This window comes from Aegilops tauschii, chromosome 6 (genome assembly GCF_002575655.3).
Source record: "Aegilops tauschii subsp. strangulata cultivar AL8/78 chromosome 6, Aet v6.0, whole genome shotgun sequence".
NCBI classification, from domain to species: domain Eukaryota; kingdom Viridiplantae; phylum Streptophyta; class Magnoliopsida; order Poales; family Poaceae; genus Aegilops; species Aegilops tauschii.
The window spans coordinates 438,997,506-439,069,594 of NC_053040.3; the positions used below are offsets into that span (position 1 = coordinate 438,997,506).

At 46.5% G+C, this 72,089-nt stretch overlaps 2 protein-coding genes and 1 pseudogene across 6 annotated transcripts; 1 reads left to right on the forward strand and 2 right to left on the reverse strand.

The window, feature by feature from the left end:
- The first annotated feature begins 17,788 nt into the window (after positions 1 to 17,788).
- LOC109772483 (uncharacterized) lies at positions 17,789 to 18,926 on the forward strand. The gene has a single exon (XM_020331165.4). It carries the CDS (start codon positions 18,018 to 18,020, stop codon positions 18,819 to 18,821), a length of 804 nt encoding a protein of 267 aa, XP_020186754.1. The 5' UTR covers positions 17,789 to 18,017; the 3' UTR covers positions 18,822 to 18,926.
- A 143-nt stretch (positions 18,927 to 19,069) lies between these two features.
- On the reverse strand, positions 19,070 to 21,777 carry LOC109772484 (uncharacterized). 5 transcript variants are annotated; one of them, XM_020331168.4, is made up of 8 exons: positions 21,506 to 21,776; positions 20,997 to 21,099; positions 20,662 to 20,741; positions 20,230 to 20,559; positions 19,963 to 20,036; positions 19,782 to 19,824; positions 19,642 to 19,710; positions 19,070 to 19,321 (listed from the first exon to the last, which is right to left on the reverse strand). In XM_020331168.4, exons 1-8 carry the CDS (start codon positions 21,575 to 21,577, stop codon positions 19,310 to 19,312), a joined length of 783 nt encoding a protein of 260 aa, XP_020186757.1. In that variant the 5' UTR covers positions 21,578 to 21,776; the 3' UTR covers positions 19,070 to 19,309. The 5 variants fall into 5 exon arrangements, 4 of the variants coding, with proteins under 4 accessions (XP_020186757.1, XP_020186756.1, XP_073358496.1 ...); XR_012188101.1 differs by having other exon boundaries at positions 19,101 to 19,321; positions 19,955 to 20,036; positions 21,506 to 21,777; XM_020331167.4 differs by having other exon boundaries at positions 19,642 to 19,824.
- Positions 21,778 to 31,068: 9,291 nt separating this feature from the next.
- LOC109772499 (uncharacterized) lies at positions 31,069 to 33,740 on the reverse strand (annotated as a pseudogene).
- Between the last annotated feature and the right edge of the window lie 38,349 nt (positions 33,741 to 72,089).

A 72,089-nucleotide genomic window follows, 5' to 3' on the forward strand; every position in this document is an offset into this window, starting at 1 on the left:
ACAGAAGATCGTCATGAACATATGCATACAGAGAGAAGTGATATCGACCACCTCTCCTTCTCCGAGAGATTGGTCGAACAACAAGTTCTCGTATATCTATCCGACACTACCAGCTACATATATACAATAATTATCTCTTACAATACAATCTCCTAATTAAATTGTAAGAACACAGGGTCCACATAGTATTCTCCGTTTTCAGCGATCACGTGGTCAATGAAGAATGCCGCCAATTCCTCTTGAATTCCTCGCATACGATCTGGTGCTAGGAGTTCATCCCGCTTCCGAAACATCTAATTTGAAGAAGGGGGTCAATACATATATATATGAATAAATGAAACTCAACACAAATGATGGTAATAAAATAAAATTGTGAATATTATTGCTTACGCACTTCATATTGTTCTTCAGAGTAGCCCCGCTCACAGGTCATGTAGCGGATGGACTCGCAAACGTAGTATCCACAGTAATTATTCCCGGGTTCTTGCCACAACCACTTTACAAGAAATAGAGGTCAATCAAACTGATAAGCAAGCATGCTAAATGGTATTGATGAAACTAGCGCTTGAATCACTAGGAGATGCGCGGAACATGCTACTATAGTACTTACTTTCGGGTGTTTAAATTGCAGCTTCTTCGGCAGTCCCGGAGCTTTTGTGGTGAATTTTCTCCAAACCCTGCCAGACAAAGAAAACAATTACTTGATATCAGGAAATGAACAAAGTTGCTGATATGGTGGATAATGATCGATTTAACTTACTTCTCGAGCATTTGAGTCATGTTCGCATAGTCCTGGGGATCTTTTCGTCTCAAGTCTAAGACGGTTACTACTCCCTGCTCAAGCTTAATCTCTAGGAGAATATAGTGGAAGCTGCGCATGCATGCATAAGTCATCAATTACATTACCATAACCTGGACTAATAAGGGAAACCGAATATGCACAAGACAGTAACACTCACTTGAAGTTGTAAGGAAAGAGTATTATATCTTTGTTTTGATTTAATACCAACGATTGTAGAAAGTTGGCCTCGGCTTCTTTGGGATGTTTTTCAACCGTATATGCATCTATGAGATTTGTGTTAATGAACCCAATATCACCGATTTGTCTTTTCTTCAATTCGGCGATCTTCAATCTGCATAATATAGTGAGGATAATTATAAATACATGCAATGAAAGAGCTGACCTATATAGAGAGACTTAATGACAGAAGTAGTACTACTTACAGACAGTAGCAAGTGATCGTTGTTTTATCGAGGGCCTTTTGATTGTAAAACTGGAAGAAATCCTCAAATGGAACATTCAGCAGATCAATTCCAACGAGGTCATGCTCCGGTTTAACTCTCAGCGTCAAAGTACTCGTCCCATCAGACTCTCTGCAGGTTTTCATGTACCAATCATGTAATCTTCGCATCATCGTTGTTAGAGATCTTTCATCTTTGACGAGAGGCTTCCCGTAATGGTATTTGTGTTCGTCCACCTCCATGATTTCATAATGTACATCGTCGGGCAGGTAATCTCCAAGATTGCTATAACCGGGCACCATCCTCGGATCATTAGCGACGATGTCTTTTGACACCTTGAGCGGGGGGCACGATTGGTTCGCTTGTTCGCCGAGCTGGGCAATTTTTTTCCCAGCTCGTCGTTCTTATAACCTTTGATCACTGACAGTACTTCCCGACCGCTCCGCTTCGGCATATGTCTTTGCAAGAATGCGCTCATAGTTGCCTCTCGGCGGAGACTTTGGTGGTTTTGTCAGGGCAGCCAGAGTGCGCTTTGCTTTCACCGGATCTACCTTCTCCTCCGGAGGTGGATGTTTCTTTGCTTTCACCCCTTCAAAGAAGTTTGTCACTTCGGCTCGCACGATCTTTCTGGTTTCCTCCTCGGTCCTCTCGTATGGTAACTTCTCTGGAGTCTTCAGAGAAGGACCGAATCTGTATTGCCTCCCGCCTCTGGCAGCTATACTGCTAGACGCCGGCAGAGCAGACGGAGCGGCTGCGGCTGTCTTCTTTCCTTGCTTACGAGGCGGAGGAGAAGGACTACGACGCGCCGGAGCAGCCGCAGCGGCGGCGGGTCTCTTCCGCCCTTGCTGACGAGGCGAAGAAGGAGGAGGCTGGCTGCTCTGGCGCGCCGGCGCAGGCGGAGAAGGAGGCGGAGTGCCTCCACGCGCTGGAGAAGGAGGCTGAGTGCCCTGATCACTCGCTGGAGGAGGAGGCCGAGGAGGAGGCGGAGTGCCGCCACGCGCCGGAGAAGGAGGCTGAGTGCCCTGATCACTCGCCGGAGGAGGAGGCGGAGGAGGAGGCGGACTGCCCTTACTCGCCGGAGCCGTCCAGTTCGGAAGGTTGATGAGCTCCTTCCGCCATAGGCATGGAGTCTTCAGAGCTAAACCCAGCCGAGTCTCCCCTTCACCGGTAGGGTGGTCAAGCTGGAGGTCCTCAAATCCCTCCGTTATTTCATCCACCATCACCCTAGCATATCCTTCTGGAATCGGTCGGCAATGGTAGGTTGCGCCGGGTTCAGGAGGTAAAACAGAGCCAACAGCCGCCTTGACTTTGAAGTTCTGCCATTGCGCCATAAGGTGGCAATGTTGAGACTCCGTGATAGCATCCACGGGGTAGCTAGCAGGAGCCGTCAAGACATGCTCCAGCTGAAGCAGCTCGGTGGAAGCCACGCTGCTTCTCCGCTGAGATGGCGGGGTAGCTTCGGGGGTAGTTTCGGCATGTCGATTGCTGTCTCGTTCCTCTAGCGCTTGAACCCTTTCATGCAGCTTCTGAATTTGGGTCTGCTCCATTTTTTTCCTCCTCTCCTGGCTTTTGTAACTGCCTGCGTCCGGAAAACCAGCCTTCCACGGAACGGAGCCTGGCGTGCCTCGTGTCCGTCCAGGGTGCTCAGGATTCCCGAGGGCCATTGTGAGCTCGTCGTTCTCTTTGTCTGGAACGAACGTCCCTTCCTGCGCTGCATCGATATATTGCTGAATCTTCTTGACTGGTATTCTCAAAAGCTCGTTCGTCCAAACGCACCTCCCTGATACAGGGTCCAAGGTTCCGCCAGCCCCGAAGAACCAAGTCCGGCAACGGTCTGTCCAGTTCATTGTCTGTGGTTCGATCCCTTTTTCAAGCAGATCATTCTCAGCCTTGGCCCACTTAGGCCGGGCTTTGAGGTAGCCACCTGACCCCGTGCGATGGTGAAGCTTCTTCTTCGCAGCATTCTTCTTGTTTGTCACTGACATCTTCTTACTCTTTTCCGATGTCTTGTGGGCCACAAATGCGGGCCAGTGATCTCTGATCTTCTCATACCGGCCGATGAATTCTGGTGTCTCTTCTTTGTCGACAAACATTTTCAGCTCATTCTTCCACCTCCTGAATAGGTCTGCCATCTTCTTAAGAGCATGAGACTTGATTAATTGTTCTTTAACTGGCTTCTCCGGATCCTCCTCTGGCGGTAGGGTGAAATTTGCCTTCAGCTCAGTCCAAAGATCATCTTTTTGCATATCATTGACATAAGACACCTCAGGGTCTTCCTTCTTAAGCTTATACCATTGGTGGATGCTGATCGGGATCTTGTCCCTAACTAGAACCCCGCACTGAGCAGCAAATGCATCATTTGTCCGGATGGGTTCAATCGGTTGGCCGTCGCGCGCGATTGCTGTGATCTCAAACCTTTCATCCGAGCGCAACTTTCTCTTCGGGCCTCGTCTCTTTACCGCAGTTGTGCTCAATCCAGAGGGCTAGAAAAAAGAAGAAAGACGAGTGTTAATTAATATGTGTACATACCAAAACAATGAATGCATCAATTAGCTAGTCAGCACAGGCTTAACTAATATATTTACCTGGCCGGACTCTGTTCGGTCACCGGAGCCGTCACCACGGGCTCCTTCTTGCACCAGCATTGGGTCACCGGAGCCATCATAATCATGTCTTTCCTCCTCCACTCTTCGATCACCGTAGCCTGCTTGTTCACCCTGTTCTTCCAGACCATCATTGTCGTTAAGATACGACAAGATATCACCTCCGGCTAAGATTATGTCCCCCAACACCTCTTCTGCTTGCTCGTCTCGTCCGTGCTCCATTGTTTCTGCAAATATTACAACATGGCAATTATTACACAAACATGACAGCAGGTGGTTAGTGCAAACGTAGACCTAGCTTATTCCGGGTTTGGGGTGGCCTCAGCAACGCTTCAAGGGTAGGGGCGCGGCGGGAGGGGGTAGGAGACCGACATCGTTTTTTTCTATGGTTTGGGTGTGATCGAGAGTTTTGGTCGAGCGAGAGGGCTGGGGGGTACTCCCGTGGTATAAGTTATCACAGTCGAGAGGGGGTATAAATATCGACTGTCCATCATGTCGAAGTTATCTGGGAGGGAGTTATATATATCGACAACGATGACATACATACATGGGAAAATAATGTTATCGGGGAGGGGGTATATCGACCCCCCCCCCACGTGTTGAAGTTATCGGGAGGGGGTTATATCGACAACGACAATGAACGTACATGGGAAAATAATATTATCGGGGAGGGGGTATATCGACCCCTCCTCGTGTTGAAGTTATCGGGAGAGGGGTATATCGACGACGACAGACCCGATAAAACATAAGAAAACGAAGAAGAAACAAAAAGAGGAGAAGAAGAAAAGGAATAGAGGAGAAGATCGAAGAAAAACAAGAAGAAAAAAAAGAGGAGAAGAAGAAAGGAATAGAGGAGAGAAGAAGAAAAAATAGAATTTTTTCTATTTTTTCTTCTTCTCTTCTATTCCTTTCTTCTTCTCCTCTTCTTTTTCTTCTTTTTTCCTCTTCTTATTTATTTCTCCTCTTCTTCCTCTCCTCTTCTTCTCCTTTCTTCCTCTTCTTATTTTCCTTTTTCCTCTCATTCATAAAAAAATGTTCAAATAGAAAATTTCAAAAAAGTAAAGGTTTTGCCTAATGCATTGTTCATATGAATATACAAACATTTGCATATTCTACAATAATTAATATCACCCAAAAAAATCTATGAACAGAAAAAATCCTAACTTTCTAAAAATCTATCTTTTGCATATATACATGAACATATATATACACAGAGAACATATATACATACATATACACAAAGAAAATGCAAAAAAAATCTAAGAAAGGACATATAAACAGATATACACACATACATATACTCATACATATACATATAATTAAGCATATAAATGTGCAGAAAAAACATGGAGGAATTAGGGGGCAGTGCCGGCCCTGACCAAGGCGACGGCGGCGCGTCGGGGCAGGGGCAGAGGCGACGGCGGCGTGGCCGGGGCAGGGGCAGAGGCGTCGGCGGCGAAGGGCGGGGCAGGGCGACGGCGACGACAGGGACGCGCCGGGGCGGCGCGCGTCGGGGCAGGGGCGCGGCTGACGGCGAGGGCGCGGGCAACGGCGACGGCGACGACGGGCACGAGCGACGGCGACGGCGACGGCGGGGGAGGCGGGCGGCGTCGGGGCAGCCTGGCGGCGTCGGGGCGGCGGGCGGCGTCGGCGTCGTCGGGGCGGCAACTGCTAGGTAACTCTGAAAATTTCTTAAGTGTGAACTTATATAGCAAAGCCTTTAGTCCCGGTTCGTGGCACCAACCGGGACTAAAGGTAGGCATTAGTCCCGGTTGGTGCCACCAACCGGGACCAAAGCCCTCTTTTCAGCAGCGCAAAGGGCGGGAAGCGGCGGCCTTTGGTCCTGGTTGGTGGCACCAACCGGGACTAAAGGGGGGCATTGGTCCCGGTTGGTGCGACGAACCGGTACCAATGCACCCCTTTAGTCCCGGTTGGTGGCACAAACCGGGACCAAAGGCATCTTGCTGCCCGCGTCGCGGCCAAAAGTTTAGTCCCACCTCGCTAGTTGAGAAGGGCTCGGAGTGGTTTATAAGCCCCGCTGCGGCTGCTGTCTCGAACTCCTCTCTATAGCAGGCTTCTGGGCCTAACTTTGGCGCGCTGCCCGTTGAGCCCTCTAGCCCTTCTGGGCCTGTATTTGCAAACCCGAGGGTTTGAGGGCCCAGCGGACAGCGCCCCAACAATTTTTTTTGCTGTATTTAGTTTTTTTGTTTTCTTTTTGCTTTATTTATTTTGTTTTGTTTCTACTTACAACAAAAAACTTATTTATTTTATTTTATTTTGTTTCTAATTACTTATTTATTTTACTTTATGATAATTCTTTTTTCTATTAAAGTTTCTATCAAAAAAAGTTCTTTATGAAAATTCTTTTTGCTGTATTTAGTTTTTTTGTTTTCTTTTTTGCTTTATTTATTTTGTTTTGTTTCTACTTACAACAAAAAACTTATTTATTTTATTTTATTTTGTTTCTAATTACTTATTTATTTTACTTTATGATAATTCTTTTTTGCTATTAAAGTTTCTACCAAAAAAAGTTCTTTATGAAAATTCTTTTTGCTTTTAATGATTTTGAACAGAAAATACTTCGATAATTTTAGTTGCATCAATTTTATATGATTTTAGTTTCAATAATACTAGAGGTTTCTTATAATGTTTTGAACAGAAAATACTTTGTTAATTTTAGTTTCATAAATTTTATTAAAGTTTATTTTATTTTGTCGGAACACAAGAAGTCCGGAGTTGTAATAAGTTATTAAAAATAAAAAAGAGGCGCAATGCTCGTTGATTTGCTTCAAGCCTTTCGGAATAGTGTAGACTGCACTGCACATAGCTCCATGCAGTCTACCTTATTCCTCAAGGCTTGAAGCTAAGCAACGTGAGCATTGCGGATCTTCTTCATCGTCTCTGCACTCAGGGCTTATAAACCGCTCCTAGTGCCTCTCAGCTAGCGAGGTGGGACTAAAAAACTACTTAGTAAGAAACTCTAGTACCGGTTCGTGCCACGAACCGGTACTAAAGATGCTCGTGGGGCCACAGCCTCATTAGTACCGGTTCGTGGCACCAACCGGGACCAAAGGGTGGAATTGGTCCCGGTTCGTGCCACCAACCGGGACCAATGGCCTTGCACAGCGGCGTGGTGGTGAGTTTAGTCCCACCTCGCTAGCTGAGAGAGAGCCGCACCTGTTTATAAGGTGCGGTGCACCTGAGCTGTCGAGCTCCTCTCTAAAGCAGGCTTACGGGCCTAACCTCTCTGTACATGCCTGTGGGCCTACTGGGCCTTCTGCGGGCCTGAATCCTGGCCCATGGATGGGTTTCTAATCGTATTCAGGCCGTGGTGGCCCAGTAGGTGGCATAATTTTTAATTTTTGGCCTGTTATTTTTCATGCATTTACTAATTATTTTGAGCTATAAGACCCTAAAATTGAAAAGCATTTCAAATGAACTCTGAAAAGGTTGAAAGTTGGCATGGTATCATCATTTCATCCACATAGCATGTGCAAGAAAGTTGAGAGGGTTACGGCAAAAACTAGATGCACTTCGTGTACAAAACGGACAATGGTATCATACTCGTCTGTTACAAAGTTGGCATGGTATCATCATAATAGTTGCGGGAGAAAGTCTTCACTTTTTCTTCGCTTGTGTCATTTGCTTATTGCGCCGTAACCATGGATAATCTTCATCGTTTATCAGGATGCTTGGGTCAGCCTTGACTTTGAAGGGAGGAATTTCATGAAACTTTTCATAATCTTCAGACATGTCTGTCTTGCCCTCCACTCCCACAATGTCCCTTTTTCCTGAAAGAACTATGTGGCGCTTTGGCTCATCGTATGATGTATTCGCTTCCTTATCTTTTATTTTTCTCGGTCTGGTAGACATGTCCTTCACATAGATAACATGTGCCACATCATTGGCTAGGACGAACGGTTCGTCAGTGTACCCAAGATTGTTCAGATCCACTGTTGTCATTCCGTACTGTGGGTCTACCTGTACCCCGCCTCCTTACTGATTGACCCATTTGCACTTAAACAAAGGACCTTAAAATCATGTCCGTAGTCAAGTTCCCATATGTCCATTATGTAACCATAATATGTGTCCTTTCCCCTCTCGGTTGCTGCATCAAAGCGGACACCGCTGTTTTGGTTGGTGCTCTTTTGATCTTGGGCGATCGTGTAAAATGTATTCCCATTTATCTCGTATCCTTTGTAAGTCAATACAGTCGAAGATGGTCCCCTGGACAACGAGTACAACTCATCACAAACAGTGGTGTCACCTCTGAGACGTGTTTCCAACCAACTGCTGAAAGTCCTGATGTGTTCACATGTAATCCAGTCGTCACACTGCTCCGGGTGTTTGGAGCGCAGACTGTTCTTGTGTTCATCGACATACGGGGTCACTAAGGTAGAGTTCTGTAGAACTGTGTAGTGTGCTTGAGACCAAGAATATCCGTCCCTGCATATTATTGAGTCCCCTCCAAGCGTGCCTTTTCCAGTCAGTCTCCCCTCATACCGCGATTTAGGGAGACCTATCTTCTTAAGGCCAGGAATGAAGTCAACACAAAACCCAATGACATCCTCTGTTTGATGGCCCATGGAGATGCTTCCTTTTGGCCTAGCGCGGTTACGGACATATTTCTTTAGGACTCCCATGAACCTCTCAAAGGGGAACATATTGTGTAGAAATACGGGCCCCAGAATGACAATCTCGTCGACTAGATGAACTAGAACGTGCGTCATGATATTGAAGAAGGATGGTGGGAACACCAGCTCGAAACTGACAAGACATTGCGCCACATCACTCCTTAGCCTTGGTATGATTTCTGGATCGATCACCTTCTGAGAGATTGCATTGAGGAATGCACATAGCTTCACAATGGCTAATCGGACGTTTTCCGGTAGAAGCCCCCTCAATGCAACCGGAAGCAGTTGCGTCATAATCATGTGGCAGTCATGAGACTTTAGGTTCTGGAACTTTTTCTCTGGCATATTTATTATTCCCTTTATATTCGACGAGAAGCCAGTCGGGACCTTCATACTGAGCAGGCATTCAAAGAAGATTTCTTTCTCTTCTTTCGTAAGAGCGTAGCTGGCAGGACCTTCATACTGCTTCGGAGGCATGCCGTCTTTTTCGTGCAAACGTTGCAGGTCCTCCCGTGCCTCAGGTGTATCTTTTGTCTTCCCATACACGCCCAAGAAGCCTAGCAGGTTCACACAAAGGTTCTTCGTCACGTGCATCGCGTCTATTGAAGAGCGGACCTCTAGCTCTTTCCAGTAGGGTAGGTCCCAAAATATAGATTTTTTCTTCCACATGGGTGCGTGTCCCTCAACGTCATTCGGAACAGCTAGTCCGCCGGGACCCTTTCCAAAGATTACGTATAAATCATTGACCATAGCAAGTACGTGATCACCGGTACGCATGGCGGGCTTCTTCCGGTGATCTGCCTCGCCTTTGAAATGCTTGCCTTTCTTTCGACATTGATGGTTGGTCGGAAGAAATCGATGATGGCCCAGGTACACATTCTTCCTGCATTTGTCTAGGTATATACTTTCAGTGTCATCTAAACAGTGTGTGCATGCGTGGTATCCCTTGTTTGTCTGTCCTGAAAGGTTACTGAGAGCGGGCCAATCGTTGATGGTTACAAACAGCAACGCGTGCAGGTTAAATTCCTCCTGTTTGTGCTCATCCCACGTACGTACACCGTTTCCATTCCACAGCTGTAAAAGTTCTTCAACTAATGGCCTTAGGTACACATCAATGTCGTTGCCGGGTTGCTTAGGGCCTTGGATGAGAACTGGCATCATAATGAACTTCCGCTTCATGCACATCCAAGGAGGAAGGTTATACATACATAGAGTCACGGGCCAGGTGCTGTGATTGCTGCTCTACTCCCCGAAAGGATTAATGCCATCCGCGCTTAAACCAAACCATACGTTCCTTGGGTCAGCTGCAAAATCAGCCCAGTACTTTCTCTCGATTTTTCTCCACTGCGACCCGTCAGCGGGTGCTCTCAACTTCTCGTCTTTCTTACGGTCCTCACTGTGCCATCGCATCAACTTGGCATGCTCTTCGTTTCTGAACAGGCGTTTCAACCGTGGTATTATAGGAGCATACCACATCACCTTCGCAGGAACCCTCTTCCTGGGGGGCTCGCCGTCAACATCACCAGGGTCATCTCGTCTGATCTTATACCGCAATGCACCGCATACCGGGCATGCGTTCAGATCCTTGTACGCACCGCGGTAGAGGATGCAGTCATTAGGGCATGCATGTATCTTCTGCACCTCCAATCCTAGAGGGCATACGACCTTCTTTGCTGCGTATGTACTGTCGGGCAATTCGTTATCCTTTGGAAGCTTCTTCTTCAATATTTTCAATAGCTTCTCAAATCCTTTGTCAGGCACAGCATTCTCTGCCTTCCACTGCAGCAATTCCAGTACGGTACCGAGCTTTGTGTTGCCATCTTCGCAATTGGGGTACAACCCTTTTTTGTGATCCTCTAACATGCGATCGAACTTCAGCTTCTCCTTTTGACTTTCGCATTGCGTCCTTGCATCGACAATGACTCGGCGGAGATCATCATCATCGGGCACTGGTTCCTCTTGATCTTCAAGAGCTTCCCCCCTTGCAGCATCATTGGGCACATCGTCTGGTTCCTCTTGATCTTCAGCAGCTTCCCCCGTTGCAGCATCACCGTATTCAGGGGGCACATAGTTGTCATCGTCCTCTTCTTCTTCGCTGTCTTCCATCATAACCCCTATTTCTCCGTGCCTCGTCCAAACATTATAGTGTGGCATGAAACCCTTGTAAAGCAGGTGGGTGTGAAAGATTTTTCGGTCAGAGTAAGACTTCGTATTCCCACATATAGGGCATGGACAACACATAAAACCATTATGCTTGTTTGCCTCAGCCACTTCGAGAAAATCATGCACGCCCTTAATGTACTCGGAGGTGTGTCTGTCATCGTACATCCATTGCCGGTTCATCTGCGTGCATTATATATAATTAAGTGTGTCAAAAACCATTACAGAACATCATGAATAGATAATTAAGTGACAAATTAATAGAAGTTCATCATCACATTAAAACCAAAGTACATACATAGTTCTCATCTAACAACATATATATAGCTCTCCAGAGCATCTAATTAATTAAACCATACATTGAAACTATGTAAAACATTTCAATGCGAAAACAAATGCGATCATAATCGCAACCAAGGTAACAATTGATCCAACGGCATAATGATACCAAGCCTCGGTATGAATGGCATATTTTCTAATCTTTCTAATCTTCAAGCGCATTGCATCCATCTTGATCTTGTGATCATCGACGACATCCGCAACATGCAACTCCAATATCATCTTCTCCTCCTCAATTTTTTTATTTTTTCCTTCAAGTAATTGTTTTCTTCTTCAACTAAATTTAACCTCTCGACAATAGGGTCGGTTAGAATTTCCGGTTCAACCACCTCCTAGATAAATAAAATCTATGTCACGTTGGTCGGTATATTTGTCATAAACAATAAATGAACCAAATAGTTATAAAAAGATAATATATACCACATCCGAATCATAAACAGGACGAGGGCCGACGGGGGCGGATATCAAAACCATCGCACTATGTAATAAGAAGGAATAATAAAAGTAACAAAATTAGACAAGTAACTATCTAAAGTAAGAATTTTTTCTTTTCAGAAAGAAGATAAGAACAAGAGGCTCACCACGGTGGTGCTGGCGACGAGATCGGCGCGGGCGGTCGACGGCGGTGAAGACGGGGACGGGACGTGACGGACCTCTAAACCTAGACAAATCTCGGGGAAAATGGAGCTCGGAGGTCGAGTTTCGAGAGGAGAAAGATTAACTAGTGTGGCTCAAACATTTCATCGAACACCTCATGTGCATAGGAGGTGAGCTAGAGCACCCAAATGCCCTCCCCTCGCTGGCCAGAAAAAATAGAGCACTGTGGAGTGCTCTGCTGTGGCGATGGGGTATATATAAGGAACTCTTTGGTCCCGGTTCGTGGCACCAACCGGGACTAAAGGCCTTTGGTCCCGGTTGGTGCCACGAACCGGGACCAATGCCCCCTTTAGTCCCGGTTGGTGGCACCAACCGGGACCAAAGGCCTTGTGCTGCCCCGCGTCAAAAGTTTAGTCCCACCTCGCTAGTTGAGAGGGCTCAAGAGGGGTTTATAAGCGCTGCTGCGCCCACCCTCTCGAGCTCCTCTCAACTGCAGGCTTTCGGGCCTAACCGTTCTCTTTGCCTGTGGGGCCTACTGGGCCTTTTGCGGGCCTGAATCCTGGCCCACGGATGGGTTTCAAGTCGTATTCAGGCCGTGGTGGCCCAGTAGGTGGCATGATTATTTTCTCTGTTTTTTGTTTTCTCTTTTGCTTTATTTGTTTTGTTTTGTTTCTACTTACAACAAAAAACTTATTTATTTTATTTCTAATTACTTATGTATTTTACTTTAATTATTTTATTTTTATTTATTTTACTGCTGCTATTTTTATTTATTTTACTGCTGCTATTTTTATTTATTTTACTGCTGCTATTTTTATTTAATTTATTAAGGTTTATTTATTTTAGTTACTATAGTTTATTTTATTAAGGTTTATTTATTTTTATTTACTATAAAAAAATGAACATAGATGCGCCTATAGAGAAAATTCAACCTAAATTCATAATAAATTTCTATGAAATTCAAAGAAATTTACTGTGAATTTAGGTCAAATTCCCTGTATAAGGGCATCTATTTTCACTTTGAGAGGAGCTCAACAAGGCAGAGAGGGACGGGCTTATAAACTGGTGTGAGCACCCTTCGGTTGGCGAGGTGGGACTAAACACTGGCCGCAACTAGGACCAGCCCTTTAGTCCCGGTTTGTGTTATGAACCGGGACTAAAAGGTGGTGGGCCAGGAGCGTGGCCCATTGGTCCCGGTTTGTCCCACCAACCGGGACCAAAGGGTCCGGACGAACCGGGACCAATGCCCCCACGAGGCCCGGCAGGCCCCTGGCACATTGGTCCCGGTTCGTGACTGAACCGGGACTAATGTGAATATTGCCCTGTGACCAAAGCCCAGTTTTCTAGTAGTGGATGCTTGCAAAGTTCAACTAGGCGAAAAGGGTGCAAGATATATTTGCGAAAATAAAAAATATATTGAAACATTGTGCCACTAATTTCCTACTAATTATAAGTAATTTCGTAGTCTCGGGCTTCTTTTAGATTTCCACGTTGACCTTGCATAGAATATTTTGGTATTTTTCGTACTACGCGACATACCAGGCTGCCAACTATAGTATAGTGTTACAACACAATAGATAACCATGACTATTGTCCATGACTATTGTTATCATTAATTTTTACTAGAAGATAATATAATATGCTCACCACCGACCATAAAAAAGATACCGCACAGTTAATCTATCACCATTTGATAAACATGTTTTCTTAGGTTTTATATCTTTCGCTTACTTGAGTTTCAACCTCCGGTACTCTTGTCGTATGCAATTGTCATGATATAGCCGAGTTTTGGAACATATTGGATGGCCGGGTTATTATTTCGTTACAACCAGAAGATTATTATGATCGCCACTTTTTACAATCCATCAAGCAAACATGTTCAGTTTTTTTTGTTTGGAAACACTAATCCGATGCTATACTCCTGTGATACACCATATGAGATAAGCACAACTATTTGTTGTATTGTAATAAAAGATTACTAAGTTAGTCATCAACAGTGTCGTCTTCTTACATGAACTTTTTCTATATCCCATTGATGGACATGCTCCTATGATATGGTTTTCCCGTTTAGGCCTTTTGTGGGAAACTTGAAATGATTTGACACTCCTATATATAGGCTGCACTATTGTTGTGACACATTGTCTACTTGGTCAATCAGCCTAGGGATGTAATCAAGATGATTGTCAAAGTCTCAAGGGAGTCTACCAAGAGCTGATTGCCCCCTTGTGGCCAGGCTTAATGTGCATACTTCATAGACCGGCCGTCCCGAGAAACCATCGCAAGGAAGCATAATAACAAATGAATTTATGGAAGGGTGCATACGAGCATTGATAAACATGTACTAGACTGTGGTCGAGCCACGTGAAGACAGAGAAAAATAGCAACCTGATCATATATATTGTGATTTGGTAACTTTGTGGAAAACCATGCAAGTTATTTTCACAATATAGTAGTTGTTGCATTAAACCATACTTGCTCTCCTTTACTGCTTATAAAAGAAGATATGGGGAACAAGTTATACAAACTGGCCAAGTGGGGATCATACAAAGACCTCATGTGAGTTTTAAGTCGATACTGGTAGCATATAGCAGCCACATAGAATTTGTAGGCTTGAGAGGCATAAGAAACACAGCAATCACCACAGTTCGATTTATTTTCAGTGGAAGATCTCAGTGCCGCTAGAAAAGGCTTTTTAATCGGGACACAAAGCACTGCAAAAGCACATAACGTCATTTCTCTGATGTTAAGCTTAGACTTTGGTCGTCGACGACGAGCCAGCATAGTTTTCCTAACCAGTGTGTGTGCTCTATCGATGGAAACTTTCTCTCTGTGTGTGCTCGTTATTGTTTGAGGTGGTCTGGATTATTTGGATAGTTTTCCTAACCAGTGTGTGTGCTCTATCGACATGGAAACTTTCTCTCTGTGTGTGGTCGTTATTGTTTGAGGTGGTCTGGATTATTTGGGAGCCCGTGATGGTGATCAAGGGGGTGGGTTGTGCACGGAGCCAGATGTGAGGAATTCATGTAAAAAAAGTATGTTGTGAGGAACAACTGGCCCATGTATCAGTGATTCAGCTCGCCAACATTTCTGCCGACTATTTTCCTTTATAGTCCGTTCCCACGTTGCCTTTGTTTCTTTTATTTATGTGGTTTCCTTGTCTTGTTCAATGCCTTCTCCTTCCCTCTCTGTCTTTTACTTTAATACTCTCCCTCTAAACTAATATAAGAGCGCCTGTTGTAGTGCTTCTGTTCAGAAAGTAAATGGCGCCTACAGCACATTGAAGCAAACTGACCAATGCATGATGCAATTTGGAAGCCACATTTTAATCCATTGGCTCAGCAAGCAATCAGCATCCAAAATCATGCATCATGACCATCTTCAGACAAGATCAATACAATGCATGGCTAGTGTAGAACTAATCTGCTGAGATAACTGGAAACACAGAAAACCTTGCATGTTTCAGTTTAGTGAAAATAGAGTACAAGACCGTATAGGTATGAAAATACAAGGAAATGTTTTTTATGCATTAATTTGGAAACTACTATGAACTGCTATGAGTAGTCAAATCTTGACCCTCTGGGCGGCCATAACGTTTACACGTAGAGCAGTGTTTTTTTTAAGCTGTAGAGCAGTCTAACTTTTTTTCTAAAAGCTGTAGAGCAGTGTATCAGATAAGCATGACCATGGTTGTCTCTTTTTCCTATACCTTTTTTACGAATATGTAACTATGCTGGTCACTGGCATCAAATTTACATTCTGCTCCGCCCTTTTGAATCTGGTTCAGGTCTCTCTTGTTTGCAGCCTCTAAACTCTTAACATACTTTGTGTTGCGAAACCTGATGCAAAGCCCATAATATCAACAGAGTCATCCCCTTTTCTAACTTTAAGAAACAAAGATACTTCTCCAACTCACCAGTGTCAGCAAGAGAGGTTCTAGCTAGAGAGACGAAATGCGCCACCATCACAAAAAGCAATCAATCGCGGCAAGAAGCGCGTGCCTTCGGTTGTTGGGTGCATATATGAAACAACCACCATCACCGCAAGAAACAACGAGCATGTTGCTTTGGCAGTGGGGGTGGGCGCCAAGCATTTGCACATGACACTCGGACACACAGGCATTTACGGTTCTCATGCCGCCATGCCGCCCCATGCGCTCTCAAATTACTTTCTGCTTGCATTGGCCATGCCAATCTGTACTATGTTCTCTTATTTATTTGCATCCTAAAAATAAAAGAGCTTTTGATTGCCCCCTATAAGTTCGTGTATCATGACCAGGAGGTCGATCAGAAATATAGCTATGATCCTAGCAGCTGGTTGTTCACAGTTCAGACAACCACCAGACTGTTGTTATAATCGTGCCAATGCCATTGGTTTCAGGCTTATGGTGTCCACCCATGCATGTCATCAAATCTGCCCGAACTAAAAAAAAAACTTGGACTGAACTATGATGCTGTATGTAGTACCTTGATAGAATGATCAGTCTAGGTAAGAAACTCAATCTGACATACTTAGGGGTATGGTTCCAGTACCATTAACTCCATATGTGATTAGCAAAGTAAGTAGCCCTTCTCATCAACTCAAGGTTCTTATATAGTTGTATTTTCCATAGGACGATTTCCTGGATTAAATATCTGCGCTGGACATCCATCACTCTACCAGAGTTCAGTCTCCAAGAAGCTGGTTGTTCATCCAGGAGTCTACCAAATTTAGTTGTTATGTGGAAGGCATGTGCTACATCTGACCAACAAAAAGAGCTCTTTTTCTACAGCCGTGGATGAGCTACTATTCACTGTTATTTATCTAAATAGTTTGTTCCATGTTGCACGATGGTTCACCCCATCTGATGTATATGGGGTACACTCGGTAAAGAAGTCTACCCCCCTGGGACCGTTCGAACCTGAGAATGAGTCTCTTACGCGGCAGCAGGTGCTCCCCCCTGATATTCTCCGTGCCATTGTCAGCTTTGGTCTTGGCCTATGATTTTTCTCGAAATTTGGCTCCAGGAGTTGAACAGGGGGCCAAAGAAAACCCAACCCAACTGAAACTTCCTTGATAGCCCATTTCTAAGTAGCCATTGTTTCTTTTATTTCTGTGGTTTTCTTGTCTTGTTCAATGTCTTCACCTTCCCTTTTTGTCTTTTACTTTCCTACTTGGTAGCAATGACTGTTGTAGTACTTCTGTTCAGAAAGTAAATGGCCCCTACAACACAATGAAGCAGACCGACAAATGCATGATGCAACTTGGAAGCCACATTTTAATCCATTAATTGGCTCAGCAATCAGAATCCAAAATCATGCATCACGGCCATCTTCAGACAAGACAAATGCAATGGCTAGTAAAAGTTGGTACACATGTAGAGGTAATCTACTTAAATAACGGGAAACGCAAAAGACTTGCAGGTTTCAGTTTAGTGAAGAGAGACTACAAGATCATATATATAGGTATGAAAATACAAGAAAAATATATGTTATGCATTAGTTTCCAAACTGCTATAAGTAGAGTCAAATCTTGACCCTCTGTGCAGCCTTAACGATTTCCTACGCACATTGTTCGTACTGAGCGACATGCCAGCCTGCTATATACAGGCTAGCGTTACAGCATATCAGATAACCACAGCCATTAATTATTACTAGAAAAAAGACCGCTGCGGTGGTCCTCAACAGTTTAATCTTACGATTTTTTATCACACGGTACATGTTTCCATGGTATGGGTCTTTTAGGCATACTCTAAATGTTTGCCAGCTATAGTGTGGAGTATTAGATAAGCATGGCCATATGCTTGTTTCTTTTTCCTATACCTTTTTACGAATATATATATAACTATGCTAGTCACTGGCCGTCAAATTTACATTCTGCTCCTCCCTTCTGAATCTGGTTCAGGTCTCTTGTTTGCAGCCTCTGAATTCTAGTGAGCTCTGTGTTGTAAAACCTGATGCAGAGGTAAATAGACTCATTCCCTTTTCTATCTAGCTTTAAGAAATAAAGGCACTTCTCCGACTCACCATAGCGTCAGCAAGAGAGGTTCTAGCTAGAGAGACGAAATGCACCACAACCGCCAGCATCGCAAAAGCAATCAGCTGTGCCTTTGGTTGTTGGATGCATATATGAAACAACCACCCGCACCACAAGAAACAATGGGCTGGGCGTGCTGCTTTGGCACTAGCAGTGGACGCCAAGCGCTTGCACCAAGACACTCGCGCACACGCAGGCGTTACGGTTCGCATGGCACCGTGCTGCCCCATGCACGCCGAAATTATTTTTCTGCTTGCTTTGGCGATGCCAATCTGTACTACGATATTAATTTGCATCCTAAATTGCCCCCTATAAATCCGTGTACCTTGGTCAGGAGATCGATCACAATCATCATCAACATCAGATCTGTAAGACTCGAAAGAGATTTAGTAAGAGTGTGGACTAGATCTAGAGAGTGCAGAGTGAGAGGATGTCGACAAGCAGTGGCAAGCCGCTCCTCGTCGTGATCCGCCGGAGCAAGCTCTCCGCAGGAGGTGAGGGCCGCCGCGTCTGCACAGAGTTCAAGCAGGCCAAGTACCCCTTCAAGTGGAGAAGGTACATGTGCGCAAGGTGCGGGGTGCTCCGTGATGAGCACAGGGCCTCCAAGAGCAAGGTCTCCACAGGAGATGAGGGGGACCACATCGCAGGTAAGAGCAAGCTCTGCGGAGATGAGGGCGAGCACATAGCTGGCAAGAACAAGCTCTCCGCAGGAGATGAGGGCGAACAGATAGCCTGCAAGAGCAAGCACTCCGCAGGAGATGGGGGCGAGCACGACACCGACAAGAGCAAGCTGTTTGCAGGAGATAAGGGCGAGCACAGCGCTGACAAGTGCAAGCTCTCTGCAGAAGATGAGGGTGAGCGCAGCGCCAACAAGACTAAGATCTCCGCAAGAGAGAAAGGCGAGCGTGTCTGCACCGAGTTCAAGCAGGCCAAGTACCCCTTCAAGTGGAGAAAGTACATGTGTGCCAGGTGCGGGGTGCACCGTAGCGAGCATGGTGTCAGCAAGGCCAAGGCCAAAGTGGACGACGACATGGAGAATATCAGGGAGGAGCTCCTGCCGCCACGCAAGAGGCTCATTCTCAGGTTCAAGCGGTCACAGGCCCTTGCCGCTGCTGCTGTTGCTGCATCCAGGGAGAAGGAGAACAAGGAGGGGGAGCTAGAGGAAGGGGAGATCACCTGGAGCCCCGGCTCGACGATCACCAAGGGAAAGAGAGCCCCAAGGAGAAAGCCCTAGGATGCACCGTGAACTGAGCAATGCACCATTGAGAACTTGTTATATGTGAATCTCTTCAGCTATGTGAAACAACTTGTGTACTGGTCCGATGTACACTTCTTTTAACTTTGACCAAGTCTACCCCATATATATCAGATGTGGTGGACCATCGTGCTTGTTTCCTAAAGTGTCTCAGCAACAATAGTTTCAGACAAATTCATTGACACACTAACCAAATTTGGCTCTAGAAGTTAAACAGGGAGCCAAAGACACTAACCAAATTTTTGCCATCAAACCTAATTAATGGTAGGCAAATATGATCAAAGTTGCCAATGGAACAAATATTCACAAGTTTGGTACGGCAAACCTTGGCTCTGAAAGATATAAAACCAAACATCCTGTACTACTCCAAATAAATCACACAAACATGGGCTGCTGCATCGCGCCAGAGCTTGTTATGCAACCATAGATAGAGGTAGAACCACAGTCGTATTGTGTTCCCCCGTGCATTAGTTGCCTTCCTGCGCATTTCACCGTGATGCACATTTATTAGCTGGGATAAAAGAGTACAAATGTAGTAGAAGAGCATCTACTGAATATATCACGAATTTAATCAGTAGCATATCACGCAGAATCCTACTCTACACGTTCATACATCATAGGCCTTTTTCACAATACATCATAGGGTTATAATGGACAGTAGTAAGTAATTAAAGCTTTAGTGCAAGGCAAAAGAGGAGCAACACAACCAATTCATAACATCAGTCACACGTAGATGATCGGAATCAGTAACCTTAATAGGTTAACAGTGGATCGACACAATATGGAACATGCTACACACCTCCAATTTGCACTTGGCTTCAGATTCAAATGTCTTGCACAAGATCTCATAGCTTCTATGAATTCCAATCTGTGAGAAATGAAGGAGTCAACATACGAATATCTTGTTCTTGTGGAGACTATTTCTTGGTAAAGTAATACCAATGGATCCACTTGTGATGGCGAGGTACTGGATATTACATATCTGCAAGACAGAATAAGTGAACTAAAACATTGCAATCAAAGTGAAGCAGACACCATAAGTAACCAACAACCAGAAGGTACATCCATTCAGTGCACCCCAGATAAGTTGTTCACATGAAATGCAAATTTACCACTTTACCCCAAATTGTTGTAGAAAGCCATAGCATCTGTATTAGATTTTTGAACTGTTAGCATCACGGCCCCCATTTGGCTCTGCAAGCATACAAGCGTTCTGGGTCAAATTTTAATCATCATTCCAGCTGAGTGTCACCAGAATAGTAATTCGGCAAGAAACAAAAAAAAAGCATTAACCAGAAGCAGACCACACCATGACACTCTATGTCTTGACATAATATTCTGAAGAACAGAACAATAAACTATCAGGAACTTCAAAAAATCAGATCACCTTGCAAGCTATAAGTTCAATCAACTGCATTAGGAACTTCCCCAGCCCCTTCCCTTGGACAGAAGACTCCAATTGTAGCTCATACACATAAAGAACAGGAACATCCTCTTCAACAACAAATCTGTAGTGTACAAAACCAAGCAAGCGGCCTCCACGGCATGTCACATGTGCACATTCCACCCCTGAATCTTGCTTCATGAAACATTTGGCAATATCACTGTCTGCATATTGGCAGATCAGGATATATCGTGCTTCTGGGGCAACCATTTCCCGGCGCTTAATTTTCTCTTCTGAAGGCCATTCTGATCCATAAGTTCCCTTCATGTTAGCCTAAATTATTGTTTACCAGTGTTACATTCAATAATCATGGGTTACTTGTAAAAAGGTACATATGCAAACATCCTAAAGCAGTAGGCAGGTAAGGTAGTCAACCTTGAGAAGATTTTGGATGTACTTCCTCGTTGGCACTGGAAGCTGATTGCCATGCCCAGACTCCAAGTAGATCGAAAAACCTAAATATAAGAAATATGAGTTCAGCCTGCTATAGTGCAGTTCTCCTCCAGAAAATACAATGCTAGGCCCAAAGCAAGAAGTGTTGTCTCGATTACAATTGCTAAGGCCTAATGATGCATTCAATTTTCTTTTGTTGAATTTCCAAAGCTGAATCCAGGAAACAAACAGTAGGCGTCCTGAACCCAAATGGAACATTAGTAGCTACTTGTCCTACAGCACAGAAAAATTTCACCAGAGAAACAAATGTAGGTTACCGCTTCTCTCGTATTTATGAAAATCTGGGAAGTGCGCAAGATGATCCTTCTCAGCTACAGCTTTCCTTATAAGTTCTTTGATGGCCTTCTTCCTCACCAATATCTATCCAAAAGCATGATATCTGCATGAGCTCCCAGTATACATATAACCTCCATCAGTTCTCTCCCAATGCTGATTCATGGCATGGTTACTATTATCATAAAAAAACAGCTGGATTCAGGGACCAGAGTCACCAGGTGTTCACTGAATCCCTGTGTTGCTGAAAAGTAAAATATCTAGGTGTAGGTGACGCAACTTTCAACATGCTTCCGCGGAATCAACACATGGATAATGGGTGTGCTGAACTTGGCGCTACGGCCTCAGCCAGCTCCATCCTACTCGCCAATCTCGAATGCCGGGATTAAACCATGTCAGCATACAATAGATTGTTGCAATGAAATTGGCCGCAGGGAGCGGAAAGGGGATCGCGGATACAAGAGGAAGAGGGGAAGGGGAGAAGTATGAGTACCTCCTTCCTACTGAGCGGCCTCTCCACGCCGCCGCCGCTGCTCCGTGGCCTCTTGTTCTCCGCCGTCGCCATGGCTGGCCCCTTCCGTTGTCTCGTGGCTGCCGGCTGAAGGAGAGGCGCCGCCGATGGGCTCGGGAAGGAGGAGTGGTTCTATTGTCGGGCCAATGAAAGGATGATTGTTTCAGCCATGGGCTTTATAGGCCTTTGCGAGTTATTTGAGTACGTAGCGCGCACGACGAAACCAAGGCCTGCGGCCTTTATGTCTTCACCGTCTTGTCTCAAAAAAAATAAAATTTCACCGTCGAACTCACGCAGAAATGAGCGAAATCACTACTTCCTCCGTTCCTAAATATAATCTTTGGAGAGATTTTACTATGGACCACATATGGAGTAAAATAAATGAATCTACACTCTAAAATGCATCTATATACACCCGTATATGGTTCATAATGAAATCTCTATAAAGACTTATATTTAGGAACAGAGGGAGCAATTTTTTAGAAAACGAAAATATAGCACAAACACTCATACATATAAACTTACCACGGACACTATATCATATGAGTCCTATGAGTATCTTCAACAAGAGATTGAATTAGTAGATTTGAGATTGACAAAGTCACCACAAGTGTCAAGGAGTACTCCTTGGGCAGCTTCTGCAAGGGTCACTTTTGAGGAGCTGGGAGCACCACTTGGTTCGCTCTGAGCCACCGCAATGTGTCGCGTGCTGGGTGCTCCTTCCAAATTTTATTTTATTTATTATTATGTAAGTATTTTCGGCTTTTAGATATTTGTCCTTTTTTGACTTTTCTTTTTTTTTCTCGGTTTTCGTTAGGTTTTGGAAAAAAATTGCACGGAAAAATGCATTTTCTTTTTCTTTTCTTCCGTGAGATGCACATATTTGCTTCCTCAGCCGTGCCTCTCGAAAAAAAAATATGTGTTTTCTTTTATTTTCCTTTCATGAGAGACACAAATTTACTTTCTGTGGAGACATGGATTTGCTTTTGTGCCTCTAGGAAAAAGGGCAAAAATGTGTTTTATTTTTTTCCATGGGAGGAACAAATTTACTTTGCATGGAGACACGGATTTGCTTTCGTGTGTCTCTTGGAAAACAAAAAAGAACATGTTTTTTTTCACGTGAAGGCACGGATTTGCTTCCGCGAGAGGCACAGTTATACCTCTCGGCAAAGGAAAAAAAATGTTTTTTTCATGAGTGGCACTGATTTACTTTTCATAGAGACACGGATTTGCTTCCGCGAGAGACGGGAAAGAAAGAAAAGTTTATTTTTTTTCTATGAGAGTCACATATTTCCTTATTGTGGAGGAACATACTTGCTTACACGGGAGGCACAACTGCGCCTCTTTGGAAAAGGAAAAAGTGGAAAAGAAAACGTGCTTCTGTTATGTTTTTTTGTCTTTTTTGTGGAAAAAATCGTGGAAACCTATCAACATGTGATCTAGTTTTGAAGATCTCGACGCGAAGAATCCAACAGTGAACACGGTTCAAAATTTGAAAGCACGGTTTAAGAGATAAAACGTTTTGAATAAATGGATCTAAAAAAAATTCCCCGGTTGCAACCTGGAGAAATGGGAATAACCTTTGCAAAGAGTATTCCCTTCGTCCGAAAAAGCTTGTCCCTCAAATAAATGTAGATACATCCATTTCCTCAAATGGATACATCCTGTTGTACATGTACGTAGGTCCGGGTTCTGTATGCAGTATCTGTAGTATCTGTCTCTCTCTGTATGTACGTGTATCTTCGGAGACAAGATACCGGTCGCACCCCTTGTACCTACTAGAAGAACACCCGTGCGTTGCAACGGGGCCACATTAATTTTAAAAGTTCAATATCAATTATGTTAATATTACATTTAATATTCTTATACATATTAAGTGACATTGATGACCTTTTTTACCATCAAATTCTCACACACACACCCTCTCGCTCCCTCTTCCTCACTCTCTCTCCCCCTCTCCCTCACTCGGGAGGTGGGACGAAAATAAACCCGGAACGAAGACTACGAACTGAGACATTAGTAGTAGAGGTCATTTAGTTGATAAGAATAAATAGAAAATGGTGTTAAAAAGGAGAAACAGATTAGAATACATTGAAAAACCAAAAGGACGATGTAAAAGGGGATTCGCCCTGCCCCCCGGGCCTTGCCACCGAACCGGCTCAGCGGTCCAGTCCCCGCGCGGTCGTCTTCTCCTGTTCCCCGAGCCGGGCTCCCGCCCGACCACCTCGCTGGCATCGAAGGGGAATGGATAAGGGTGACGCCCTTCCTTCCCTGCCCCCATGGCCTCACTCCTCCTCGACGCCCCCTCCCAAATCCACTTCTCCTCCTCGCTCGCTCGATCCCGTCGATCTGGACGAAGTCAGACGCCACGGCCACCATGACCGACCCCGTCCACATGGCCACTACCCTCCCTGCGGGCTAGGAGCTTGTCGAGGAGCTCCGAACGCCTTCGCTACTTCGTCTGCGCCAACGAGATCAAGTCCAGCACCCCCGCATCAACGTCGCTGCCGTCTTCCTCAACCTTGGGCCACCACGACATTGTCGTTCGATCCGCGCCGCCCCGAGCTCCCATGTCTTCCCCTAGGGCGCCATTGACACCGCCATGATTTCCTCTTGCCTTTCCCCTGTTTCCCCTCTCGTTTGCTCTCGTTAGGTATTTCACCGTGGCTGAGAACTGCCGTCCGCCATGGCCATTGCAGGGGTAGCCACTGAGCTCCTCGGATTGACCCCGTGGCACATGCCCGCTCCTATGCACGCCCATGCCCGAGCCTGCCGCTCTTCTTCCGCGCCCGCGGGGCCACTCCCTCTTCATGCCCACGCCCGCGCTACACCGCGTCGGTCGCGCCCGCCGCTGCCACCGCACCACTGTGCCCCGCGCGACACACACCCTGGCCGCGCGCTACACTCTCGCTGGCTGCGCTCGCCCCGTCTGCTGCCGCCTATCCCTTCGCTCGCCCCGCTGTCGCGCCCCTGCCTCGCGCCGCCTCCAGTCGTGGCCATCTTCTGCCGGCCGCCCCCTCAGCCACGCCGGCCGCATCTCTGCCCTCCACCGTCGGCCACTCGCCTCGCCTGCTGCGTGTTGCTTCCTGCTGCTATGCGCTGCTCTACCGCTGGTACGCTGCTGTGCCATGCCCTCGACACCGCCGTGGACAAATGTGGCGGAGGGATTGTTAATGGAGTACGAGAAGGAGGTGGAGGAGAAGGTGTGGAGAGGCAGGAGGTCTGGGGCGGTGTCACCTGGCTGTGGTAGAGGTGTTTATGCGAGAAGGAGCCGGAGTGGAAGGAGAGGTCACAATTGGAAAGAATCGCAAAAAAAAAAATCATAACCCGGAGATCTCAGTTCAAAAAAATGCTAATATCGATGGAGGGGTGATTTTCTTCAATAGGTGGAAAACATAGAAAATGTTGATTGTTATCAAGGAAAGGTAAAAATTTAGGAAAGTTAGGATTTTTGAACTGATTTCTATGCAAATAGGGTTTTATTGTTTGGTAACGTGATATCAGTACCTGCCCGTTTGTGACGTGTCTGATTAGGAAAGTTTGCAAATGTTAAGAAACTATTTATTGGGAGGAAAGTTGTGACGTGTCTGTTATTTGTTTCCTAAAACAAATTTCACTAATAAGAGAAATCGATTGATTTAGATAAGTTAGGAAAGTTAGATTAAAATGAATTATTTGTTTCCTGAAAATCTGTTATTTGTTTCCTAAGACAAATTGAACCAATAAAAGGAATCGATTGATTTGCATAATTTAAGAAAGTTAGATTAAAATGTATTATTTGTTTCCTGAAAATCTGTTATTTGTTTCCTAAGACACATTGAACCAATAAAAGGAATCGATTGATTTGCATAATTTAAGGAAGTTAGATCCGTGATTTGTTATATGTTAGGAAAGTTCTGGTTGTAATAAAGAGTGGAAAGAAAAATAAACCGATGGACCAGGGTGGGAGGGGGTGGTGGGAGCAGAGACAAAAAAACAGCGAAAATAAACTGTGGACCAGGGTGGGAGGGGGTGGTGGGAGGAGAGACAAAAAAACCAGCGAAAATAAACCGCGGAGACGATTCACCAACTCGTCCATTAGGAGTAGAGATATATATGTGCCTAGCGCACGATCAATCAATTATCGATGCACCAAATCATTCTCTACATGGTATCTATCGCAAGTCGATCTTCCAGCTTCCGCTAACCCTAGCCGCCGCCTCGGGCCGCCGCCGCCGCCCCAAGCCACCGCCACCACCCCTCCTCCCCGCGCGCCGCCTTCCCACCGCGCGCCTTCCCCTCCACGCCGCGCCGCGCCGCCTCTCCTCAGCCGCGCCGCCGCCTCCCTCCCCACGATCTCCTCGCCATGTCATCCAACGCCTCCACCTACTCCAACCCCTTCGCCGTCGACCCTGCCGAGATCCACGACATCAACGTTCATGCACGCGTCCCCGTGATCCTCGACGCCTCCAACTCCACGTACTTCGCGTGGAAGACGTACTTCACGCTGCTCTTCTGCGAGAACAATCTCGTGGATCACGTGGATGGCACCGTGGACTCCCGCGCCATGGTGGACAACGCCGAGTGGACCACGATCGACGCCACGATCATCCGGTGGTTCTTCACCACCATCTCCAAGGACTTGTTCCACACTGTCGTGAGCGCCGGCGACGACTCCCGCGCCCTGTGGGTCAAGCTAAACGGCCTCTTCACCGACAACAAGCTTCAGCGCCGCGTTTTTTTGCAGCAGGAATTTTTTGACTGTCACCAGGATGAACAGTCCATTGATGACTACTGCCGCCGCCTGAAGACGTTGGCGGATGAGCTCCGTGACATTGGAGCCAAGGTGGACGACGACCTCCTCCTCAGCACGCTCACCGCCGGCCTCAACAAGGAATTTGGCAACGCCGCCTCTAACCTCACCTTGATGCCGGAGCCCTCCTTCCCCAAGTTTGTGACATACTTGAGGTTGGAGGAGCGCCGGATGAAGGGGGTCAAGAAGCGTGTGCAGCACCACGCCCTCGCCGTCGGCACCTCCCGCGGCGCCCCTCCACCGACCGCCCCACCCGGGCCGCGCCAGCAGCCGCAGCCACCAGCGCCTCCGGGGTACTTCCCCCTCCCGCCCGCGCCTCCCCGCTCCGGCCTTTGGGGCTGCTCCCGCGCCGGCCTACGGAGGGTGCTATCCTCCTCAGGTGCCGCTGCCGTGGGACCCGGCCTTGCTCGCTGCACTGCACTCCGCCCCGTCACCGAGCTCCTATGGTGGCGGTGGTGACTGGTACATGGACTCGGGTGCCACTGCTCACATGACTGCTCATTCCGGTAACCTCACATCTGCCACTCCCGTTCATACTCCCACCCGTATCACCGTTGGTAACGGTTCCTCCCTACCCATTACTCACGTCGGTCATATGTCTTTTCCTTCTACTTCCACTCCTGTGCATATGTCTAATGTTCTTGTGTCTCCTGACTTAGTCACTAATCTTGTTTCTGTTCATCGCCTTGCTCGTGAGAATCCTATAACTGTTGAATTTGACGATATCGGTTTTTCTGTGAAGGACGCCCGTACACGGATGGTGCTCCACCGATGTGATAGCCCGAACGAGCTTTATCCAGTGCATCCCTCCGGCGCCACCACCACCCGTCGCCCCGCCGCCTTCGCCACCAGTGTCGATCTTTGGCATGCCCGTCTCGGTCATCCCAACTCCACCATTATGCGTCAGATTCTTCAGAGTTTTTCCTTCTAATGTAATAAGGTCGACGATCACACTTGTGAGGCTTGCCGTCTTGGCAAGCACGTTCGTCTTCCCTTTAGCGAGTCTACAAACATTTCCACCTTTCCGTTTTAGTTATTGCATAGTGATGTTTGGACGTCCCCGGTTGCTAGCAACACGGGCTACTTATACTATTTGGTGATATTGGATGATTTTACTCATTATGTGTGGACCTTCCCTCTCCGTCGCAAGTCCGACGCTCTTGCCACACTCACCGCTTTTTATTCATATGTCACCACACAGTTCGGTCGTCCCATTCTCGCCTTGCAAACTGACAACGGCAAGGAGTTTGACAACGTTGCCGTCCGCAATTTACTTGCGTCCCACGGCACCATCTTTCGCCTCACCTGCCCCTACACGTCTCAGCAGAATGGTCGCGCCGAGCGCGTCCTTCGCACGCTTAATGACTGTGTCCGCACGTTGCTCTTCCACTCCTACGTGCCTGCTCGGTTCTGGCCGGACGCGCTCGCGACCGCCAGCCTCCTCATTAACATTCGCCCCTGTCGTTCCCACTGGAACTACACCCCTCACCAGCTCCTCTTCGGTGCGGTTCCATCTTATGATGGTCTTCGCATTTTCGGGTGTCTCTGTTATCCTAGCACCGCGTCCACTGCTCCTCACAAACTCGCGCCCCGGTTACTCCCTTGCATCTTCCTTGGCTATCCTCCCAACACCAAAGGTTACCGGTGCTATGATCCAGTCTCCCATCGCATTTTCACTTCGCGGCATGTGTACTTTGATGAGCTCGTGTTCCCGTTTCAGCAGGTACCATCACCTTCGGAGTCTTCTGGTGGACCGCCCAGCCGCGCCCCGGGTTCGGCCCTGCCCGCGCTCCTCGCGCCGGCGGCCCCTGCAGCGGCCCCCGACGCAACGGCCTCCTCGGCCGCCCCCGCCGCGGCCCCCGTCGCCGTGGCCCCCTCGGCCGGCCCCGCCACGGCCCCTGCCGCGGCCCCCGTCGCCGTGGCTCCCTCGGCGGCTCCCGTCGCCGCGGCCGCACCCCTCACCGGTGTGGTCACTCGGGCTCGGACTGGGACCCTGCGTCCCAGCACGCGCTACTCATCGGACGAATACGCATGCGCGGCTTCTACCTCGACGCCGTCCCCGCTCCCCACCTCCGCTCGCGCAGCCCTTCGGGATCCGAACTGGCTAGCTGCGATGCGTGAGGAGTTTGACGCCCTGCGGCGCAACCGTACGTGGCAGCTTGTCCCGCGGCCACCCCGTGCCAATGTCATCACTGGCAAGTGGGTCTTCCTCCACAAGACTCGCCCCGACGGTTCTCTCGAGCGCTACAAGGCGCGTTGGGTGGTGCGCGGCTTTCGCCAGCGCGCCGGTCGTTAAACCGGGCACGATTCGCGCTGTTCTCCAGCTTGCTGTTTCTCGCGCTTGGCCTGTCCACCAGCTCGATGTGTCTAATGCTTTCTTGCATGGCCATCTCGACGAGCAGGTGTTCTGTCAGCAGCCGACTGGTTTCGTCGACACCGACTGGTTTCGTCGACACCGACTATCCGGACCACGTGTGCTTGCTCTCCCGTTCTCTCTACGGGTTGAAGCAGGCACCTCGGGCCTGGTACCAGCGGATCGCGGCCTTCCTTCAGCAACAGGGGTTCCGGTCCACACGGTCCGATGCCTCCCTGTTTGTCTACCACCAGGGCCCCGCCACCGCGTACCTCCTACTGTACGTCGACGACATCATCCTGACTGCGTCCTCGCCAGCGCTTCTTCAGCAGATCACAGCTCGCCTCGGCACAGAGTTCGCCCTTAAGGACTTGGGGGCTCTCCACTACTTCCTCGGCATCGAGGTAGTGCGCCGGGATACTGGCTTCTTCCTACACCAGCAGAAGTACGCCTACGAGCTTCTGGAGCGAGCGGGCATGCTTAACTGCAAGCCTGCTTCCACGCCTGTCGATACGAAGGCTAAGGTGTCCGCCGTCGAGGGCTCTCTGGCGTCCGACGCTCCCTTCTACCGCTCCATCGTCGGTGCGCTTCAGTACCTCACACTGACGCGTCCGGACATTCAGTATGCTGTCCAGCAGGTGTGCCTTCACATGCATGCTCCTCGTGACACCTATTGGGCTCTCGTGAAATGTATACTTCGGTACATACGTGGCACCACAGCCATGGGTCTCACCCTGACGGCCTCGCCAGACACCAGCCTTGTCGCCTACTCCGACGCCGACTGGGCTGGGTGTCCCAACACTCGACGCTCCACTTCTGGCTACTGCGTCTACCTCGGACCCACTCTGATTTCGTGGTCATCTAAACGACAACCCACGGTCTCACGATCGAGCGCCGAGGCTGAGTATCGGGCCGTGGCTAACGCCGTCGCGGAGTGTTCCTGGCTACGACAGCTACTCCAGGAGTTGCTATGTGAGGTCACCAAGGCGACGCTCGTCTACTGTGATAACGTCTCCGCGGTGTACCTCGCTGCCAACCATGTCCATCACCGACGGACGAAGCACATTGAGCTCGACATCCACTTCGTCCGGGAGCACGTCGCACTTGGTCGTGTTCGTGTTCTCCATGTGCCCACCGATCAGCAGTTCGCCGATGTGATGACGAAGGGACTACCCACCTCGACTTTCGAGGGCTTTCGGTCCAGTCTTTGCGTCACCGGCGACGCTTCGACTGCGGGGGGGGGGGGGGGGGGTGTTGAACATGTGTACATGTACGTAGGTCCGGGTTCTGTATGCAGTACCTGTAGTATCTGTCTCCCTCTGTATGTACGTGTATCTTAGGAGACAAGATACCGGTCGCACCCCTTGTACCTATATATATGTGCCTAGTGCACGATCAATCAATTATCGATGCACCAAATCATTCTCTACACATCCATTTGAGAGACAAGTTTGGGACAAACTTTTTTAGAAGGAGGGAGTACTACTTAATTAGTGATTTCGCGAAATTATGGGCCATGGGTCAGAAAGGGCAAGCTGGTGAAGGGGTCGAGCCCGAAATTATGGGTCGTGGCACAGGACGTGAGGGAAATCATGGGCCTGGGACGGAATGTGGGGAGCTCCTATTTGGCGCTCCTGGTACTCGCGCGCGGCGCCTAGTGTGTCGAACAAGCAACCTCCTTGAAAAACAGACAAAGAAAAAAAAAATTCAACATATGAGAGACGTGGGATTCGAACCTGCATGCCAATGTCGTCAGCCAAAGGCTCAACGCAATAACCATTGGACCAAGATAATACAATGCAAAAACAATGCTGTTTCAGACACATTCATTGACACACTAACCAAATTTGGCTCTAGAAGTTGAAGGAGCCAAAGAAAACACAACCTAACCAAGTTTTTGCCATCAAACCTAATTAATGGTAGGCAAATATGGTCAAAGTTGCCAATGGAACAAATATTCACAAGTTTGGTACGACAAACCTTGGCTCTGAAAGATATAAAACCATACATCATGTACTACAAATAAATCACAAACACATGGGCCGATGCATCCCACCAAAGTTTGTTATGCAACCATAATAGACGTAGAACCACAGTCGTATTGTGTTCCCATGTGCATTAGTTGCCTTCCTGCACATTTCACCATGATGCACATTCATTAGCCGGGATAAAGAGTACATATGCAGTAGAAGAGCATCTACTAATTATATGATGAATTTGATCAGTAGCAGATCATCCAGAGTTCTACTCTACACATTCATACATCATAGGCCTTTTTCACAAATACATTATAAGGCTATAGTGGACATTGAACAGTACCAAGTAATGAAAGCTTTAGTGCAAGGGAAAAGAGGAGCAACACAACCAATTCAAAACATCAGTGGCACGTAGATAATCGGAATCAGTAACCTTACTAGGTTAGTAGTCAATCTACACAATATGAAACATGCTACACACCTCCAATCTGCACTTGGCTTCAGATTCAAATGTCTTGCACAAGATCTCATAGCTTCTATGAGTTCTAATCTGTGAAAATGGAGTCAACATACAAATATCTTGTTCTTGTGCTGACTACTTGGTAAAGTAATACCAGTGGATCGAATCGTGATGGCGAGGTAGTGGATATTACATGCCTGCAAGATGGAATAAGTTAATTAAAATATTGCAATCAAAGTGAAGCATACACCATAAGTAACCAACAACCATAAGGTACATCCATTCATTGCACCCCAGATAAGTTGTTGACACAAAATGCAAGTTTACCACTTTACCCCAAATTGTTGTAGAAGGCCATAGCATCAGTATTGGATTTTTGAACTGTTAGCATCACGGCCCCATTTGGCTCTACAAGCATACGTGCGTTCTATGTCAAATTTTGATCATCATTCCAATAGAGATGTCACCATAATAGTAATTGGGCAAGAAAAAGAAAAAGCATAAATCAGAAGACACAGACCACACCATCACACTCTATGTCTTGACATAATATTCTCAAGAACAGAACAGTAAACTATCAGGAAATTCAAAAATTCAGATTAGCTTGCAAGCTATAAGTTCAATCAACTGCATTAGGAACTTCCGCAGCCCCTTCCCTTGGGCAGAAGACTCTAATTGTAGCTCATATGCATAAAGAACAGGCACGCCCTCTTCAATAACAAATCTGTTGTGTACAAAACTAAGCAAGCGGCCTCCACGACATGTCACATGAGCACATTCCACCCCTGAATCTTGCTTCATGAAAACTTTGGCAATATCATTGTCTGCATATTGTCAGATCAGGATATATCGTGCTTCTGGGGCAACCATTTCCCGGTGCTTAATTTTTTCTTCTGAAGGCCATTCTGATCCATAAGTTCCCTCCATGTTAGCCTAAATTATTGTTTGCCAGTGTTACATTAAAAAATCATGAGGAACTTGTGAAAGATACATATGCAAACATCCTAAAGAAGTAGGCAGGTAAGGCATTCAACCTTGAGAAGATTTTGGATGTACTTCCTCCTTGGTATTGGAAGCTGATTGCCATGCCTAGACTCCAAATAGACCGAAATACCTATAGTGCAGTTCCCCTCCAAAAAAAGACAATGCTAGGCTCAAAGCAAGAAGTGTTGTCTCAGTTAGAATTGCTAAGATCTATCAATGCATTCAATTTTCTTTTACTGAATTTCTAAAGCTAAAACCAGGAAACGCAGTAGGTGTCCTGAATCTGAATGGAACATTAGTAATAATAGCTACTTGTCCTATAGCACAAAAAAGTTTCACCAGAGAGACGAATATAGGTTACTGCTTCTCTCGTATTTATGAAAATCTGGGAACTGCGCTAGATGATCCTTCACAGCTACAACTTCCCTTATAAGTTCTCTGATTGCCTTCTTACTCCCAAGTATCTATGCAAAAGCATGATATCTCCATGAGCTCCCAGTATACATATAACCTCCATCAGTTCTCTTCAAATTTTGATCATTCCGGGATTGCTATCATCTTAAAAACATCTGGATTCAGGGAGAAGGTGTTCCCTGTATCGGTAACAAGAAAAGGAACAAAGTGTTTGATGTTCAGTTTACTACAACAAATTGTAAATACGTCGTTGCAGTCAAACATCTGGATTTTTTACTTTCCAGGATTCGGTGCCTTTTGACTGCAACGACGCATTTTGCAAATTTTAACACTAAACTGAACATTAGACACTTTGTGACTGCCAGTAATATTACCTCAAAAGAAAAACACAAACCCAGTCAAATCACAGACTCGCATATAAACGACAAGCCCACGTGCACATACGCGGGAGGCAAATTCCTTTCATTGATTAACTCACGGCAGGCATCCATAAAAAGAACTTACGGCAGGCAGAGAGAGAACGAACTGCTCAGTCGCCTGAGCCGTAGACACTCCTTTCTTATTTACTAGCAATGTGCCTGTGCGTTGCAACGGATCCAAAGTAGAATAATAGTACTTGTTTACAAACTTGAAAGAAGACACTCTAGTTTTGATATACATATATTACTAAAAATATGTTATGCTTCACTCAAAATATATTCCCCGGGCTGGTTTCAAGATACTAAGAGGTTTTCTGTAAATTGGAATAGAAAAGTGGGCTATTGTTGCAAAAGGCCACAACTTACCTCAACAGTCGTAAGATGCAGATCTAAGAGTTAGAAATGACGGATGACAAACACACCATCATCACTAACTAAATTTTTTATAGTCTTATTTATATCGGAGGATTTAGTTATTTTCTTGATTTTCGTAAAAAAAAAGAACAATTTCATTGTCGTCCATGATGATGGGCTGAATCACATTCAAAACAGAAACAATTCCAAAAGGACAAATGGGCTTAGCCCGAAACATGGGCCTGGATCACTACACACGGCATACTTGTGAGTAGCCCGGGCCCGTCTGATTCCTCAAGGAACGTCGGCGACCTTCTTAACCAACAAGCTATCTCCTCCGCCGCGCAGATTCCCCCCGAAACCCAAACCAATCCGCCACAAACCGCCTCCCAAATTCGAAAGCCGCACCACCAGCCACAGCCAGGCCGGCGAGCGAGCAACCCCAAGCGAGATCCGGAGGTCCATGGGGTCCGCAAGCAAGCACCCTGCCGGCGGGCGCGGCGACGCCGGCGAGGACCCGGACGACGACTACCTCGGCGAGTCCCACCCCCTGCCTTCCACCTTCTTCGAAGGCCCCGACGAGCACGGCTTCATCCGCACCATCTCCTACTACCTCAAGGCGGACGGCTCGAGGGTCAAGGTGACCGCTACCTCGCGCGCGTGGAAGCTCTCCAGCGCCGCCGCCGAAAGGCGGTCGTGGCTCAAGTTCGGTGACGCGGCTGCGGACGGGGACACCTCGCCGCTCACCACGGTCTCCCCCGTCAACGTCTTCCTCGAGCTCCGCGACCGCGGCGTTCCCGTGTACCATCTGGACCACCGTGCGAGCGACGGCAAGCCCGTGCACGCGGAGACGTACACCGACGAGAACGGCCTCCCCAAGATACCCGCCGGGCAAGGCTCGTGGGCGAAAGCCGGGGCCACTACCGACGAAGCTCTCGGCGAGGAGGAGGAGGAGGACGAGGGCCGCCGGGAGCTTGGCGCGGACGAGGACTCGGTTCTCCCGCCCCGCGTCGTCATCAGGCCCGACGAGAACCAGGACGCGAACACGGTGAAGGTCGTCACGACGAGGACTCGCGTCGGCAAGGTCTCCAAGGCGGTGGCGGAGCGTCGGTTGTGGCCCAAGTTCGGCGACGCGGCGGCGGACGGGGACACCTCGCCGCTCACCACTGTCTCCCCCGTCGATGTCTTCCTCGAGCTCCGCGATCGCACCGTCCCCGTTTATCATTTGGACCACCGTGCCAGTGCGGGGAACGCCGGCTTAGCGCACGCGGAGAAGTACTATACCGGCTTCCCCGACGACGCCAAGAAGCTCGTCACCAACAGCAGCTTCCCCAGGTTGCTCGCGGGGCACTGTTTCTGCGCCAAGTCTGACGCCACGACAGACGACGTGATGGGCAAGAAGGAGGAGCGCCATGGGGAACTCGGCGGGAGCCTGGCTCAGGTTTTGGTCCGCAATCTGCCCAGGACAGCCGACGAGGAGGACATCAGACGTCTCTTCGGCAAGTTCGGCAACGTCGTCAGCCTTCAGATTGCTGTGAGCCGCAGAACCAAGATCGGCATGGGCTTCGCGTTCGTCACGTTTCTGCACCAAGACCAGGCGCAGGCTGCCATCGATGGCCTCGACGGAGTCCGGTTCGGCAGCCTCATCCTCAGTGCTGAGTGGGCTTAGTTGCTGAGCTGCTAAGTTTCTGTCAAGAACTGTTGATGGTTCCAATCGCCCATTTGTGGAACTGTCTCCGGTCAGCCATGATGCTGTGTTCCTCTTGGCCTGAACTTACTTCTTCGTCTATATATCACTTTGACTTGCCAATGTCGCTTTGTTTCCTGACTGTTAGTGTTGATACTCTCGCTTATACGTCCTTTTTCTTCTTTCTCCTCCAAACATCATTCAAACTAGAAGCTAATGCGCGCTTCGCTGCGCCATTCTTCGGTCATGGGTCCATATCATTTTTCCCTTATGCACACGCTTTGCCAGGGGAGTGAGAAAATGACTCTTGTGTTGTCCAGAATCTCTTCAATGCATTATTGTAGTACAATGTGCACAGCTGATATACATATGTAGATTAGGAGGGAAAATGTACTTTCATGTTTGAGCAATCGAGCAAAACGCTATCACGAACTGGAGATGAGTCAATGCTACTTAGGTGATACATTACATTAGTCAAACTGAACCATAGCTAAACTACTTCGTGAGAATCATACAAGCTTTATTGGTGAACTTGCAGTTATGTGTCTATCTACTTATACAAATAAGCAATGCAGATACATTCATACTGAATTTTGTATACATTATCCCCCTTATACTTCACAAAAGGCAAACAAAATTACCGGTATTCTTACGCGTACTGTCTATTGAGACAATAACACCATAGAAGCTTTGAGATCACCACATTCTGCATCCAATAAAAATATAATCATCGTGAAAAGAGAATATATGCTATGCCATGCTAACCGAAATCCTTACACGAATATCGAATGGCCAGCCCGGATAAAAGATTAGATTCGAAATGGTTGAGTTGATTATCATGCAAATATGAGAATACTGAAGAAATGTAAAGAGATAAGAAACATATGTGGATGCACTTGTCATGTAAGCCATGGAACCTACTCCCTCCGTTCCTAAATACTTGTCTTTCTAGGCATTTCAAATGAATATCACATACGGATGTATGTAGACATATTTTAGAGTGTAGATTCACTCATTTTACTCCGTATGTAGTCACTTGTTGAAATGCCTAGAAAGACAAGTATTTAGGAACGGAGGGAGTAGATTGGGTATACTCTGTAGCCTGCATAATTAAGGGAGGACGCATAAGAGAAAAAAAGGCATATGTAGTGATGAAGTATTTTGTATACGTCCAATTTCATCAAAGACGAAATAGCATCTACTGTACCTCATAGATTTTGATTTATCTAAAGCCCGCCACATGGCAATAAATTGGCTTGTGCTTGATTTTTTTCCACAGCCTGCTAACTTCAGCATCTTTATCGCATAAAGCAGCCAGTGCATCATTCATATAATCATGAGTGCCTCCCCCCAGCCAGCAGCACCACCCCCTCCTCCATCCCCAGCCGCCACGGGCGCCACCCCTCCCTCGCTCTGATCATTCATATAATCCGGCCTACCCGAAGTTATGCATACATGGGACCATACCTCTCTTGAAAAAGACACACTCCAACATCAGATGGTTGATGGTTTCATCGCTCTGATCACATGGGGGCAAGAGGTTTGGTGCGGTAGCCTGTCTGAGGTTCAAGATGTATCTAGTAAGGCAAGCCATGCAAAAAGGGCATTGTAGCAGTGCCTTCGACTTCCAAGTGAACTCAGTTGTTGGTGCAACTTCCCTTCCCCAGAACTTTGCTGCATAGGCCAAACTCACATAGAACTCCCCATTGTTCTCCCATGGCCAACGAACCGTATCCGTGGAGTCGGGGTCCAACCGCACTCTCTTCACCCTCATCCACAAAGCAAAGCACTCCTGTAGCATGCCAATAGCAAGGTCTGGTCCTACATCAGCAGCCCAAGCTCCATCCACAATTGCCGTGTGGATAGTTCTTGTCGCCCTAAGCCGTAGACGAACCATGTCATATAAACTTGGCACGATCTCTTGAATTCTGCATCCCTTAAGCCACCTATCCTCCCAGAATAATATTGATTGTCCATTTCCCACAGTTGACCGTGATGTTGAGTGGAAAAGAGCCAACGCCTCACCTGCCACACTTATGTTGACCTCTTTCCCAAGGCCTCTCCAAGTCCACTCTCTACAACCATGGCCAACGTGACTGTAGGGCCGCATTTTGCCATCTGAGGTCGGGGATACCAAAACCACCGGCCACTTCGATGTACACACCATGTTCCAAGCCACCGCACAGTTCCCACCATTTGCCTTTGCTTTGCTGCACCACAAAAAAACCTGCATATCTTGATTAGTGTTGCAATGTCCTCGACGGAACATCCATAGCTAGTATCGCATGAATCGGTATCGCACATAGACCGACTGCACTAGAAGCAAGCATCCACTCTTTGGCAAGTTGGCCGCCCTCCATGTTGGCAAACAAATTGCCAGTTGCTCCACCAGTCCTTGAAAGTGTTGAGTTGTCTGTTTCCTCAACGTTAGCAGCAATCCCAGATATCTGCACAGGAAGCTCCCCACCGAGCATCCCAAAACGTGGGCGACAATGGCCATTGCTTCCTCTCAGCAAAGGATGGGGATAGCCACACTTTTATCTACATTAACATGTAGTCCAGAGGCCATACCATACATCTCCAACACATGTGCACATGTGTGTAGCTCTACCTCCTTCGGCTTTAGGAGCACCATCACATCATCCGCGAACGTCAAAACCCTTTTCAATCCTAACCGTGCCGCATGTTATAAGATGCCCCGATAAGTAGCAAGGTAGAACAACCGTTGTAGGGGTTCCATGCATAGGATGAAGAGCATGAGGGACAATGGGTCTCCCTGCTGTAGGCACCGACAATTATAGATCTTCTTGCCTTGCATCCCATTAACCATCATCCTCGTGGAAGAGTTTGCCAAGAGACCACAAATCCATGCCCTCCACCCATGCCCAAATCCCATTCGATGCAACACTTCTAGTAGGAATGGCCACTGCACCGAATCAAAAGCCATCGAGATATCAAGTTTTAGGAGAAAGGCCAACACTTTGGGCGCATGCAAACGTCGAGTTGTGCACTTGATGAAAGCGCTCTGGCGCACTCCCACTTGCTTAGGCAACTCATCCGCCAACCTTGTTGATAGGACTTTGTCAAAAAAAATTGATCGTACCATTCGCAAGACTAACCGGTCGATAGTCTCGAAGCAAAATTGCCCCATCCTTTTTGGGAAGCAAGGAAACAATGGCCTTATCTGTTGCTAGCAGCCCTCTTCTATCTTCACGGTAGAATGCATCTAGATCCCTCATAAGGGAATGCTTGATGATGTGCCAACATGTGGCACAGAGCTGACCAGTGAATCCATCCGGCCCGAGGCCTTCTCTTTCGGCATGGCCTTGGCCACCTTCTCCACCTCATCAAATGAGAAGGTACTTCTAGATGTATAGATCAATAGAAGGAATATCCAACGCAGCTAGGTCAAGGGTGTTAACACGCTCCGATGCCGCCCCAAAAAAAATTCCATCATAGTAGTCATCCACGACCGAGGCAATCCCAGTTAGAAAGGATTTCTCTTTCATGTTGTAATGTAGTCAAAGCGTTCTTCCTCTGTCGGTGACATGCATGTTGATGGAAAAACTTCGTATTTGCATCTCCCTCAGGCAGAAACAGTAGTCTCGATCTTTGTCTAGTGATACGTCTCCAATGCATCTATAATTTTTGATTGTTTTGACACTATAATATTATCAATCTTGGATGTTTTATATACATTCACAAGTAATTATATATCATTTTTTGGGGACTAGACTATTAACTTAGTGCCTAGTGCCAGTTGTTGTTTTTTGTCTGTTTTTGGTTTTCAGAATATCAGTACCAAACGAAGTTCAAATGCCACGAAACTTTTTGGAGATTTTTTTTCTGAACATAAGAGACTTCGGAAGCTTTGGGAGGGGACGAGAAGACGGAGCAGTGGCCCATGAGGCACCAGGGCGCGCCGAGGGGGGTAGGGCGCGCCCTGGTGGCTCGTGGGGCCCACGTGGCTCCGTTTGACCTAACTCCGCCACTATAAATTCTCTAAAATCAGGAACCAATAGAGGAGTCCACGAAATACTTTTCCGCCGCTGCAAGCCTCTGTTCTCGAGATATCCCATTTGGGGACCTTTTCGGTACTCCACCGGAGGGGGAATCAATCACAGAGGGGCTCTACATCAACCTTGCTGCCCTTCCGATGATGCGTGAGTAGTTTACCAAAGACCTACGGGTCCATAGTTAGTAGCTAGAGGGCTTCTTCTCTCTTGATGTTCTTCAGTACAATGTTTCCTTGATGTTCTTGGAGTTCTATCCGATGTAATTCCTTTTTGCGGTGTGTTTATTGGGATCCGATGAATTGTGAGTTTATGATTAGATTATCCTTGAATATTATTTCAGTTTTCTCTGAACTCTTTTATGCATGATTGTTATAGCTTCGTATTTCTCTCCGATCTATTGATTTGGTTTGGCCAACTAGATTAATTTATCTTGCAATGGGAGAGGTGCTTTGTAATGTGTTCGATCTTGCGGTGCTCAATCCCAGTGACAGAAAGGGACATGACACGTATGTATCGTTGCTATTAAGGGTAAAAAGATGGGGTATTCATGCGTGAGTTTACTTTATCTACATCATGTCATCTTTCTTAAGGCGTTACTCCATTCTTTATGAACTTAATGCTCTAGATGCATGCTGGATAGCGGTCGATGTGTGGAGTAATAGTAGTAGACACATAATCATTTTGGTCTACTTGTCTCAGACGTGATGCCTATATACATGATCATTGCCTTGGATATCGTCATGATTATTTGCTTTCTATCAATTGCCCAACAGTAATTTTTCTACCACTGTATGCTATTTTCTCAAGAGAAGCCTCTAGTGAAAATGGACCCGGGTTTACTTCTATCATATGTTAAAAATCCTAAAAATACCTTGCTGCAATTTTACTTTATTTATTTTATTTTGTATTTTTGTTCGATCTATCTGTCTATCACCATACAATTTAATCTTGCAATTAACCGCCAAGGGATTGACAACCCCTTGTTCACGTTGGGTGCGGGGATTTGTTATTTTGTGTGTAGGTACTGCTAACGAGTTGCTGTGTGATTCTCCTATTGGATTAATAACTTTGATTTCATAACTGAGGCAAACACTTATCTCTACTGTACTGCATCATCCCCTCCTCTTCGGGGAAAAACCCAACGCAGCTCACAAGTAACATCTAGCAACGGAATCTCCAAGGAGCATATTCCTAGAAGCTTACGTTTCAAAGTCTTGCGCAAGTTGGCCTCTTTGCTTGTCAAGTTTCTTGAGTCCATTGCCTTGTCTAGATGGCCAATGACCGCCAACGCGATCAAATTTGCATTTTGATATTTCCAATCTATCTATCACTCCAGCTTTGTAAGCAAAGGACAGGTTGGAACGTTCTCTTATAATAAGCAAAGCGTTCTCGACGACACATGAGAATTTTATCTAGTCACTTTCATCATGTTTATTTGATTCGCGTTCGTTGCTTTGATAATTTGGTATGTGGGTGGACTGGTGCTTGGGTGTTGTTCTTACTTAAACAAGCCCCCCACTTATGATTAATCCCTCTCACAAGCATCCGTAACTACGAAAGAAGAATTAAGATAAATCTAACCATAGCATGAGACATATGGATCCAAATCAACCCCTTACGGAATAGCGAATAAACTAGGGTTTAAACTTCTGTCAGTCTAACAACCCATCATCTAACTACTACTCCATAGTGCCTTCCCTTAGGCCCAAGTATGGTTAAGTTTCATGTAGTCGACGTTCACATAACACCACTAAGGGAATCACAACATACATATCATCAAAATATCCTACGAATAACAAATTCACATCATTACTTATTGAAGGAAATATGCCCTAGAGGCAATAATAAACTTGTTATTTTATATTTCCTTATATCATGATAAATGTTTATTATTCATGCCAGAATTGTATTAACCGGAAACTTGATACATGTGTGGATACATAGACAAAACATCGTGTCCCTAGTAAGCCTCTACTAGACTAGCTCATTAATCAAAGATGGTTAAGTTCCTAACCATGGACATGTGTTGTCATTTGATGAACGAGATCACATCATTAGGAGAATGATGTGATGGACAAGACCCATCCATTAGCTTAGCATATTGATCATCCAGTTTTATTGCTATTGCTTTCTTCATGTCATATACATATTCCTTTGACTATGAGATTACGCAACTCCCGGACACCGGAGGAATGCCTTATGTGCTATCAAACGTCACAACGTAACTGGGTGATTATAAAGATGCTCTACAGGTATCTCCGAAGGTGTTTGTGGGGTTGGCATAGATCAAGATTAGGATTTATCACTCCGAGTATCAGAGAGGTATCTCTAGGCCCTCTTGGTAATGCACATCATAAGAAGCCTTGCAAGCAATGTGACTAATGAGTTAGTTATGGGATGATGTATTACGGAATGAGTAAAGAGACTTTCCGGTAACGAGATTGAACTAGGTATGTGGATACCGACGACCGAATCTCGGGCAAGTAACATACCGATGGACAAAGGGAATAACGTATGTTGTCATTACGGTTTGACCGATAAAGATCTTCATAGAATATGTAGGAGCCAATATGAGCATCCAAGTTTCGCTATTGGTCATTGACCGGAGAGTGTCTCGGTCATGTCTACACAGTTCTCGAACCCGTAGGGTCCGCACGCTTAACGTTCGATGACGATTTTGTATTATATGAGTTATGTGTTTTGGCGACCGAATGTTGTTCGGAGTCCCGGATGAGATCACAAACATGACGAGGAGTCTCGAAATGGCCGAGAGGTAAAGATTGATATATAGGATGATGGTATTCGGACACCGGAAGTGTTCAGGAGGGTATCAGGTACTTATCGGGTCACCGGAAGGTGTTTCGGGTAACCCCGGCAATCCTATGGGCCATATGGGCCTTGTGAAGGAACACACTAGCCCACAAGGGGCTGGTGCACCCTATAAGGCTATAGGAGGAGGAGAAGGAAAGGGGGGAAGGGCAAGGAAAGTGTGGATTAGGATTCCCACTTCCTTCCCTCACCCCCTCTTTTCTTCCCCTTCATGCCTACATGGAAAGGGGGCGCAGGGCAAGGCAGGGCCCCTATGGGGCGGTGGCCAACCCTAGGGTGCCCCTGGCTTCCTCCCCTCCCCTCACAAGCACACAACATCAATTGTTAGCCGTGTGCGGCGCCCCCCTCCACAGTTTACACCCCCGGTCATATTCTTGCGGTGCTTAGGCGAAGCCCTGCGCGGATCACTTCACCATCACCGTCACCATGCCATCGTGTTGATGGAACTCATCTACTTCATCGACACCTTGTTGGATCAAGAAGGCAAGGGACGTCATCGCGCTGAACGTGTGCAGAACTCGGAGGTGCCGTACGTTCGGTGCTTGATCGGTCGGAACAAGAAGAAGTTCGACTACATCAACCGCGTTGTCAAATGCTTCCGCTTTCAGTCTACAAGGGTACGTAGACACACTCTCCCCCTCTCGTTGCTATGCATCTCCTAGATAGATCTTGCGTGAGCGTAGGAATTTTTTAAATTGCATGCTACGTTTCCCAACAGTGGCATCCGAGCCAGGTCTATGCGTAGATGATATGCACGAGTAGAACACAAAGAGTTGTGGGCGGCGATCGTCATACTGCTTACCACCAATGTCTTATTTTGATTCAGCGGTATTGTTGGATGAAGCGGCCCGGACCAACCTTACATGACCACGTTCATGAGACCGGTTCCACCGACAGACATGCAACTAGTTTTGCATAAACGTGGCTGGCGGGTGTCTGTTTCTCCAACTTTAGTTGAATCGAATTTGACTGCGGCCGGTCCTTATTGAAGATTAAAACAGCAAACTTGATAAATCGCCATTGTGGTTTTGATGCGTAGGTAAGAACGGTTCTTGCTACAAGCCCTAGCAGCCACGTAAAACTTGCAACAACAAAGTAGAGGACGTCTAACTTGTTTTTGTAGGGCATGTTGTGATGTGATATGGTCAAGTCATGATGTGATATACGTTATTTTATGAGATGATCATGTTTTGTAAAAGTTACTGGCAACCGGCAGGAGCCTTATGGTTGTCTCTTTATTGTATGAAATGCAAACGCCATGTAATTGCTTTACTTTATCACTATGCGTGAGCAATAGTTGTAGAAGCAATAATTGGCGAGATGACCATGACACTATGATGGAGATCAAGGTGTCAAGCCAGTGACGATGGAGATCATGAGGATGCTTTGGAGATGGAGATCAAAAGCACAAGATGATGATGGCCATATCATGTCACATATTTTGATTGCATGTGATGTTTATCTTTTGTGCATCTTATTTTGCTTAGTGCAGCGGTAGCATTATAAGATGATCCCTTAACTAAAATTTCAAGGTATAAGTGTTCTCCCTGAGTATGCACCGTTGTGACAGTTCGTCGTGTTGAGACACCACATGATGATCGGGTGTGATAGACTCTACGTTCACATACAACATGTGCAAGATAGTTTTGCACATGCGGAATACTCGGGTTAAACTTGACGAGCCTCGCATGTACAGACATGGTCCCAGAACACTGGAGACCGAAAGGTCGAACGTGAATCATATAGTAGATATGATCAACATAGAGATGTTCACTATTGATGACTACTCCATCTCACGTGATGATTGGACATGGTTTAGTTGATTTGGATCACGTATCATTTAGATGACTTGAGGGATGTCTATCTAAGTGGGAGTTCTTAAGTAATTTGATTAATTGAACTTAATTTATCATGAACTTAGTCTTGATAGTATTTGCAAATTATGTTGTAGATCAATAGATCGCGTTGTAGCCCCCCTATGTTTTTGATATGTCCTAAAGAAAACTAAGTTGAAAGATGTTAGTAGCAATGATGCAGACTGGGTCCATGATCTGAGGATTATCCTCATTGCTGCATTGAAGTCCTTGATGCACCGCTAGGTGACAAACCTATTGCAGGAGCAGATGTAGATGTTATGAACGTTTTGGCAAGCTCGGTATGATGACTACTTGATAGTTTAGTGCACCATGCTTTACAGCTTAGAATCGGGGCTGCAAAACATTTTGAAAACCACAGAGCATATGAGATGTTCAAAGAGTTGAAATTGGTATTTCAGACTCATGCCCGTGTCGAGAGGTATGAGACCTCTGACAAATACTTTGCCAACAAGATGGAGGAGAATAGCTCAGCTAGTGAGCATGTGCTTAGAATGTCTGGGTACTACAATCGCTTGAATCAAGTGCGAGTTAATCTTCCAGATAAGATAGTGATTGACAAAGTTCTCTACTCACTATCACCAAGTTACTAGAACTTCGTGATGAACTATAATATGGAAGGGATGCCGAAAATGATTGCCAAGCTCTTCGCGATGCTCAAAACAGCGAAGGTAGAAATCAAGAAAGAGCATCAAGTGTTGATTGTTAACAAGACCACTAGTTTCAAAAAAGGCAAAGGAAAAGAAAGGGAACTTCAAGAAGAATGACAAGAAAGTTTCCACTCCCGTGAAGAAGCCCAAAGCTAGACCTAAGCCTGAAATTGAGTGCTTCTACTGCAAAGGGAATGGTCACTGGAAGCGAAACTACCCCAAAACTTGGCGGATAAGAAGGATGGCAAAGTGAACAAAGGTATATTTGATATACTCCCTCCGTTCCAAATTACTTGTCGTGGTTTTAGTTCAAATTTGAACTAAAACCACGACAAGTAATTTGGAACGGAGGGAGTACATGCTATAGATGTGTACTTTACTAGTGTTCATAGTAACCCCAGGGTATTTAATACCGGTTCAGTTGCTAAGATTAGTTAAGGGTGAGGTGACGATGTGTGTTGGAAGTGATTCCAAGGTTGATAAGATCACCATCGCACACTCCCTCTACCTTCGGGATTAGTGTTGGACCTAAATAAATGTTATTTGGTGTTTGCGTTGAGCATGAATATGATTGGATCATGTTTATTGCGATGCGGTTATTCATTTAAGTAAGAGAATAATGGTTGTTCTATTTACATGAATAAAAATGATACGTCTCCAACGTATCTATAATTTTTGATTGTTCCATGCTGTTATATTATCATTCTTGAATGTTTTATAATCATTTTATAGTCATTTTATATCATTTTTGGTACTAACCTATTGACATAGTGCCAAGTGCGAGTTGTTGTTTTCTGCATGTTTTTTACATCGCAGGAAATCAATACCAAACAGAGTCCAAACGCAGCAAAACTTTTTGTGGATTTTTTGGGACCAAAAGACATCCAATGGGCCGGAGAAGCGCCTGGGGGTGCTCCGAGGGGAGCACAACCCACCAGGGCACGCCTAGAGGCCCAGGCGCGCCCTGGTGGGTTGTGCCCACCTCGGGTGCCCCCGGACCGCCTCTTTACTCTATAAATACCCCAATATTCCAGAAACCCTAGGGGAGTCGACGAAAATCCCAGCCGCCGCAGAGTCCACAACCACCGGATCCAATCTAGACACCATCACGGATGGGGTTCACCACCTCCATTGGTGCCTCTCCGATGATGCATGAGTAGTTCTTTGTAGACCTTCGGGTCTGTAGTTATTAGCTAGATGGCTTCCTCTCTCTCGTTTGATTCTCAATACAATGGTCTCTTGGAGATCCATATGATGTAACTCTTTTTGCGGTGTGTTTGTTGGGATCGGATGAACTTTGAGTTTATGATCAGATCTATATTTTTATATCCATGAAAGTATTCAAGTTCTTTGATCTCTTTTATGCATGATTGCTTATAGCCTCGTATTTCTTCTCTGATATTTTGGTTTTGCTTGGCCAACATGCACTACAAAAAAAAAGACACATCCATGACATTTTGGGCCGAACGAATTTTTTCTGTCATACTTATGACACTTCTATGACAATAATTATGACAAAACACGGTATCATCATAGATGTGGTGGGGTCCTACTTCTATGACAAAAAATCATGACAAAAAATGGGCTTTTCATCCTGGGCGGGCCGGAGACGCAGCTGCATGACATTCTTTGGGCCGTCCATGACGGAAAAAACCGTGGTAGAAGCGAGGGCGAGGAAAATATCGGGGTGTTCCCGGTTACGGTGGGTGGTCGGGGCCGAGCGATGCGCGTTTCTCTCGTACACGCACGCGCGTGGGTGCGAGGCGTTGGGCTCTAACTGAACCCGAGCGAGGCGTTGGGCTCTAACTGAACCCGAGCGATCGATCGATGGCTGTTAACTGAACCCGATCGACCGATTCCTTCGCTACTGTTGCTAACTGAAGCCGATCGATGCTGCCTCTGGATGAACAGTGAGCGTGCTGTGGGGGGGGGGTTTGGATGAACAGTTCCTGGTGGGGGTGGATGAACAGGACCCCGCGGTGTTGCCTCTGGATGAACAGGACCCCGATCGATCGAGCCGGTTGGGGCTGGATGAACAGGACCCCGTGGAGGGCAGGATGAACAGGACCACCCCGTGGAGGGCAGGATGAACAGTAGACGGTGGAGGGCTGGATGAACAATAGCCCGTGGAGGGGTGGTTGAACAGGAGCCCATGGAGAGGGCTGGTTGAACAGTAGCCGGTGGAGTAGCGCCCGGTGGAGGCTACATGAACAGGAGCCCGTGGATGAATAGTCGCAGGTGGAGGCTGGAGGAGGTCGACGGTGGATGAACAGTAGCCCGTGGAGGCTGGAGGGGGTCGACCGTGGAGATGAACAGTATCCCGTGGAGTCCCGTTTTGCGGTACGCCACACCCCTCCCGATGAATAGGACCCCCGTTTCGACCGTAGCGCTCCAACACAAGTCCGTTTCCTCCATTTTGCGGTACGCCACACCCCTCCCGATCAACAGGACCCCCGTTTCGACCGTAGGAGGTCCGTTTCCTCCGTTTTGCAGTACGCCAGACCCCTCCCGATGAACAGGATCCCATTTCGAACGTGGCCGGTCGAACACAAGGCCGTTTTCTCCGTTTTGCGGTATGCCAGGCCTCGTTTCCATCGGCTGTTCTGTCAAGCCGGTTGGCTCCCACGCGTTCCGTTGCCTCCCGATGAACACGTCGCATTCCGTTGCCTCCCCATGAACACGACGACGACGACGCTGTTTCTTCGTTCCGACCCAGCCATGTACACGAGCCCTAGCCGTACGTACGCATGAGTAGGCGTTCGAGACCCCGCCCGTATGTACGTACGTGGCCGTATTTACTTTCTTGCACCCTGGCCGCTGTACGTACGTGTACATGCTACGTGTGCGCCTCTACTATGACACGTGCACGCCTCTACATCGACCAGTATGTACGTACACGTTCGCGACCAGAATGACAACGCTATGTACGCTTCGACCAGGTGGGTCCGGACTGTCAGGCACTTCCTTGCCTGCAAAGATGTAGCTGGTGGGTCCTAGCAGTCAGGGGGGCGAATCTTTTTTTTGCCCGGACGCACTTCCTTGCGTGCGAAGATGTTGTTGGTGGGTCCCAGCAATCAGGGGGAAACATTTTTTTCACGAAATACGGTGGCCCGTCCGGTGGGGTCCCCGCTGTCAGGTGGAGGAATAATTATTTTGCGCGTAATAAGGAGGCACTTCCTTGCTGCGGCCGTGGACCCAGCTGTCAGCCTCTCCACATACAGTACTATTCCGATGGAAGTCGTTCCTTGACCACGTTGACCACGCCGCGCCGAGAGCACCAGGGCGGTGGACGACGGCGAGGCCTAGGAAGGGGACGACGCGGAGCCGGGGAAGACGCGGCAGTGGAAGCCCGTGTGGAGAGGAGTACGAGGGTTCACTAGTTCGGCTGCGGTGTGAGGCTGCCGGCGCCGCAGGGCCTGGCCAGCGGTGGGAATAGTAGGGGGCGGTGAGGCCTCCGCGGCAGCACAACCGGCCACGGGTGCAGGAGCATGCGGCACGACCGGCGCTGCTTTGGGCGGCTGGAGCAAGAAGACCAGAGGTTGAAGAAGCACTACGGCCGTTGGATTGACATCGTACGGTCGCTGGAGCTAGAATCGTTCATATTGACTAAGTTGACAAAGCACTCCGTCCCTGTCAACTTAGTAGGCCCACAAGTCAGCCTCCCACCAAGGTGGGTCCCAACTAGCAGGGGGAGTATTCATTTTTATTGTGCGTAATAAGGAGGCACTTCCGGTGGGTCCGAGCTGACAGCGGGGGGAACGTTTTTTCGCGAAATACGGTGGCCCGTCCGGTGGGTCCCAGCAGTCAGGGGGGAAATGTTTTTTTGCCAAATACGGTGGCCCGTCCGGTGGGTCCCTGCTGTTAGGTGGAGGAAGAATTATTTTCCGCGTAATAAGGAGGCACTTCCTTGCGGCTGCCGTGGACCCAACTGTCAGCCTCTCCACAACAGCACTCTTCCGATGGAAGTCGTTCCTTGACCATGTTGACCACGCTGCGCCGAGAGCACGAGGGCGGTGGACGACGGTGAGGCCTAGGAAGGGGACGACGCGGAGCCGGGGAAGACGCGGGAGTGGATGCCCACGCGGAGAGGAGTACGAGGGTTCACTGGTTCGGCTGTGGTGTGAGGCTGCCGTCGCCGCAGAATAACAGGGGGTGTGGGTGAGTAGAGGGATGCCCTGGCCAGCGGTGAGAGTAGTAGGGGGCGGTGAGGCCTGCACGGGAGGCGGGAGCAGGCGGTCCCGCCGGCGCTGGATTTGGCGGCTGGAGCAAGAAGATCAGAGATTGAAGAAACACGACGGCCGTTGGATTGACATCCAACGGTTACGTCTGCTAGAATCGTTTGTTGACGTATATAATAACTAAAAAATCTTGCATACGCGTCAACTTAATAGGCCCATAAGTTAGACCATTCCCTCTTTTTTTTAATAATTTATATATAGCTCATTGTGACTTCTTATGCAATTTATTGCAGTCCTTTTTTTGGTTGGCCAGGGCCAATTTTGCATATTTATGTGGGTTCCAAACTATTTTTAATACCGAAATGCCGAGCCAGATTTAAAGTACTTTGAAGATATATTTAAATTCGGTTAATGCCCAGTGAAATAGGAATCTGAAAATGTGAAAAAATTCAGAAATTATAAAGTAATTGCCAATTTGTCATCTGTTTTCATATTTACAACCCATTTCATATTACTTTCAAGATTTGCAGGCGTCTTGAAAGAGTTGCAGCCCATCAAGGCGTAGAAAAATAAGTAGGCCTGGATTGGGTATTCTTCAGAAAAAATAAACTGGGCTCATTTTCACAAAGAAAAAATAGCTGGGCTGGTCACATGGTGAACATAAAATATAAACCTGGGCTAGACGGGCCACAGCCCAGTTCAAACCCTGCTCCGTCACAACAATAACAAAAAGAAATACTGCTCGAGCTGCTACGTCCGAGGGGTCAGCCAATCTTGTGATGTTCTCTTGTCTATTGACTATATACGCTCACAATGTCGTGGGTCCCAGATGTCAGGAAAACACTAGGAGGAAGCATTTTATTTTTCCATACGCTGACATGGTGGGCCCTAATGTCATCCTCTCCACGTACTTCTGCCGATTCCTGTTGTTTGTTGACCATGTTGACAACAAGAGAGGGCGGCGCCGCAGCGAGCACACTAAAGCGCGCGGAGGACGACGGCGAGGCCTCGGACGTCGGTGTCAACGATTTAGGAGACAGTGGGGCGGCGATGCGTGCGCTGAGGCGCAACCAGCTGTGGGAGGCGGAAGCAGGCGGCCCCGCCGGCGCTGGTTTGGTTTTGGCGGCTGGAGGAAGACAGGACTGAAGAAACACGACAGACTGTAAAAGCAGCAGGAGTACTTAACAACCTTAACTGAAACTAGCAGGGGCACTTAACAACCATAGCTGAAAGCAGTATGAGTACTTATACAGGTTCAACCGTACAAAGCACGCCTCGAATAGTGCTACTTTGCCTACAGTTAACCAAGGGTGAGGCCGCCAAGCCCCAGGACAAGGCCCAGGCGCCACCCCGCGCATCCACAACCTTATGAAAGCGGCTTCATCTCGCAATGTGGTCAATAAACAGGATATTCGCTTTAGATCCATGGAAAAGTAGGAACATAATCTTCTGTCCTATTCTCCAAGATGGACAGGCCTTCATTATTTGAGACCACCCATGAATAAGTATCTTTTCACCTCCAAGGGGAATGGAGTAGGTCGACATAAACATCATGTTGTGACCAAGCGCAAGTCTGACCCGACCATGGTCAGGCATCTGTATAGGAACAATAGAACTGGGCAGTTTCTGTTTCAAGAAGATCACATCTGTAAAACTGTGTATAAGAAATAGTTTATGAACAACATATATAACAGAAAATAGCTCGTACCATAAGTTTCTCGACACAGTTGGACCTGTTCAACGAGTACAGTAGTGGCACACATATCCCACGTGGCCTTCCACCATTGAAACGCCCCACAAGGACCTCAAGACAATCAATAAAGTGTAGGAACTTGTGGATGTAGTCCCAGTCAACTTCAGTGCCATCAGTAACAGCCGAGTTGTTACAGAATAACAAACGAGCAGCCTGCTTAACTTTGAAAAAACCTACACGTGCCACCAGTTATAAGAAAATATTAGTTAGAAGTAGCAACTTCGTGAGAGATTCATTGCTACTTCTAAAGTTAAATTGTGACCAGTTAGATAGAATAGGTGGATTAAGAAGTAATCGAGGCAACAAGCAAGAACCAGATACAAAACTAACATGGATGAACAATTGGAACGACGTCGGGGTGGAAGATCGTAGTGAAGATGTGACCAGGTTCTGCTATTTCCATCAACATTCGTGCACCAACTTTCAGTCCGTAACACTTGAGAAAGTTTATCCAAGTTCGGCCATAAAAAAGCAGCGATCTTCTTGGTTCATGAACCCAACTCGAAACTTATATCCATGGCTTGTCTTCACTGTTACCATTAAACTAGTGTATTCAGTTATGGCAAGGCCGAGCATCTTGAGTACATGTGTTCTGGCAGAGCAAGGAATGCACTGCAGGAAAAATAATATGAGAACACAATGTATTCCCTATATCCAAATCTAGAAATACTTTCCTCCTTCACGTCAGTGTTGACCATGGTACTAGTACCTTTTATCCAAATATAGCAATCCAAATTTCCAAATTAGTCGACATCATGTTCAAAAAACCCCACCCTCCCGGATAGAAAAGAGGATTCTAGGAACATACCATGCGCGTTTTAAAATCCTGTGTTAGGATGAGAAGGAACAAGTGTGGCATCTCGCCGAGGGCGCAGAAACCTGTAGGGTCCTCGCACTTTGGGCACTGCAAATGAAACACACTAGATTCAATAGGAAGAAAAATGCATCAACGGCGGCGGCTGCCTTCCTAGGAGTACCCGCGACCAAGGGACTTGGATTTATCGGGGATGGATGAAGAATTCGTACCAGGTTCTCCATGAGAAAACCCTATGCAATCGCCGAGCGGGGGTTTTCCCTGAACAAGCAGACAAGGGAGAAGGGATTCAGGCCGAGTGAAATATTGCCGCTTCGTCCGTCCAGCTTACTGCTAAAGCTGGAAAGGTGGGGTTTTTTGCGATTTGACGGCTCATTGGGCATTAATGCGGCGCTACGACAGGGGTGTGTCTACCGTGCAGTTGTGCACTCTAATTTGGTGCGTATGGCATGTGGACCTCGTGCTGGATGCCCCACATATCAGCGCAAGGATGTAGAAAGATAGGAGTAACTAGTTATTACACATAAATATATTTTTGCCAGAGAGATATTCCCTCTGTAAAGAAATATAAAGATCTTTTATATCACAACTTTATACATAAGAAAAATCAAGGAATATATATAACATATATAATTATAAAAAATAGAGTTTTTTTAACACGGTATAGACGAGTTGGTGATGATGGTGTGCCTGTCATCCTGCAATATAGGCCGTCCGATTTATATCTGACGGATAGGAAGGAAACTATGGCAATTTTGCAAAAAGGTACCCACACACCTCTCCGCATTTGCAAATAAGGCCTTCCCTCATTCATCCTTTTCTCTCACAAGATAAAATACTCATAAAAATGCATCTTGATGTTACGTGCAACGCACGGGCATTATGGGTGTTCAGCTGAGAAATACTCAGACATGCTCACGGTTCTGGACTTTGGGCCATAGGCCGGTGGGCCTGCATGTTTGGGGGCCCATGTGTTCTACCTCAGCGCTTTTCATATTGCAAGCGATCGGTACGGCGCTGGTTTTAGATGCTGTCGCAAGGCGAATACACAAAATTGAATAAAGCACACCAGCTGTTAGAATGAAATCAAACGACAGTTCCTAACCAGCAATCAGAGTTGCAATTCTATCAATGATACTGTCGTACTACTTATACACACAGGACACTTGTTTCACCATGCTAGAGTATTACATCAAAATCTCTCGGCGGATAGATCAGTTCGGCAGTACTGAAGAATTTCAAAGTTGATTTGGACCAGCTCTCCTTGCCGAGAAAGTTCGATTTTGACATCATCCCCTACCGAAAAATATGATTTAGATTTGAACCTTGACCATCCTTTAGCATCAATCATCATGCGACCATCCTTTGTACTTACGGTATATTGATCAGGTTCATTCACACCAAGGCTGCTCATGGTAAGAGAAACTTGGCCGCTGTCGCCCGGATTGTTGAACGACTCCCTCGTTGCTCTAGGAATTCTCTGTTTGCAAACAAGAAGACATACCCAAACAGTTAGATCAACACAGTGAATCATGCGAAACAACATGGAAATAAAAAAGAACAAAACACTTGGGCGGCCAATGCTTACCAAGAAGGTGGACATGTCAGTTTTTGTAAGGACTTTGGTATATGAAGTGCGAACTGCAACCCAGTCTGTTGCCGGTGCAACTGCTCGTTCGGTTGCCGCTGCACGGGCCAGAGCAGATGCAAGTGCAAGTGTTGGTGCAGGTGCCGAAGCCGCTGCTGCTGTCGGAGATGGTGCTCCTTGTAGAGCTGGTGCCGGTGTCGGAGCAGGTGCCGGTGTCGATGCCCGATCCTCCGGTAGATCAGCCTGATCCGCTGACGCGGTCGGTGCCCAATCCTCAGCTGGATCAGACTGAGCTGCTGTCGCTGTCAGTGCTAGAGCAACTGCAGGTGCTCGATCCGTTGGTGAAGGTGGTACCGATGTGCGAGACATCGGCGATCGTGTCTGGTCTGCTATGATCAGCTTTCTAACTTGACTAGGCTTCGTGACCGTGATCCAATTTTTTTCTTCATTTCTTTTAAACGCGAGAAGGACTAATTGTGGCGTTTTTGTTAAACCAAACTGCAGTTCATCATAGGGATTCAACTTGTACTCAGATAGCAGACTGATCCAATTTTTTCCAGTAATATAAGTGATGGACAGTGCCTTCGTTACTGACAGGACATAAGAAGTGAAACCTGCAAAAATAGCCATCGTAGAGCAAACCAAACGGTTTATTCTGTGATGAATGTCACATGGCAAAACCTGCATCATAAAATTGCAGGAAAATAAAGAAAACATGACATTAAATCAATAAGATTTAGACAGTAATTGAATAAGATTTACTTGATGTGACACGAGTGAATCCTTACCAAGAAATCACTATGTTGAAGTACTAAACAGAAGATTGATCGTCCAACTACGGGTGGCATGCAGGGGCCCCGCCTACTCCCACAAGCAGGACAGTCCAAAGGTCGTGACAAATCGTATGGACCGAACATCCATGGGACTGGAAATCCTGGTGGGTGCGATAAACCCTGCAATGCATACAGATATTGGAGTGTAACCATAATTGATAAACCGTCCTCACAAAAAAGATGATCTGGATACTTCAAAATATACAGACTGAATTGAGTGGACAGACATTAACATAGACCGTTCTCAGGACTGACCACACACCAAAAGCGGCAGTACTAATAAACAATACAGGGTTCACAAACACAAATCAAGTATTGAACAATAGTACTTACTACAGACAAGCAAAGTTGCACTAATTAAACTCTGCAGACTATTTCTTGCCACCGACCTACGGGATGAACCCCGCATAACTGACTAGGCCATGGACTTCGTGAGAGATGTCTACATGCACCATCACCATCTTGTCAACGTTGGAGAACCTAACAGAGTGGTCTTTCCACTCATAAACATGATCATGAAGACATGCCACATCAGATTTGTTGGGAAGCTTTACAAGAACCACACCCTTCGTAATCGAAGGCACAACCAGGAAATTGTTGTGGTCAAGTACAACCTCGAGAACACGCCTGACAACAATGCTACAGGAAAACACTAGTTCAGGACACGTGGCGACAAGGACACAACAGCTGGATAGTTTAGCAGTAGAACTCATCCTCAGGTCTTCCACTTCACACGGCATGACTTTGAGAACTTCATCTCCACTGCGGACCTAGTTCTAATTCAAACAGAAACCATATTTTATTACTACCTCCGTTCAGAAATATAAGATGATTTTCGATATTATACTCCATATATGACTACATATATGCCCAGAAATGAGTGAACAAAGACACTAGAACATGTCTTCAAAGGCATGAGAGCAGAGGGATTACTTGCAATATCCATAACACAAGTTACTGAGGCAAATATACCCTCTTCAAAGGTAGCATTGATGTTCATAAAGTACTCCATTCGTCCCAAAATTCTTGTCTTAGATTTGTCTAGATACGGATGTATCAAGTCACATTTTAGTATTAGATACATCCGTATCTAGACAAATCTAAGACAAGAAATATGGGACAGAGGGAGTAGTTGAAAGTAATCTATAAGAAATCAGTGTCAACCTCTCATATGTTTTGGTCAAAAGAGGAATTTATAACCGTCATTTGGCACACAAAAATCACATGCAAGATCACCCAGAAAGTTGTACTACTAGTACTAGTACTGCGTGTTAGATGAAAAAACATGATCAAGATCAAGAAAAAGATCGTCAAGAAGAGATATTACCTGGACTTGCTTAATGAGGGATCCCGGAGAGGGGGGCTTGGACAGGGCGATGGCTTTGAGCTTGTCTGCGGTAGTCTCGGTGGGGTGCTTGCGCTTCTTCGTACCATGAGCCTCGACGGTTTTGGCCAGAGCCATAGACATCACTTCGGCCGGTGCTCCAGCGTCCATCAAGAAACTGTCAAATAGAAATAAAAGAAAAGAAACCATAATCATAGACCAAAAAGAAGAAAAGAGAGGGAGTTATAGGATCAGTCTCGGGGTTGCAAGACCAGGCCTTGGCCAGAATCAACACCATTGATACGCTCACCTTTCCTTCTTTGGGAGAGAAGAACAATGGCAGAAGCAGGTCGGGGTTTTCTTGAAGAAATGAGGAACAAGATGAGGGAGAAGGGAGGGTTGGGTAGAGAGGAAGCTGAGAGAGAAGAGTGAAATGATGGTTGCTTCGTCCGTCCAACTTACTGCTGGAAAGGAGGGGGTTTTGTGATTTGATGGCTCATTGGGCATTACTGCGGCGCTTCGATCGGGGTAGTCTACCGTCACTCTACTACGGAGTAATTTAATGCATGGCTGGTGGACCCCGATGCTGGCTATCCCACACGTCGGCGAAAGTGAGTAATTTAGTGCATGGCTGAAGGAGGATCCGCACGGTAGAGCGTGTCCACTGTTTTTCTGAAGAAAAAAAATGATTACAGCAAGCGTTTCCACTCTTACGACGGAGGAGTGCGAAACACGGCAGCCACTTGAACATACACAGTGCTCCTACTACTAGGCATGTGCAGTGGTTCATACGTCAGTACTACATAATCTTGTTGCTAGTGTAGTAAGATATGACGACAACAAATGATGTTGTGCGCATGTCAACTATATGAACAGTAATGTAGTAACATAGTACCGCTTTCTCGACTGTCCGGTCGAGAATGAACGGTGAGATCAATGTTAATAGAACTAGGTCAACAGCGCACGGAGAGTACGGTGCTACAGTACTCCACGAAACATGAACCATATGAAGCACGAATAGTGTTAGGCAGGGTGTATGAAGGGTGCACGGGATGGGAGCAAAAGTTCCCTTCTCGACCCACTTTTGGGTGTTTGGCAGAGTGCATGAAGGGTGCATGAGTCCACACTAGTAGGTTAACACAAATACACGAAGAGGAAACAACTACTCCATCTAGGTGTGTAAGTCATCTTACGTTGTGCACTGCGACCAAGGCGGAGAGGAAAACGAGAAAACTTAATGTCTTTTTGCTAATTAATAGCATTGCATGCGATGAACTAACCACTGCATGTCATGTTTATTAGTCTCAAGTCATTGAAAGCATGCACGGCCCATGTCTCTTATTGGTTGATATGTCACAAAACAAGAAACGGGGAGGGAGTTAATGTACCATGCCTAAGTGTTTTGGGATTATTTGGTTTTCGTAAGGTGACTTACACACTATATTGAGATGAGAATGCAACCAAACACACCCACACGCTTTGTGCTACAGTGACTGATCTGCACCGTCTGAGTTTGATCCAACGGTCATGTTGCACCGAGACATGGACATGCCCATGCAGAGGGCGCCTAAACACCACCGAAGTCCCTCTACTTCTTGAGGCTCACGACGTTGGTGATGCAGGGGGCGAAACGGCTGAAAGGCAATGCAATCTATGGGAAGGCGGAGGGAGCCAGCCGAGGAGCGGGGAATCTTTTGGTTTTCACCATGGTAAAACACCAGTCGACGACTTCTCACATCAGGGAGCAGTGGGTTTTACAGGCGGAGTCATCGTGACTAATTGCTTCCGCGCCTGCTCCCGTCAATCAAAAAATTAAAAATCCTGCTGCGCCTGCTCCCGTCAATCAAAAAATTAAAAATCCTGCCGCACTCAAACACCAGAGCAACGCCGCGGTGGATGTTTAAATTTACCTGCCGGCAAGTACATAAAAAAAGGGGTGAAAAAACAAATGTGGCGGCGGCCTAGCTAATCGGTCGAACTAGCCCAACTAGCTAGCCACCGTGCTTCACTGATGTACTCGGCGGGAAAAGTGGTCTTTCGTGATTTGACGACTCATTTATTTACTTGCTTCGGCGAAAACGCGCGGTAGGGCGTCCCACGTCAGGAAGAATATATGCGTGCACCACCCGGGAGGACCCCGAAACCACGCGGTAGGGTGTGCCATGTCTCGGCACAGAGGAAAAATGTTCGTGTAAAAATTTACTGTATCAGACGTAGTACCTATGGTTCGACCTCGGGACCCAGCCAGTCGGTCGAAAACACCCCACTAGCCACATAGCTTCATCATGCTAACATGGCACGGAGGATAGGTGTGGTTAGCTCCATCTCGACCAGCCACAACGTCTCTTGTTCTAGGCGATTCTTCTATTTTCCAAGCGTTTTTAGTTGTAATAACACCACGGCAAGCTAGCGCCGCTCTTCATGTGTGCCCGTGCAAAGGTTAGACGATGGAGAGAAGAGAGAGATCGCAGACCTGGGACCCACTAGTAAGTGAGTCAACGGTCATGCACGTGTAGACGAGGCACTCCCTCTACTCTACTCAACGTAATACTATATAAAATCAAGTTATGGGATAAAGCCAACAACCGTTGTTGTTTCAGGCTATCGACTTACGCTTTGTAGTCCAGGTTGCCAGTTCGAATCTCGTCTTTCAGATTTGTTAGTTTTAGGTCCAAATTTGATTAATGACAAGTGGGACCCCCGTGTGTTGTTCTGATATTTCAGTGTAGGATGGTTTTTTTGAACAAACACTTTGCGCGGTTAGACAAGTAACGACATAAGTTACACGTATTTTGCAAGTTTACGAACAAAAATGACAGCAGCATAGAATCTCACATCCACCCAGCAGCTTAGATGCTATGGTGATACGAGTTTTTACACCGTTGGAAGTGAGATCCAATGGCTTGGGACTAGTCTTTGTAATTATGCTCAATTTCCAAACTCTCCAAAGTTTTTTTTGCAAATAAAACATTCAGGCCTCGTGTGTGTCGCTGCATCTTGGATCCAACGGCTCCCCGTTGCTCATATTAGGTGCTCCCCGTAGCTTAATTACCCGCTACAGTGATATGAGCATCTAGGTCGTATGATCAGTGATCAGATGGCACATGCGTAGTACTTGTACTTTCTGCGCAATTCCCAAACTCTCTCAGCCGTATATTGCAAAAACATTCAAACCTCCTACTGTGGGCCGTTAGATCTCCATGAACTCGCATCACCATAGAATCTACGGTGCGGGAGCACCTCATATTCTCCCGTGCGAGAAAACATAAGGTGCTCTCGCAGCTTGGATGCTACGGCGATATGAGCTTCGAGGTCGTTTGATCTGAGATCCAATGGCATCTGAGCAGTCTTTGTGCTTGTAAGCAGTGGCCGAACTCTTTGGGGGCTTTTCTGCAAAAAACCATTCGAACCACCGAGGAGGCGTTGGGTCACAAATCCAACGGCTCCGAAGAGCTTGTATCACCAAAGCATCTAAGGTGTGGTAGCACATGATATTCTTACATACAGGAGAATATGATGTCCTCCTTCATCTTAGATGCTACAGTGATACGAGCTTCGAGGTCGTTGGATATGGGATCCAAGGGCATATGAGTAGTTTTTGTACAAATTGTGTGCAATTCTCAAACTCATCAAGGTTTCCTGTAAAAATATTAAGACATCATGTGAGCTGCTATATCTCAGATCTACAAGCTCCAAGTAACTTGTATCGGCATATAGCATCTAAGGTATGGGGGCACATGATATTCTCCCGGGGAGGAGGGGTGGGGGGTGCACAACCAATCGGTGGTTGGGAGGGTGGGGACAAATATAATCTAAACAACCCTAAACAGAGCTTCACAATTTTATCTAAGGTCGAGGGGGTGACCCCCGACAATCATAGCTCCGCCTAATTAAACACAACATTTGCATGTACTGTAGTACTAGACTTAATATTCATGTTTCAGTTTCATGTTCGTTTTAAATATTGAATTGAGGCATGCATGTCTTACATTTTACTCCCTTCGTTCCTAAATATTAGTCTTTTTAGAGATTTCCAGTGGACTGGCACATACGGATGTATATAGGCATATTTTAGAGTGTAGATTCACTCATTTTGCTCCGTATGTAGTCGCTTGTTGAAATCTCTAAAGGACTAATATTTAGGAACAGAAGGAGTATTTTTTAATTCGTGTCATACATGCATGGTTTGGAAAAATAGATGCACTATACTTATTGGATTGCTATTGTGTTCGTGTGTGGGCGTCTGTGTGTGTGTGTGTGTGGTCATATGCTTGATACATACAAAGTTTTCTCACCTCCATATTGTTCATCTTTTAAATTTGAATTTGCATTGAAAAACTTAGCAGGGATACCATGAAATGTGAAATCCACGTTGAGATCACAATATCACAAACTCACTCTAATTCAACAACTCGTCATAAATCAATTACCACGTTGAGATTAGTATTTGCAAGGAAAATACGGGCATTGTAATACACATAGATTCGTTCGGCAACTTAAAAGGTTCCTTTCGTATTCTCGAATGGTAGGACCCAACGGCGTACCAGCCAGACCTTGGCTCGTGTTGATCATAAAAAAATAAAAAATAAAACCGGGCTCGTGTCCTTCTGGTGGCGTGCGTGGTACGCACATTAGGCAACCCCAACCAGTCGAGCCTCCGCGTTTTGAGTCGAAATATCTGGCGGCCAGAATTCCAGCCCTAGGAAATTCCCCTCATGTCCCCGGTCCATAATGACTACCGATGAACAACGGAGGGATGCTTTAGTAACTAGACAACGTTGTGTTAAAAAAAAGTAACTAGACAACATTACCTACCGTGCCGAGCACGGTTCAATTCCCTCGGTCGCCGCTCGCCAAGGTCACCCGTCAACTGCATTGCCTAGTACTACTACTACTGCACCAGGATGAGCACAGAATTGAGCCCGTTTGTTCGTGCCTAGTACTTGAGTTAATATATCAGGCAATGCACTGGTACAGAGGGATTATCCTTTTGCTCTACATATATAACTTGTCTGAAGTCTAACTAAGCAAAATGTTTGACCAAATCCTTTCTTAAGAAATACAACAGCACAGATGTATGGCTTGAAAATTTATTGCATGATGCAGGTTATGATATTGTTTCGAATCCTGGATCTTAAATTTCAGAAAATCCAAAAGTGACCATAAATTCTTGAAACTGAGCATGGTCACGTGATATGGCACAAATATTACTTCGTAATTTTTTTCTTCAATTTGAGACAAGCTGCTTATGACAAGTTGCACAAATGAAGAGCCAAGGTATTTTGGAACAAAGACCTGTCACGTTAAGGCGAACGCTTTCAGTATTGAAACCGTGGGCGTTTACATGCCGCCACGAGTCCCACTTCTCATCGGCAGGTGCCGTCCGAGCAAGCGTGTGAGTCGACGGGAGGCGTGCGAGCAGACCGCTGCGCCGGCTGACAGGGAGGCGTGCGAGCAGACCGCTGTGCAGGCTCACCGGGAGGCGAGCCCTTTGACCAGGCTCCACCGCCCACCTTCGTCCCAACTGCTCCCACTTTTAATGTCGCCGGCGCCACAGTTTAAAATCAACCCCGCACTACCCGGTATCGCTACAACCTTCTCTCTTCCTCTCCGATTCTCCTGTCGTCTACCTCCAACCAGCCTGACCTAAATGTACGCCATGCCGCATCACGATGGTCTGCCCTTAGTCTTCCAGTTTCCTGAGGAAGACACCCAGCCGGAGTCTCAAGAACATAAGGTGCTTTGGGACGAGCTTGAACTGGCCTTGCGGGAAGACGCCACGCCTGTCCCCGCTCCTGTTCCGGCTCCCGTCGCCCCGACTGCGCCAGCGCCCATCCCTTTGGCATTGATGGGCTGGGAGCCGCACATTGTCGCCGAGCTTGATGCCACGGGGTTCCACGAGGTCCCCGCCGACTTTCATGCGCCCGTGCACCTGCCAGCGCATGCGCCTGTGCGTGCACTGACGTGCACGTCCGTGACAGTGCCCGTGCACCTGCCAGCGCATGCGCCTGCGCGTGCACTGACGTGCGTGCCTGTGACGTTGCCCGTGCACACGAATGTCTCCGCCGCGCCGTTGACAGCGCCTGTCCGCGCGCGGGTGCCAGTGCCTGCCTCAGCGGCATGGATGGCCGCCGTCGACCACTTCCTTGCACCAACGCTAGTCGCCTCCTCCCGCCAGTTGACTCGCTCCTGGAGACCGAAGTCCAGAACATTGTGGCCTTCCTTGAAGCTAGGGCCAACGTCCAGGAGTACACCAACAACGGCGCAAGACGCCGCCGTCGCCGTCGGTCAGTGGCCCGACGACACACAGAGCACGGCAGAGGAGCCGCTTCCCACCGCAAGACGCCCCCGCCGCCGCCGCGTAATCTAAATTTGCCATGAAAAACGTTCGGATTGCCATGCTTAAAATCCGAACATTTATCATTTCCGTTTATTTTAGATCGATCGTCGTATCATTTAAAGTTGGAGTCAGACTGAACGAAATCTATGGTTTGATCGATTGAATGTTCTGCTAGAGCCGTATCAAATTAAATATAAAACGTCATCAAGCCACATGTATTCCTTATCATCCAACGACCTAGACTGCTTCAATGTCGAGCGCTCAGCACGTTTAGCATGCAGTTAATTTCATGCCAAAAATAGTGCTAATCACATAATAACACGCAAAAAATATCCAACTTAATATCCGCATGCACTTAATATACTTCCAAATTAACGTGCATTGCACGTACACACTGACTAGTGCTGCTAGCACGTGAAACTGGTGCCGTAACTTATGAATGCGTCCAGATATGGTCAACGGCAACATCGCCCGCGAGTTCTTCGTGTTTGCCCGTGCGTCTAAACGCAGAAGGGGAGGAGAGAGAGAGAGCACACATGGAACCCACCAGTAAGTGAAGGCGAATAGTACTAAAAATAATATTACATGTTATCAATTAAATAGGCTGTGGTAATATAAAAACATTATATGAACAAAGGGAGGTACAACAAACATTGCTGTTCTACGTATGTTGCCTATTGACGTGCAACTTGAAGGCCCTGGTCGCATGTTCGATCCTCGTCCTTTATTTTTAATTTGTATATGGGTCCAAATTTGTTTCATGACATGTGGGCCCCTCGGTGCGTAGTTTGTAGCATTTTAATTTGTGGTCCAAATTTGTTCCATTCCAAGTGGACTATCGGTGTGTAGTTTTGTAGCTTATTTATAATAATTAAAGAGAACAACAGAGTTTTTTGCAATAATACCATGGTGCGACGTTGAAGGCGAGAAAGGACGTGCGAGAGAGCGATGACCGAGCCAGAGGGAAATCAACTAGGGGAGTTGCGGGGGTTGCAACGGTGTTTCGAGTAGTTGTGGGCCGAATGCTACGAAAATATAATCTAAACCGACCGGAATAAATGCCTACACAAATTAATCCAAGGTTGGAGTGCCCCTCGCAATGTAAATAGCTCCGGCTTTGCGAGGGATGGAGAGGTAGTTTCAATGTGTGGAAGATACGGCGTGAGAAAGCGAGGTCAATCGAGAGACATATAGATAGAGAGACAAAGTGAGTGTGGTCCGACATTCATGGAACAAATATATATGCTCTGGAGAGATATTGTCCGATTGAGATTTTGGCAAGGGTGAGGGCTGTAAGATAGAGCTTGAGAGATGATCCAGTCACAGACGTGTAGATATATTTTGTGCGTGGGAGGAAGCAAGGTCGATCGATCACATAGGGTCGTCGTGTGATCGAAAGAGTGAGATGTGTTGGAGAGAGTGACCTAGATAGACAATGTGCGTGAGAGAGTATACAATGTGAATAAGTCGAATTGGGCTCAAACATGGTGATATATTGTTTTTGTCCGAGAAAGAGCGAGGTCAATCGAGACATACAAAGAGAGAGAGAGGGAGAGCGAGCGTGGCCCGCCATGAGGTCGAAAGAGTGGGGGCGGCTTCAATGGACTGACCTAGATAGACAATCTGTGTGAGAGAGTGTGTCGATCGAGGCCCGAACAGGGAGATATATCATTTGTGTGTGAAAGAAAACGAGGTTAAACGAGACTCAGATAAAGAGAGCGAGATTGAGCGAGTGTGGCCTGCCGTGTGGAAGAAAGAGTGAGACAGTCTCGAGGGAGTGACCTAGATAGACAACGTGCGTGCGTGCGCACGAGAGGTTGGGGGGCTAGATAGGCAATGCATGTGTTTAGCGCGAGAGGGTGAGAGGGAGAAAGCTCGGCATGGGGTGCAATGGCGGGTGTGTGAGGTAAATACATTTCGTAACAGAGTGGAAAAAGGGGGTTGTGTAGTTGAGAGAGTTAGAGATCGAAACATGGAGAGAAAGAATGGATGTGTGTTGGAAATCGATAGCTTCCTAAGGTGGTTAGGAGAGGAAGATTGACCGATACAGGAAGTATGTAGCGTGTGTGCGAGGGGGGGGGGCTAAAAACAACATTTGAATGTAGATAGTACGAGACTTAATATCGATGTTTCAATTCGGTGTACATTGTAAGATTTGAACTGAGGACCATGCATATGGGTAATTATTTCGAATTCATGCCATACTAGGTTTCAAAAAGTTGACATTGACTCGATTTGTTGTGCTATTTTGTAGGTCATATGTTTGAATCCATCCAAAAGTTTTCTCACTACCATGGTGTTCATCATATACATATGAATTTGTATTAAAAAAGTAGCGTGGATACAGTGAAATGCGAAATCCACGTTAGAATTGGAGATCGCTATGTGACACACACTCTAATTCAAATAACTAATTATGTACACACACTCTAATCCACGTTAGCGTGGATACCGTTTCGATTTTTTTTCAAATAACTCCTCATTAATTAATTTATAGTATCTCGTTTCGAATGACTAATTATTGCAAGGAAAACACGGGCATGGTAATACATACAGATTCGTTTGCAAATGAAAGAAGATTCATTTGCATTCTCAAATGTAGGTGCACCAGGGTTGTGTCGTGGTGGTCGCGTGTGTCGGACGGACGCATAGCACCCAGCCACCCACCCCCTCCCTCACTCCCCCTCCCCCCAAAAAAAGGACGACGACAAAATAAGTTCGCGCTTCCACGTTTCGGATTGAAATATCTGGCGGCCCCAATTCCAGCCCTGCAAACTCTCCCTTCTCCACCGTCCCCTTCCGCGCCCAGATTGCTCAAATCCCTAATTCGCCGCCAACCTAAGCAAAGTTCGAATCGCCCCTCGTCTCATCTCTTTCCCCACCTCTGTGCCGGACGACGACGACGAAGAGGATGGTCGCGCTTCACCACCGCACCGGAGCTACCTCATCTACGCCCTCGTCCACCGCACCGGGTGGTCCACCGATAACGTCGGCCGCCGCAACCGACGTGCCTCACAGACACCGACTTCCACCGCATCAGGTGTGCTTCACCGACGCCGTCTCCCAGCTCACCGGGGCTACTTCACCGAGCACATCGTCGCGCCTCCGCCCCCCGAGGCCGCTGGGGCTTCACCAACGGTCTCGTCCACCGCATCATAGCGCTCCGCTGCCACTCAAGATCTGCATCCGTGCGCGGCCAGCCAACGCCAATGCATCACCCTCAACGGCTCTGAAGTGACCCGCACTCTAGCTAGGCAAGCATGCCCAAACGCCGGCCCAAACTAGGTATCCACCTATCACTCCCTTGTGCACTGTTCCAACGATGTTTGGATATCTTTTCACTGCTCTCTTAGCTTACACGCCTATCCAACTCTGACTTTAACTCTTATTTCTTCTGGAGATATCATCTGAAACAAGCAAATCCATTTTTTAGCGAAGCATGACGACGCTACGGGATCTGGTACACATCCTGCACACCTGTATAACCTTGTAAGCATCTGTCCTCCGGTACAACAGCAAGGTCGATTCCTCTTATTTGATCAGCCATTCGCCGTGTCAAAAATGCAGAGGGGGATGCAAGGAGTACAAGGCCTGCATATCCAAGCAAATGGTAACATGGACTTGTACATGGAACATCCCAAGCGCAAGCAGAGCTGCAGTGAGCCTGTACAACGAGCTAGCGTAAGTCCCTGCATTTCATTTAATTCGTACTGGCATTCGTGTATGATTTGTGTGCAGTGGCGGATCCACGAATTCAAGTTACCAGGGGCGAACATTTAACTTAAAAAATATGAAGATACTTGCACTCCGGAAATCAACATAACTTGAGAAATGTGAACCTACATGCACTTTGAAAACCAGCTAATGATCCAAAGTAGTTCAGATTATAAACACTAAATGATGCAAGCACCAAAAAACACAAAATTCAACATGGTGTACAAGGATTACAAACATGGTCTGTACCTGCTTGAATTATTCGTTCTCTGGCTGAAAATATCGAAGTGTAATTGCACCTATAACCAGTGCGCAAACTGCATATCAATATATCTATCCTGCACAAGTATGCCAATAGTTTCAAACAACAGATTAGAAAAGTATTTATGCTACGTTGTATGATACGGGGACTTTCCGGTAGATGGCCTCGACGTTTCCTCAAGCCATGAAAATGCACTATAATTTGCTTGTCATCAATGCCTGCAAATCTCTATGTCTCTCTCAACATAGCAGATCATCATTAGACACTAAATCCTTCAATGGGAGCTTGCAAAATGCTTGCATTAGATGCCTCATTAGACACTATATGTTCATCATCAGGAGCATGTAAAATGTTTGCATCAAATCCTTCATTAGCAGTCTGTTCATTAGACACTTCAGGCTCAAGAACAACATGAGCTTGGATGTTTCTACCGGAAACTTGATTAGATACATCAGATTCAGTCAGTTCAGTATTGATTGGGGGAGTTATAAAATAAGTAGAAATTGAATTCATTTTCTCATAGATTCCCTACATATACAAGCAGTTTTACAACACCGTCAGGTTTAACTATTGGCCAGAAATTGAAGAGTTGAATTAGATATAATCAGGGATGTGATGTACCTGCTCGTTGCGCATGCTACTCTTGCAAGCTACGACTGTCCATTTGCGCAAGCTCGATGCCATGCCCGTGCTGCCGCCGCTGCCTCCCACACAGGCTACACCCAGGGTTGGATCTTCATCTTCTTGTCCTTCCGTTCGCTTGAAGCCCGGCGACCGCCCTCCAACGAGGGCGCGAGGAAGTGCTGTGTCGGTCTGTCCAGTGGCGGCTAGGTTAGGAGCGAACCAGACTGGAGGCTGGAGCGGATGAATTGGGATTTTTCCTGCTGTCGATCGATATGGGAGGCGCTCGTTTGGGCCGCGAGCCTGCTATAGGGCCTGCCTTGCACTTATGTTATTGGCCTATCCAAATTGAAACATTTTTCTTCATTTTTTACATTGCCTGCTCGTGCGTTGGGACGAACAAAACTAGCCTGGGCCCACCTGGACGACTCAAATTAGGTGCACACTTTCGAACCACCCGAGGCGACCGCCCATACCAGCCCCTATGGTGGCGTCGCCCCCTTTTTGAGTGTATGATAGGGGTAGTGAAAAATATTCCAGTGGCGCTTTTGATTTACCCACAGAATGGTTGAATTGCTTGTTTCTATGAACTGAGTTCGCTAATAATGTGAAGGATGCCAGTCTTTTCATCCTATTATAGATTGCTTAGATCTCGATATGCCAAACGTAATCGCATGAAATATACAGTAAAAGCAGTGTGATGTGTGCGGCTACAAATAGTCTGACTACACGTCCTCATATAACATATCAAGGATGCACCATCTTACCAGATTAACCATTCGACTTACCAATGCAGTGTGGGAAGAAAGAAGTATTGGGACTGCGTATCCAAGCAATTGATGCCATGGACTCCTTCTTACAACGTTGTAAGCAAAAAAGAAGTTGCAGTGTGCCTGTACAAAGAACTAGCGTAAGTTCAGTTACCTGCTTCTCGGAATTTTAGTTAGCCACTTATTGCAAAATTGTTCAATTATGTTGCTTGGCTTAATTTAGTTTGCTACTAATTACATAATGCCACAACATGTTAATCCTATCATAGACTGCACCTATCTATGTGTTTGATACTTACTGTTAAGAATTACCTGTTTGCCTGAACTTAAATAGCTACTTGTTTGTTTAACTGCTTTGCTGCTGCAACAACGGGTTACAATGATGTTAATAACTACTTTTCAGCATCGAATTGAAACTCTTTAATTCCTTGTTTGTTTAACTGGTTTGCTGTTATAACTCCCAGTTGAGATGTTTTGCTAACTTCAACTTTTCTGAATCCAATCAGAACTTTAATGGCAAAACAGGTTAGCCCAAGATCAAAGAGCGAGGTCCCCATGGACGTTGTATCATCCCACAGCAGTGGCACCGGCCCAATCGTGCATTATGAATTGCCAACTGCTGATGCTCTAGAGGCTAAACTAGTGGTAGAAAGAGATTCTGCTTCTGCACTTAGAGATGAAGTTGACATGTTGAGGAAGCAAACAACACAATCAGTAACCGTACTCAAGACAACCATTAAATATTTGGTGGATTTCAAAACGAAGCAAGCTGAGACTGACCACATTGTTAAGGTCCCAAAGGAAAAAAGGAAATTAAATTCCCACTTGGTAAATCATAGGTGAAATGTTCTTTCCATCGTTGAATAACCTTTGTGTTGTTTGTTCATGTAATCAATCAAACCAATTGTTTTAGAGATCATGTAATAATTGTTTTTTGTTTTTTGGTTTGTAATTTTATTTGAGCACAAGTCTGTATTAATTGATAAGACTCGGAGACATTTCATTTTGATTGCCGTGCTAGACCTACAAATATGCCAATCGGGCTGAATGTGCATTCAACAATAATAGTAGTATAGATGGACCATAAGTGGCACGCATCGGAAAGGGCCAAGATGCTGCAGTAGCTTGGCTAAAAAAAAGGATGCTGTTGTAGCAAAGAAAAGTACAGCGGCCTGGCTTATGTATGTTAGTTGATATTATTGATCCATATACTCTATAAGTGTTTATATGTCTGTTAGTTCTGTACATTCTTGGTTGATTCACTCGGTATTTGAATCTTGATACATCGCTTGTGTACATATCTAAATGGGAGTACACATTATGCTGCGTGTGACATTTGAGTTGGACATGAAGTGTTCCAAATATTCGAATTCACCTTAAACTGGATTCTAGCTTCTGAATTTGAGTATCGACATTTGTAAACCATATTCATATATGACAGCGGAATACATCTTTGTCGTCCTTTTGAAGATAAATAAAAACACATAGAATGATTTATAAAGATTCGTATAGGAATACAAAATGGATTCGAATTTAGTTGCCAGGGTAAACGTGGATGCTTATTGTACCAAAATTCGAAAGAAGCGGCAAAATGTCCACTCCCACGTCGGCTGCCCGAAGCCAAGTGTTTGAGAGATGGAAATTACTGTCTACCCATTACACGGACAATCCATCGGCCCGATTTCCACTACTCTAAATAGGGGTAGGATAGTAACTTCAATACGATGTGACACGACCGCCTCTGAGCCCATTCCGACACGGTGGGCGCCAAACATGGGCGGCAAAACACATTTGATTCAAGCTCGTCCGAAAGACCTCTGTTTCTCCCTCCATTTCCCCATTCATACATGGTGGGCGGCAAAACAAACTTGACTCGGCCGAAATCGATGTAGGCAAATATTTTCAATAGGGGCAGGTTTATAACTTCACTCAGACGTGACACAACCGCCCTACCTGTCAACCCCGTTCATACACCGTGGGTGCCAACCATGGGCGCCAACCACCCTCTCCTCACCCAAAATCGCTCTGGGCAAATATTGGCGAGATGTGAGATTACCGTCGTATCCCCAACCGACGAGACGTCCAAATTTTAAACGGGGGCTAAGTTCATAACTTTCCCATATTTCAGACAGGCGCGTCCCAAAAACATGGTTCCCCATACCTTTCCCTCCATTTTCCCATTCATACACCGTCCGCGCTAGAACACCATCCCCACACCAGCCTCCGTCCGCCACCCCATCCATCGCCGCCGTCCTCCACTACATCCATCACCGCCGTCCTCCACCACATCCATCGCCACCATCCTCCACCATGCCGGAGCGCCTACCAAGACCGCGTCGTCCACTACTAGAGATGGACGTTTCTCATCCACGACGACGGACAAAGAGCCTTGCATCACGTCCTCTCGCTTCATCGGCGCCATCGTCCTCTTTGCCGGGGCCGCTCACACGACCTTCTCTTCCACCGCAACGGGACTTATCCCCCGATGCACCCGTCTACCGTCGCAGATCTGCTTCAACGCCACCGACAGCCATCGCACCCCCGATGCCTACACGGCGCCGCAAGAGAGGTGGTACTTCATATCCCCTCAACTTTTTGATCTCAACCAGAAAATAGATCTTAACTTGGTTACTCTACTTTCTTTTCAGCTCTTAGAATTTAGTTCTTAGTTCAAAGCAAACAATGGCTGCTAAATATCATTTCTCCGGTTTCCCCCTTTTATGATCACTATACGATCACAATACGTGCTTCGTGTCATAATAGCACTGCTCGACCCATCAAGCTAAACAAGCTTAGTTGTTCAAATACGAATATGATATTATTAAAACAGATTCGTTTAATTGGTCAGCTAAATATTCCTAAATTAGTTTCAAAAATGCATGTTCGCCGCTCGGGTGTGTATCTCTACAGGGTGCCCACGGTGGGCCGGCCCACCCTGGGATTTTGGGTCGTCCCAGGCCCCGATTCCCCTCTGTTCTGCTGCGTGCTTCCGATCTCTACTCGCCCCCAGCCGCCTGCCTCGCCGGCGACTTGCCATCCCCGGACGACATGACTCTAGGAGGAGACGTCGGACTAACAGGAGGTCAGGAGCCGCTCGCCCAACAGCGTCACCGCTGCCCGGGCACGCCGCCGTGCCTACCTTCCCAGTCCGTTCAGGGCTCAGGCGTGCAGCACCCACTAAGCCAACCCGATTTATCCTGAGATAAGTCCTCAACACTCAGCAGCCACTCCTCATCACCCATTTTCTAATTGATTCATTACTCATTAGGCAGGACTGTCATTAGGGTTTGTTGTGTGATCAGTGCTACCTACACTTAATGGTTCAGATGTATTTCGGTAATCTTTAGTACCTGTAAAGTTCACAGGGTTTTCAAAATTCCGGCCCTAGGAACAGACACTAGTCATTTTGGATTGTTGGTCGTAGTGACATTGACCCAGATTACTACTGCAAGCCAGGTTTGTCGAAAATTTTACTTGTCTTTCTTACTCATTCGATATAATATCCAATTATTCACGTCGATTAGTTGCAAACAATAAGTGCTAGACAAACTTCTTGATTCAGATTTTGGACGGTCTCTTACTGCAGTTACAATTCTGCATACTTGTCCTAATGAGCTCACAAGTAAATGATTGATTCACTACATCTATGCTTGCCTTGTCATATTTGTTGTCAATATTCTTTTAGGGTGGACCACCCTGTTTCTAAATACTGCAACCGTAGACATGAGTGAATAGTATTTCTCTATGTGATCTCTTCCATCATGTGTGGGCAACGAACACTGCATTGTATAGAAATAAAGTGTCATTTCTAGCTTATACATAGGCTTTGATCTTTTACATGGAATACAATCTGCCTACTTGCTTTGTGTCGCACTACCAACACTCCACCCTTGAAGCTAAACATTATGCCACTCATAATTCCTTAGTTTATTTGTTCAAATACGAATTTCATATAATTCTAATGTTCCTACTTCAGTTTTGAAATGTGTGTCTGCCTGTTATAGAGACATAAGGGGTTTGTATTTCTGTGTGTGGTCTGGTCAGCACGGTTGGGGGGTGAACTTTGCATATGCAGGGGTTTATAGGGAGACACTCTTCGAGTTGAATCCGCAATGCATTCCATAGATAATCTGACTACTTTTTATGTTTTCATGAATCTCAGATTCTGAACAGCATCATAATGATTATGAGCTTGCGCACATGAAAATAATAAAGCAGAACAATGCCATGGCTGTCAAACTTGGCATTAAGGGACCGGAATCAAGTCTGGATGCAATGCAATGCAAACGCTCTCCACCTACAGATTCATGCTCAGAATATGATCCTAACAGTGATTCTGAGCTAGAGGGAGACCTAAGTCAATGTAGCTCCCTAGTGGAGGAGTCAGAGGAAGATGCCCTATCTTATTCACCCATCAAGGTGCTTGCTCTAACTTTCCAAGGTTATATTTATTGCACATATCTTGCAACTGATGCTTTGCATTGCTTCTACTTTGTTGAACTGCCATTAGCTTAGTTTACACATCGTGTATGTGAATACGGTCTGCCTATCCATTTTTAGTACATATTCCATCTGTCATCATACCATATTTATCCATTCAAATGTTGTTCTTGTGTATCAGACGTTCAAAAGGAAGAGGGCGATTGCTGATCGTGGAGGAGCACAAGCAAAGTATTTGGAAAAGGTAGTGGCACCTGATAAATCAAATAGCCCATTAGGTGTAGTTGCAATATCACTTGACCCACAAAACACCCCAACTCTAGCAGACTCTAGCCCTACTACACTGGTCATTTCTGATGCCCCAACTCAGCAGACCCCAACTGCAGCAAACATTATGATTATGCTAGTTGACATAGCACCAGCTCTACAACGCAAAACCCCCATTCCAGCAAAGACTACACCAAATCCAGTTGCCAAATCCCTTTTCGAACCAGAGAGAGCCCCAATTGCAGCAAATAGGACCCCTGTTCCATGTCTTCCCAGTTTAGAAGACAAAGCTTATATTGTTGTCAGGAACTTTGTGCGCATCTTTCCTTCATGGAAAGATTATACCGTAGACACAGAACAATTTCCAGTCTTCCTCCGCAACTTACGCGTAAGTAATGTACTAATGTTATTCATGGTCATTACTGCATATGTTTCTGCTGACAGAAGACAGAATATTTCATTCTTTTAAATAGGCGAGGACCAAACTGGATTGTGAAGACGAGCAAGGGTTGGTTGTGCTTTTCAAGCACTCGTTGATGAAGTATCGTTCCTACCTGAGGCAAGCGCACTTCGATGGCAAGCCTCTAAACTAAATTTTTGTAAAGTCTCCGGTGCTACATTTATCCGACGATGACTGGAATAATCTTGTTACACATTGGTCTCGGCTGCAGCATAAGGTACGATCTATGATATCACATCACAATTTGAACTACATTTCTGCATTTGCCTTAACGTCTCACTTGTACGAAAACTGTTAGCAGAAGAACGTTCGTTCTCAAGGGACCACAGAATCTCGCAACTATACTGCACACTGCATTGCTCTTGTGAGTACCTGTTGCCCTGTATGAGCATAC

Coding starts and splice junctions, on each gene's coding strand:
- LOC109772483 (XM_020331165.4), top strand. CDS start 18,018: ATGTCGACAAGCAGTGGCAAGCCGCTCCTCGTCGTGATCCGCCGGAGC.
- LOC109772484 (XM_020331167.4), bottom strand. CDS start 21,577: ATGGCGACGGCGGAGAACAAGAGGCCACGGAGCAGCGGCGGCGGCGTG. Junction 20,560..20,661: donor ACATCCAAAATCTTCTCAAG/GTTGACTACCTT, acceptor ACAATAATTTAG/GCTAACATGAAGGGAACTTA. Junction 19,322..19,641: donor AAGCCAAGTGCAAATTGGAG/GTGTGTAGCATG, acceptor TGAAATGCGCAG/GAAGGCAACTAATGCACGGG.